Raw genomic sequence first — 72,089 nt, 5'->3', positions numbered from 1 at the left:
TGCTTTGAAAATAAACATTCTCAGAAGGTGTAAGCATAGAAACCATGTCGTCTCCAGTGTTCTTGAATGTGTAGCCATTGTGGGGATAAGATGAGACCACAAAGCAGTATGGCTGATTTTAAACAAACATCCCAACATTCATACAGGAAAACAAAATGTTTTGTCTACCAGGGTAATCTTTGGGAAAATGGGACATCTACTCTTTGCCTCTCCCATAGGGTGGTGACTGCATTTGGAGAAGAGATGAGCTCTTGGCTCAGGGTGAATGAAACTATTACTTTTAAGTGCATTTTCTGAAGGAAAAGTCTGTAAGTTTTCTAAATTATCAAGGATAATTTTTAAATATGAAGAACCACTAATTTAGAAGCTGACGATTGCCAATGGCGGAATTTTTTTTTTTCCTGTGGATTTGATGTTTGAAAAGATCTGGAAGCCACTTAGGATCTTGTCTGATGACCTGAGTGCCTGGCAGGTATCCCAAACTCCCACATCCCAATGGAATTCTGACCCTCCCAGCCTCACTTGTTCCTCATCTCCATAAAGGGGGAGCCCCATCTTTAGCCCAGTGGTTAAATCTCAAAGTTGAAAACAGGTAAATAGAGTTTTGGGGGGTCTGAGGCTTGTGTAATCTGAGGACACTCCATTTAAAAAAGTATACATATATTTTACTTTTGAGAATGTTAACAGCAAAATGATCACATGCATTTATTGCTAAGACCTCCCCGCCCCCGCCCCCCTCCCTGCCCCAAAGCCTTGGATGTGTCTCTCTGTAAGGAGGGAACTGAGGCTTCATCTCCATGGCTTCATGACAAGTCCACCCCTGCCTGGCCGTGACCCTGGATACTCTCTTTTCTATTCCTAACCCTCAACATCCAATTCTGCCATTCCTATTTCACAAATATTCCTCAAAGGCGTACCCTTCTCTCTGTAGCTACTAGTAAGGTTCTTCTCGTCCAAGCTAGGATCATCTCTTGCCTGGATATCCATCAAAGGCTCCTCGCTGGTTTCCTCACGCACATGGCTGTGCTTTGGTTATTTTTCTACAGAGCAGCCAGAGTGCCTGTTTGAAAATGTGAATCCAAGTTTGTCACTCCTCAGCATAAAACTAGTCATTTCTCTGTGCATTTAAGAGATCTTCTTTCACTGCAGTCTAAGTAGGAGCATCCCCAGCACTTACTCTCAGCATTGCTGTGTCAGGTTAATTTTCTTTGTAGCATTTGTCACAATGTATAATTCTATATTTATCTAGTTTTTTGCTTGATTACTTATTTACTGTTTGTCTCTCTACTATGTTGTAAGTGTCAAAATGTCAGGGACCGTATCTGTTTTCTTTGAACACATTCTCAATTGAGCATAGCTCTTCACACATAGTAAGTGTTCAATTAAATATGAGTTGACTAAAGGGACTTAACAAGCTGAGTGTGGCCATATTGGTCAAAACCAAGGGATGCCTACAAAAAGAGAGATTTTCCTGGGTGAATGGTTGAACTGAATTGAACTGGACAAACTTTCAAGAATGATTTGACAAATGGCCCCACCATTTGGAGGAAGTGTGCAGCCTTCTACATATGACTGAATGGAAGAAGAAATAACCCAACACACATGCTGATGGGTAGGCAGGTTTTGGTGTGGGTTAAAAGTCAGTTTCACATCTCCACAATCACACCATTCATCATTTGAAGGGTTTTGGAAAGGGATGTAAAACAAGAAACCTGAGACAGGGCCTGTGTGGTGGAATAGGGGAGGGTTTGTGGGGCATGCTGAATTGCAGTTGCGATAAGAATAATATGTAGTGTTTTTGAATGCTAACGATATGATGGGTCCTGGTAAGAGATGGAGCCAGAATTTGACCTGTAACTTCCCATAAATACTTCACTTCCTATAAAGAAATTTACATCAGCTAAGTTAAAAAAATCTCAAGAAATAAGAAGCATGGTTTATTTCGGCTCCTTTCAATATTTTGAGAAGTTCAGACAAATCTCTCTCCCCAGGGAGGATAGGAACATGTGGCCAATGAACCTAATTTCTAAAGCCTGCAATTTCCCAGTTATCTTCTTGGCACCTTATTACTAACATAAAAATATCATGCTCACCAAAATACTGCTGCTGTCTTATTTCCAATGCGGTTAACAAGAAAAATTGCTGCTATTTTAAGAATTTTCTTATAGTATTTTCAAGAATTGCTGCCTTCCTCTTCAACATACAATTTTCTCGTTATAAACATTCTTTGATTTTTCTTTCTTTCAGACTTTCTTTTTTCTGCTCTTGGAGTGACACATCATTGATGGTGATGGTAATGACATAAGCAGATTGTGTCATTGCTTCCAGAAAAAGCACAAAAGGCTAAAACTAAATCAGATATATCCAGGTATACATTAACTTCATAAACTTTGTCAGGGAATAGGGGTCATCTTAACTTAGGATTCGCCATGTGGCCACATCTGCATTCATGCCATTGATCCAAGAAGCCCATGGGCTCTGAAGCATTTTGAGTTTCTTCTAAGATTCTTTTTATATAAGTGATAGCCTTGTGATTTGGATACAGCTTGATTTTGCATTTGGCTCTCTGAATTGAAAAACTCAAATGGCAACAAGAAAAAAGACAACAAAACAAAAGATCCCTTTTTATTCTGGAACTCCCATTGTTAGAGTTCCCTTATCAAACGAGAATGAATTTTTTATTTTTGTTCAACTGTAGTAGGTGTCAAGGAAGCCTCAACCCGATAGTCTGGCTTATAGAAAAGTCATGTCAGTTCAATTAACACCTCAAGAGGTTCTCTCAAGAGTATTGTCTCTGTGTTTGTTTTACTGAGGGTCATGGCTAAAGATTGTGTTTAAGGCCATGGGCTGGTTGTGCTAAGTACATACCATAACTTCTGTAGTAAGACTGGCCATCCAACCTAACTTTGATTGGTACTTCTTAGTCATTTTAAGAATTGCCTTTGCTCCTTTATAATTGGCTGATTATATTAATGTGGGTCTGTTTCTGGGTACTCTATTCTGCTTCATTGATCTATGTGTCTGTTTTTTCACCAATAAGACACTCTCTTGATTACTGTAGCTTTGTAGTAAGTCTTGAAATCAGTTAGTATGATTCTTCCAAATTTGTTTTTCATCTTCAGCATTGAATTGGCTAAACTTTTGTCTTTCCATATAAACCTTAGAATCAGTTTTTTTATTATCTATAAAATAGCTGGCTGGGATTTTTATTGGAATTACATTAAGTCTGTAGATCAGGTTGTGGAGAAGTAACATCTTAACAATATTGAATCTTCTAATCTATGAGCATGGCATGTATCTCCATTTGTTTCATTTTTCTTTGAGTTTTCACCAGAATTTTGTAATGTTTTACATTTAGATCCTGTTTATATTTGGTTACATGTATCCCTAAGTATTTCATTTATTTTGGGTGCCACTGTAAATGGCATTGTTTTTGTAATTTTAAATTTCAGTTGTTAATTGTTGATATATAAAAAAGAAATTGACCTCTGTGTATTAACCTTGTGACAGGAAGCCTGCTATTTCTGTACTTGCTTATTAGTTCCAGTTTTATTTTTGTGTGTGTGTGTCAATCCTTTCAGATTTTCTACATAGATAAACGTGTAGTTTGTGAATAAAGACAATTTTATTTATTTATTTTCAATCTGTATACCTTGTATTTCTTTTCTTGCCTTATTGCACTAGCTAGGACTTGTAGTATGATATAGAATAAAAGTGGCAAGAGAGGCCAAATTTGCTTTGTTCTCAATTTTAGGGGACATGCCCACTTTTTCACCATTAAGTATGATTTTAGCATCAGGTGTTTTGTAGCTGTTCTTTAATTTGAATTGAGAAATTGAGACATATCTTCTCTATCCTTAGTTTGCTGAGAGTTTTTATCATGAGTGGTTTGTTGGATTTTGTCAAGTGCTTTCATGGTATCAATATATATGATTTTGTGAGTTTTCTTCTTTAGCCTATTGATGTGGTGGATTGTACTGATTGATTTTCAAATGTTAACCAGCCTTATATATCTTTAATAAACCTCAGTTGTGGGATTCCTTTTATATGTTGTTGAATGTGATTTGCTAATATTTGTTGAGGATTTTGCGTCTATGTACACGAGAGGTATTGGTCTATAGTTTTCCTTTCTTATAATTTATTCATCTAGTTTTTGTATTAGGTAATTCTGTTCTCATAGAATGAGGTAGGAAATGTTCCCTCTGCTTCTGTTTTCTTGGATAGATTGTGAAGACTTGGTGTCATTTCTCCCTTCAGTGTTTACTAGAATTCACCGGTGAAACCATCTGGGCCTGGTGCGTGCTTTCTTAGAATGTTATTAATTTTTTATTCAATTAATAGATGTAGGGTTATTCAGTTTATTGATTTCTCCTTGTGTTAGTATTGGTAGCTTGTACCTTTTAAGGATTTGGTCCATTTTATCTAAATTAACAAATTTGTGGGCAGTTTACAGTTGTTTACAATAGGAAATCATATTTTTACCACATTTAATTTTAGGTTAATGTTCAAATGTGTTTTCTAGTCTATATGCATACCTTTTGTTTTTGAATTTTTACTTCAACTAGTCATCTTGAAAAAGAATATGACTTGAATAAACCCTGATACAGTAGTAGAAGATGAAGAAACTATTCAGCAAAGATACTCAAAATCCAAAGTGGTATGAGTTTGATAAAGAAAATCTCTATTAATATAAAACCCTATATTTGGAAATTAGCTTTTGCCCATAATCTTCTCTGACTTTGTTGTTCTCAGTTAAGATAGAGTAATTCCCCTTCATTTAGAACATTTTTGAAAGAAAAGGCCGTAGAGAAAGTGTTCTGTTAATAACCTAGTTGTTCGACAAGCTGTAAATATAGATTAGATTAGCTACTGTTCTGTATTAATACAGAATACCAATGAAAAATGCAAATAAAGCCAAATGTAAAAGCAGTGCCTTTACTTTCAAATCATCTAGCTTTCGTTTTTGACATCTTTGTAGTTGCACTTTGAACTTTTGTCTTTTCCTTCTTGGGTAACCATTTGTGAAGTTCTCATTTTCGCATAAAATAACTTATCTACTCATCAAAAGATAGCTTAGGCCAGAGAGAATTGGACTTGGTGAAATGTAATATAAAGGCATCTGTTCCTCACTTCTGAGTGCACTGTCATCTCCTGTTCATCCATGCCCAACCCCACTCATGGATCTATAAAGAAAGTTTTAATATACACATGAGGAAGTTTACAAATAATATCAATAAGAAATAATAGTACTTGTTGAGTATGTTCAGATGTTGTGACATGCACTATATGTTGCCTTATTTAATACTTACAACAATGTTGAGGTAGGTTTTATATTATTATCTATTTTATAAATTGAGAGAATGAGGACCAGATAGGGTAATTAAATTAGTCATGGTCACACAGCTAGCCAGTTGTTGAATAGAATGATTATTAGTCTTCATAGTTGTGATAGATTACACAAATGACTGTAAACATTCTCCTTCTGTATCCATGACCCTTGCATTGTGACTTTGAAGCTCCTCCCATCATGGAAGCTCCTCCCTGATCTCTGAATCAGAGTTTGCTCTGGGACTTGCGTTGGCTAATAGAATGTGAGGGATTTGGCTACATGCCAGTTTAAGCTTAGGCCTCAAGAGGAATTAAATACTTCCAACTCAGGCTTTTGGACCCCAGCCTCTGCCATGAGAACAAGCCCAAGTTAGCCTGCTGGAAGATAAATATCCATATGGAGAAGAGTCCAGTGGTTCCAGTTAAGGTCATCCTAGACTAGATATGGGTGAGATAGCCCAGCAAAGCAGTGCCATCTACCTAAAGTCCAGCTGATCTCAGAAGTATGAGTGAGCATGGCAGACAGAGACCAGACAAACTTCTCAGCTGATCCTTTGACCAATAGTAAATGCTTGTTTTAAGGCACTGAGATTTGGGATGGTTTGTTATGCAGCAGTAGCTAACTGATACAACAGGTTTCTTAAGATAATGTTATTAATTAATGGGGAATAAAGGTAAAACAGATCTTATTTCTCAAGATACTTTGACAACTCATCAACAGATAGATGATTCTATAATGACAATATCCCTGATTGTGCTTTAAAATTTTTTTTACCATCCCCAAATCTTGCATTATATGGTCTTTAGGAAATAAATTATGTGAATGCTATTAGAGCCATGCTTTTGGTAAAATAAAGCCCTTAAGTTGCTTGACTTAATTTTAAGAGTTGTTTTCATTTTAATCAGACCCTTAGGTTTTATATACCTTTTTCAGTTTCTACTTGTTAAATTGAAATAAAACTAAAAGCACTCTTTAAATGAACAGTGAATGTACTTTCTAATCTTTGAATTGCATTCTCAAACCATGGAAGTTTTAATTTCCACTATTTCTTCTAAATTCCTTACAACCAATAGGTAGAAAATCCTACAGACACTCAGAGAATGTTTAGTTGCAAGGAACAGAAGCCCAATCAGATAAGTTTATGGAAAGATGAGTTATTTTAAAGACACAGAGGATGCTTACAGAAACCAATTTTAGGGAAGAGCTGGGAAAACAGGCAGTATGTCTGTCTCTCTGTCTTTGCTTTTCTCTCTCACTTGAGATACATGGGCTCCTACCTTTACCATGATCTGCTTAATTCTTCTGTGTCTGCAAACTCCCCTTAGGCCTTTTAAACAGATCCTGTTGTGGACAGGGTGGTGCATCACCCAGACCCCCGCTTCAGGACTGAGGCATTCTTTCTCCAGCAACTGGGAGTGTCTGTGGTTGATGGATCTCAGATGAGTTGCTCTCTGTGTTTCCTTTAGCTAGAGAGAACATCTTTGCCCTGTTTTTTTGTTTTTGTTTTTTGTTTGTCCTGTTGTCAAGGAGGTGTAAAGATTTGGCTCCCTTTTCTCAAGGTGGGACACTGAATGGGCATCATAACTTCACAGCTTCCAGCAGTGAGTAAGCCTAGAGCAGAAGAAGGCTCTGCAGAGGTCCAGGCTGCAGGACAATTTTCCTGCTGCTTGGGCTACTTGACCTGACAGCCCATATGGCTTTGGAAGCATCTGTGGTGGGGAAAGATGCAAAGTGGAGTTTATAGCAACCTCCAGTAGGAAAATAATAATGCAGAGCCCTAGGTTTCTGGAGCATAGCCATGCTATCTGCAGCAGAGAATTATACACAATTAAAAAAAAAATAGCTCTTGGAATGCTACTGCCCCCGGTAGAGATAGAGTCCCTGACCATGGGATATCAAGTGGTCATGTGGCCAAGGCTACTCATGGTGATCTAGGATCTGTCAGGCCCAGCAGCAACGCATCGTGCAGTGCACGTGGCATATCTGGACTTGGGAAGGAGCAAGGCCAAAGGGCACAAGTAAACTCCATGAGCAGGTGGCCCAGTCCCCCACATCATTCACCAGGGTTGTACCATTGGTTATCCATCAGTTCAGACCTGTGGCCACATGAAGGTTCTCCTGTGATTAGCTGATAAAGGACAAAAGGGACCAGATTTGTTGCATGGACGAGTTAGCTCAGCATGTCGGAGTAGGCTGCTGCACACTCAGGGACGACCCAGAAAACAGCAGTGAAATCTTCCCAATGGCAGAGCTTTGGACAGTGTGCCCAGATGTACACTGTGGGGAAAGAGATGGGCCCTAAGGATAGAATATGGACTCTTGGGTGGTGAATAATGGTTTAGATGGTTGGCTGGGAGCCCAGAAGCAGAAAGATTGGAAGAATGGGATCAATATGGTTTGGGGAAAGGGCATGTGGGTGAACCGTTGGAGTGGGTGCAAAGTGTGAAGACCCTTGCATTTCATGTTAATGTCCACCAGACAGCAACCACCAGAGGAGAAGCACCAAATAATCACGGAGACAGAATAACTCGTCTGGTTGATGTCAGCCAACATCTGTCATCAACCTCCCGGTGCTGCCACAGTGCATGATGGGATGGTTATGTTGGCAGGGTTGGAAAATATACATGGGCCCAACAGCAAGCTTGGATCATCAAGACTGATGTAGCAGCCACTGCTGCTGGGTGTCTAATCTGCCAGCAACAAAGTGTGTGCTGAGGGAGCACCTGATAAAATGCCTTTCCACGACGAGTCTATCCAGCCATTTGGTGGTCAGTTGATTACATCAGTCCCTTTCCTTCATGGAAGGCACAACATTTCATTTTCACTGGTGTCAACACCTAATCCAGGTATGGCCTTTCCTCTCCTGCTCACAGAGCCTCTGCCAGCAGCACGTCCCAAGGTTTTACAGTATCTGAATACTGTATTCAAGTACAGGATCTTGTATAACATGATGGTGGACCACGTTACAGTAAAGGAGGGCATGGCCAGGGTCACACTGGTCCCATTGCTTTCTGCAGCCCTCAGAGCTGCCTGATAGAGTAAGGAATGGCCTTTTGAAGAAGCAACTGAGCTTGGAGATAACCTGAGAGGATGGGGTGCCATCATCCGGTCTTGGCACATGCCCTGAGTCAAGTCTGTTACATGATGTTGTGTTCCCAATAGGTAGGAAACATGGGTTTTAGAACCAAAGGGTAGAAACATGAGTGGCCCCACTTACCACCGTTCCCAATGACCCACCCCATCCCAGCTACTTTGGGTTCTTCCTGAGAGTGAGTGCCTCCTTGAATTTGGCATTCGGGGCACTTCATTTGCCCCATCCTAGCCCCAGCTCTCCTCCACATATTCATCTCGCTCATATTTTTACTGTCAACTGATTCATGCTCTGTTTTCTAATTCTAAATTCCCAAGATGGTAGGATTGAGGGAGTATAATGTAGCAGCTGTTAGGAGTGAGACACCGGGGTTCCAATCTGAACTTTTCCAGGTACAGATTGTCTGATCTTGGACTTGTTACGTAGCTCTCTAGACCATAGTTAATTTTCTCTAAAATGAAAATAACTGTCTTGCTACTCTCACAGGTTTGCTAAGGGAGGTTCAACGTGGTAGTAAACGTAACGGACTTATCACATTGCCAGGCACAACAAGTACTCAGACATTGTTAGGAATTGTTTTTATTGTTATCGTTATACCACTACAACAATTACTTCTATTTCCAGGAGGATTTCATGAGATTATGTGTACTTGGTACTCAATGCGTGCTTGATAAGTGGTAGTTATTAATTAAACATAGATGCCACTAGAGAGGGTGGCACATTAAACTTATTGGCAATATTGTGTGTTTTACAAAGTTGCTGAGTCAAGGAGCTTCACACACAGATCTGTAGTGTGTCTGCCTCTGTTCCTCTGTCATCGTCATCAAGATAGCTGATATTGTTTGACACATATAAAGTGTGTCAAGCACTTCTCACGTAATTATCTCATTTAATCCTCATGCTGACTCTGGAGGTAGGTACAATGATTATCCCCATTTTACAGATGAGGAAACTGAGGTCACATCTAAAACCTAAGCAGTCTTCCTCCGGTGCCTGTGCGTGTAACCCCTGTGCTATGCTGTCTGTGTTGTCACCGTTGTGAACTCATCACCGTGGATCACTTATTAAGCATTTACCCCAGGCAAAGAGGAGGGGAGGGCCTTTGCATGGCTAGGGCAATATAGAAAGAAGGATAATTTTAAACTAGGTCCAGAGGATGACTATGATGTATCTATATTCTGAATCTTGACAGGAGGCAATTAACCTAGTATTGTGTACAAGACCTTTGCCAAGTTTACATTCATTATAAACTTTCAATCTCAATGTAAACCCTCCATCATTCCACTTTTTATGCAATTTATTTTACAATTTGGCCAAATGAACCTTTCTGTACTTCTGGTGTGGTTTACTTTGTTCTGAAAGAAGAGTGTGTGATGAGAAAGCCACAAAAGTTATTACCAAAAGTAATAAGAAGTAAAAGATAATTATAACTTTATATTAAATCTCTCTGATCCATATTTTATTAGTTGCTAGGTTGCATGAATCAGAGGTGCAGTGATTACCAAGAGTGTTTCTCGTGTTTTGAGGTCCCAGATTTTGACTTTCAATCTGAAAAGCTTTCCAAGCCCGGCGAAATATAAGTGGTCACCCCAGTGAATTGCTTCAGTCGTCACATGTGGATTGTATAGATTTTTTGTGCCTTAATGAAGTGGCAGAAATGTGCTCTGATAAAATTTCAGAGCGTATTTGGTCTTTGACGTATAAATTACTGTTATTTTCTGAAATGCTTTAGGAAAAGTCATTGTGGAGACAAAATGGTCTCAAGTCATAATCTAGAATTTTTCACCTAGTGCCACGTTTCCGTAATTTCCTATCTAGATGTGATCTACAAAGTGCTTAAGCTTGAAGGGACCCATAGACTTTGTAGATAAATTGAGGCTTAGAAATGTGCAGTCCATTTCTGTAATCGTGCAGTCACAGCATCGCATCGATTGATTGATTCACAAATGTTATCGTCTGCTCTATGCCAGGCGCTTGTACTAGGCTGTAGGGTTCAATGTGGAATAAAACAGACCCAACATATTTGACTTCATTGAAACTGCTGACAAGTGGGGGAAATTGAAGCTAAACAAATAATCATACTAATAACACATGGAATTTCTGTGGGAAATTCCATGATTAAAAAGTACAAGGTTAACATACATATCTACCTAAAGTTGGAGGGTAATGCAAGACATTTTCACTTGAATTTCCCCCAACTGAATTCTAGAGCTGCACTATCCAGTATGGTAGCCACTGGCCACATGTGGCTATTTACATTTAAATTAATTAAAGTGGAATGAAATTTAAAATTCAGTTCCTCAGTTGCGTTAGTCACATTTCAGGTACTCAGCAGCCACTGCTGCCTATAGGACAGTGCAGACCTAGAACATCCCCATCATGGGAGAAAGTTCTCTTGGACAGTGGTGCTTGGAAAATGAATGTGATTTAACCAAGTGATGAGGGAGGTGGTCGTTCTAGGATTAGAGACTATTTTCTGGGAAGTTCCTGTGGTGAGAACGAGTGGGGTCCACTCGGGGACCTGCGGGAAGGCTGTGTATTTCCGCGCAAGGATGGGGAGGGGGTGGGTGTCAGAACCTGCAAAGCCTTTCAGTGGTGGGGAGTCTTTCTTCTACAAACAATAGGAACCGTTGCATGGTTCTAAGCACGAGAGTATTTGGGTTTTAAAACAATCACTTTGTTATACCTGTAACTTATATAATTTTGTACATCAACTATATCTCAATAAAAAATCACTGTGTTTGTAGTGAGGAGAATGGATTGGAGGCTGCAAGAGTGCAGAGCACATGTGGTACCTGATAGTTGTTAATAAGTATGGGATGGATGTTGACTACATGTCATTTAATGAATAGATGCTCTGATACGAATTATATGGGCTCCAAACCATTCACATCACTGTTTTAATCAGCATTATCAATCAGATTCAATTATGATCAGTATTAATTATAAGTAATATAATCAGCATCATCAGTTGGATTTAATTATCAAATCCCTGAGCTCATCCTTTTCATTCACCACGTTGTCCAGCAACATAGGAGCAACCAACCAATGTTATTATTTTCCTTAGTTTTCCAAAAATTTTAGAAATTATCATATACAGAATCACTTAGCTCCTTACTTCCTATGAGTGGTTGACTAGGATTATCCAAAGCAGGTATTTTGCGTATCTCCATTAGTAGTTCACGCCATGGAAAATAGGTGCTCTTTTTACTAGTGGAAATAGAATCTTTGATCATATTAGAGAGCCAATTCCAGAAACACGAGAACCAAATCAGAAAACTCATCTTTATACATGCACCCCTATGTTCATAGCAGCACTATTCACAATAGCTAAGACATGGAAACAACCTAAATGGCCGTCAACAGATAAAGAAGATGTGGTACATGTATACAATGGAAAATTACTCAGCCATAAAAAAGAATGAAGTAATTTTTGCAACAACATGGATGCAACTAGAGGTTATTATACTAAGTGAGGTAAGTCAGAAAGAGAAAGACAAATACCATATGATATCACTTATATGTGGAATCTAAAATATGACACAAATGAACCTGTCTATGAAACAGAAACAGAATCACAGGCATAGAGAACAGACCGGTGGTTGCCAAGGTGGAGGGGAGTGGGCGAGGGATGGAGTGGGAAGTTGGTGTCAGCAGATGTAAGCTATTAAACGTGGAATGGATAAACAAGGTCCTACTGTATAGCACAGAGGACTATATTCAATATCCTATGATAAAACATAATGGAAAAGAATATATATAAAAAACCAATGTGTATATATATGTATAACTGAATCACTTTCCTGTACAGCAGTAATTAACACTGTAAATCAACTATACGTCAGTAAATAAATAGATAAATAAATAAGAAAACTCATCTTTAAAATTCTGTTCCTCTAGAACCACTCCTGGTATCAAAATCTCTACTAGTAGCCAGGGTTCTCCTGAGAATCAGAAAAAAAATATCTATCTATCTATCTGTCTGTCTGTCTATCTGTCTGTCTATCTATAGAGAGAGATTGATTTACTGTAAGAATTGGCTCGTGTGGTTATGGAGGCCGAGAAGTCCCATGATCTACCGTGTGCAGCTGGAGCCCCAGGAAAGCAGATGGTGTAATTCAGTCTGAGTCCAGAGGCCTGAGAACCAGTGGGGCAGATGGTGCAAGTCCTGGTCTGATTCCAAAGGCCCGACAGTCAGGAGCACCAATGTCCGAAGCAGTTGAAGATCCACGTTCCAGCTCAAGCAGAGAGAAAATTCATCTTTCCTCAGCCTTTTTGTTCCATTCAGGCTCCCAATAGATTGGCTGATGCCCACTGCATTGGTGAGGGAGATTCTCTTTGCTCAGTCCACCAATTCACATGCTAATCTCTTCCAGAAACGTCCTCACAGACACACCCAGAGTGTTTTATAAGCTATCTGGGCATCCCTTAGCCCAGTCAAGTTGGTACATAAAATTAACCATCACAGTGCTCTAAAGTGAATTATGTGGGCCCTACACCATTCACACACTTTAATCAGCATTATGATTTGATCACCAATCAAGCATTAATGTTTGTTATGTGCCCGCCATAATGAGAATACCTCCAGAGCATTAATATCACATCCAATCGAGTGCCTGGTGGAGGTGAGATTTTACTTCTTTATGAAGTTGGAGAACCAGTTATTAAAAAGGGAGGGGGACTCTTTTTCTAGCGGGGAGGCCTCACTTCACCTTGGGTCACCCTTTGTATTTTGAGAAACAGTAGAATTGATTCTTTCATTACACGAATGAAAAGCAAGCACTGGGCCATTGTTCTGAGGTGAGGGTTTTATGAAACACATGGATTTCGATTATGTTGGTATCACAGTGTGGAGGTTTACGGGGGAGGTGTTACAGCAATGGGCGTAAGACCACAGGGGCATCTTAAGAGGATGCTGGTGAAGAATTTGACCCCTTTCCTTGTGGTTCAACATTATTGAAACATTTCCCATAAAATCGTGTGGTCTTGAGCCTGGATGTCAGATGAGGAAGAAAAGCCTCATAAACTCATCATTAGGGAGGAGGGAGTTTGAAACAGTGACCTTGACCAAACCAAAGCCTGAGCTATTGGAGAGGAGGGCAGTGTTTGCAGACAGTATGTGGATGATGCTGAAATTCTTTTTCTCCCTGTGTCTTGGAGGAAATAGCTCTTTGTATCCAAACAGAAGGAACGGATGAATAAAAAGTTAAATTTGGGGGCTTAAACCATTTTCGGCAAGGATTATCCATGGCCACACAAAGAACTATAAGAAAGGAACCCCTTCCTTCACACCTGAAAAATCACCATGAGGATCGACCACAGTGACACCAGCAGCAAGGGATGGAGCAGCGTTTCATCACAGAAGTGGTTCTAGTTACAGAGGCCACAGCCTTGGGCTTTCAGCTATTCAGACTGTCCAGCCCTGGAAGATAGTGAGGGCTATTAAGATGGCCCCTTTTAACTGGACAAGTCCTCCTGGGATTCTTGAACATACCATCAATGAGCTTCCAAGGGAGAGAGAGAAAGACTAGACTTCTTTCTCATCTCAGAATGTGGGAGTTTGAATATTAAATAATATGCAGCCTTGGGACATACAGGTAATGCATATACAATTTACGAAATTATTTGTACACAATTTATCTTATACAGCCCTTACAACAGCTCAGTGAAGTAGGTGGGAGAGATCACGATTCTGTTTTCCATGTGTCAAACGCTGTGCTTCTCCTTGTGGCAGGGAGGGGATACAGACATGAATCAGACGGCCTCACGCATTCCTGGGCCAGCCAAGAAGCCCAAGGGCAAGTCTAACCCAAGTCAGAACGTGCTGAGTGCAGTGAAGGGTGCATGCAGGTTGCTCTCTGTCTTTGGAGGAGGAGAGACGAGCTCTGGCCGAAGGAATCAGGGAAACCACAGGGAATAAGTCTAGCCCAATATGGCTCCTCTGAGCCAGCACTCAGGTCCCTAAAGCATGTTCTGGGAAGTAAGTGAATGTTGTGCCCCAGTGTGAATTTTCCACTCCTGGGTTTAGTTCTGATCCTCTTGTCACAAAGCTCTTCTCCGCTTGCTGAGGGACTAAATGTGCTGCTCCTTTTCCCATATCGTGCCTGACCTTGTATTGGGGTTGTGCCCTGGGATGCTTCTGCTGTGACCTTGACTGCCTTTGTCAAGGTTGAGTCTGCTTCGAGCTGACTTGCCTCACATCTGTCCTGAGGTGGTCCCTGGAACCTTACACTCTCAGTTCTTTTTTTAAAAAAAATTGTATTGGAGTGTAGTTGATTTACAATGTTGTATTAGTTCCTGTTGTACAGCAGTGAATCAGTTATACATATACATACATCCCCTCTTTTTAAGATTCTGTTCCCATATAGGTCCTTACAGAGTATTGAGTGGAGTTCCCTGTGCTGTACAGTAGGTTCTTATTAGTTATCTATTTTATAGATAGTAGTGTGTATATGTTAATCCCAATCTCCCAATTTATCCCTGCCCCCGCCTTTCCCCCTTGGTAACCATAAGATTGTTTTCTACATCTGTGACTCTATTTCTGTTTTGTAAATAGGTTCATTTGTACCGTTTTTTTAGATTCCACATATAAGCAATATCATATGACATTTGTCTTTCTCTGTCTGACTTCACTCTCAGTTCTTAAGTCCATCTCCAAAGATAACTTTTCCTCCTTGTTCATTCCCTGCCCCTCCTCTCCCCTGCCCCCATCTTGAGGGCAGAGGTCTGGATAATATTAAGTTGGGACCTAATGGACACTTGCATTTTGGAGAAGCAGAGATCTGGCTCAGGCCACTTTTTGTCATGCAGATTTATACCTGGACACTGAACAGCAGCGGGCTGAAGCACCACGGAGTTATCCCTTAAGGGATTTGCAGCTAAAGCGTCAATTTCCAGACTCTATTAGTTAATTCACTCATTCATTCAACACAAAATTATTGAATTCCTCCTGAGCGCTAGGCAATGTGCAGGGTATAGGAATTATCATTCTGAACAAGACAGATCTGATCATAGGTCTTAGGGAGTTTATAAACTATCAGAAAGTAAAACGATTAGTGGTAATTGTGACAATCAACAAGAAAACCAAACCTAGCATGTCTGGGAGGTGAGGGCATTCCGGGACCAGACAAGGGGAGGGGCCCCATAGGAAGTGGCATTTAAGCAATCTTGAGGAAATGTAGCAGTGACCCCAGTGTAGGGGTCGAGGTGGGCAGAGGGATCTGTGTGCACATAGGCCCGAGATGGGAAGGGTCATGGTTGGATGTGAAGGGTTACACTCAGCTTCTGTGGCTGGACTTGGAAAGTAGAGAGTCTGGCGGGGCGGTGAGTGGACATCACAGCAAAGGTGAGGACATTGGGTTTTATCTTACAGGTAATGGGAAGCAAATGAAACATTTTCATCAGGGGAATGATATGGTCAAACTTCAGTTTTTAAAATCTCTCTGGTATCATTTGGGGGGAATGGAAGAGGAGGAACACCCTGGATTCAGGGTCACCAGTCAGAAAGCCTTTCAATACCGAGGTGGGAGATGCTGGTAGCTTAACCAGAGTGATGGCGGTGAAGATGGAGCAAAGGTGGAGGCCTGTTTTCTAGAAGAAATTCTAGGGGACCCTTAGAAGGGTCCCACTCCCACTTCTAGAAAAGGTGAATATTCCATTTCTGCCCACTTTTCATCATAGAATTAGATACTCTGTTGTGGAACTGTAATACGGATGCCTTGTCTAGTTCCGACAAAGGTACAATTTCAGAACTTTCTGACGAAAAGAGAAAAAAGAAAAGGGGACTTCAAGCGCTTGAGAGGGAGTGGTGTTCAAGGTAGGGAAGCGAGTATTGAAAACCCAGGAAGGGGACTGGGGGGGGGGTTCCTTCCTGAAAGAGCAAAGAAAGCTTTATGGCACCTTTCTCCTCCGTGTTTCATCTATCAAACAGGAACCCCTTCCCCTGGACCAAAGCAGCTGACTTCTGTACATCCTCTTTATGAAGATATTTTCAACCATTTCCCTTTGGAAAAGGCTATTTCATGTAAATCTGCAGTCCAGAGGATGAGCGTATGCAGGTTTCTTCCAGGACGTGTGGTGTGTGTGTGTGTGTGTGTGCGCACATGCGTGCACACAAATGCACACCTGCACACATGCTTGCACACGTTCTCACACAGTACAGATTCAACAGTTTGTGTAGAACTTGAGAATAACTCCTGTGGGTTTTTTTTTTCTGTTTGATGTGAGAGTGTTTCCATAGCAATGTGAATAATGAGAACTTGAGTTTTTGAGAGGCTATTTGATGGGGCTTCGGCAAGCCATGTAAAATCACTAATTGCACACGAGTCTGTTTTCTTTGGCATCTGCTTGTTGTAAAGGAAGCTCTTGGGAGGCTGGGTTGACATCTTTGTGTCTCATGTGCGTCTGGAAGCAGAGTTCTTCCTTCCCTTCACCATCTGTGGCTCACCTTCCTCTCTCTGCTGCCCGTGCTGGCCACAGAACAACTGGAGGTTTGGGAAGCAAGAATTTTCTCCTTTGGTCAAAGATTTGGGAAATAAGTGTTCTTTCAGGGCTTGTTATTGATTCCATCTCATCATTTTAATTGTCTTTGTTAAGGATGGTTTTTTCCCAGCTCATTTGGGCTAAAGTCCTCACTTGGTTGTCCTCAAAAGGTCTTGGACCCACACAGCTCTTTCTTGTCACTGCACCGAGTCAGATTGGTTTCTCTGTTAATACTTTTCTTGTAAACTTAAGTGAAGCATCTTCCTGCATAGAGCTGAGAATAGTAAAACGTTAGCAGGGAAATGTTCGTTTCATGTTGATTACCAAAAAGTGTAGAAAATTCATTTGCCCCCATATCCTTTTACTGTTTTCTATTGAAAGCAAAAGACAACTGTGCTACTTTGGAGGTTTTGGTTGGAAGAGGCAGAAGTTCACCCTCATCTACTTTAAATATAAGAAGGATGTATTGGCTCTGTCGAGTGAGTGGCATCTGTGGCCTGTCACCAGGAGCAGAAGTCTGAGCACTTCTGCCCGCTGCATCTTGGTACTGGCTGGAGCAACAGTTTCTTCATGAGAGAGGGACAGAGAAAGATCAGCTTCTGTAATAGCCATCGGGTCCCCCACAGCAGTGGATGCAGGGTCATTGGCTTATACGTACCCTTGTTGTCCTGCAGCAGAAGGACGCTGTCCCCTCCCTGCAGGGAACAGAGGTAGCAGTGGGGTTGGTCCTGTGCCATATGCCACACCCTTAAAGCAGAACAAAAGAGCACATGAGCCTGAAACAGGAAACGATATTCCCACCCAAGACGATAAGCCCAGCACAGGCTGGGAGGACTCCTTATTTCTTGGGAAGGAAGTGTTCCAGGCCCATCCTCATGTGGCCGAGAGAGGGTTCAAAGGCTGTGCACAAGAGATTGCCTTTCCCAGTGGACTCCACTTGGGCCAAGTCCTGATATGGGCGAGGGGGAGGCTTAAGTATGAGTGGGCAGACATTTCATCTGCAGAAAATTTTCATCTCCATCTCTGCTTCTTGCCTAAGCTTCCTTATTTTGGCATCATTCTCTAACACTGCTGTTAAAGAAAACAGCCATCGGCTGGCCTTGATTCCTGCCCACCCAGGTTCCTGACTCAGAAGGCAAGGGCAGGGTCCTTTCTCTTCCGCTTCCAGATATAAAATCCTCATGGAACAACTCTGATTGGTTCTGCTTGGGTGACATGCTCATCTCTGGCTCAACCAGCATGGCCAAGAGCATGGGGCATTATGATTCGCTGGGCCAGGGTCCCAGGCCCACTCCTGGAGAAGGAGAAGGGTATTATGATCAGCATTGGCCCTGTCGGTCGTGACACTGAAGTGGAGGAGTAGCAGCTTTCCAGTGGAGAGGCACGTGCCTGCATGTCAAAACAAGATGCCCACCATGCTAGGCAACCTCACTTTAATCCGAGTGAGGATTAATTCTGCCACCTTCAAAATCAAAAGATACCCATACCAGGCTGAACATTAAACCACCGAGGAAGCCTTAAAATACAGATTCCCAGGACCCCATCCTTACAGTATTTAATTCAATGGGTCTGGGCTTGCCCTCTGTATTGATAACATTTTTAATGCTTTCTTGGTTATCCTGATAAAGATCCTGCTTTGGCAAACACTGGTGAGTACAATTGTAGTAAGATGACAAAGTGTAGACGCTTCAGTGAAAGGTTAAATTGAACCAAGTGTACTTGCAGAAGGCCGTATTTGATTGCACTTAAATTCTCTAAATATCACAGTCTATATTGGTAGATATCATCTGATTCTTTCTACGCTGATGGGGAGGCAGGAGGGGAATCAGGCTTGAGGATGAAGACCAGAACCCTGGCTGAAGGAGGGTACTGTGAAGAAGAGCCCAGAAGTGCAAGGCGCTGGGAGTTAGTGAACATGGGCAGTACATTTTGGCCACCAGCACCTAAACCCCTTTCAGTGTCTGGGGAATTTTACATCCTTTTGAGTCTTGGTGAGAGGATTACCTTGCACTTTAGTAGCTGAAAATGCCAGGAGCATATTGTCCAGCCTCCCTTGCAGCTTAGATGTAGGTCCTACCAATGACCTATGCCATCCTGAGACTTTGTCTTGTGAGGTTGTGACAATAAACAGCAAGGCCTGTGGTCAAGGTGAGAGCAAGGCATCCTAGTTGGAGTAGGAACATCAGGAGATGATTGGATGCTTCTCCGAGACAGAGGCAATATCTGAGGCTGGAGATGTTGCATGATTCAAACATTTTGATTGGCTGGGTGGGTTTGATCAGGGCCGTATGGGCAGCTGTGGTAGTTTGGAATTAGTATGTGTTATTTCCCATTCAGACCACCCTAGTCCCCAACAATTTTCTGTCTAAATCTATGAGTTAGCTGATTTCCTGTAAAATGTAGAGTTCAAATGGGAAATAAAAACGTTATGGGACTTCCCTGGTGGTCCAGTGGTTAGGACTCCACACTTTCACTGCCAAGGGCGTGGGTTCAGTCCCTGGTCTGGGAACTAAGATCCTGCAAGCCATGTGGCGTGGCCAAAAATAATAATTAAGAAAAAAAAAGCACCACACTTCAAAAAAAAAAAAAACCACACACAAAACGTTACTATAAAGAAGCCTCTCTGTCACAGGTATCCTGAAATGCTTCTTAAAAGTAAAAACAGAACAAAACCAGACATAATACAAAAACAAAAAAACACCACACACACACACACACACAAACAACAAAAATTAAAAAGTAAAGAGGATGCAGGCTGGCAGTTCTGGAGCTATTTGTAGCTTACAGTCATGTTTGGGTAGCCCCCAAACATTTTTGAACTAGTTGCTAGTATCTAAAAGTGGGAGTTTCACCAGAAAATCTGAATTTATCTTTCTACTGAAAAATCAAATATCTGGCATCGTACCAGGTTTACTAGCAGCTGCCTGCTGGAGATGAGGTGTAGATGATCTACCTTTTCAGAGTTACCTCCTGCTGATGTCACCCATTTATGGTCCCTGATTAGCCCCGGTGTCCATCTGGACTCACAGTTGCAAGCAACCAAAGCTGACTGGCTGATTTCAGTAGAAAAGGAATTTATTAAAGTGCATTCAGTGGTTCACAGAATATCTTAGAGAACTGGAGAACTGGGTTGGATCTGATGCAGCCAGGAGTGACACCCTGGCTCATAACTTCTGCTACTGAACTGAGGCCACTGAGACAGGACAGCCATGGCCCCTGAGCACAGACCCTGAGGCACGCTGCACCCGTATCCCCTGCTCTAGGTACGTGATGCTGGCTCTGTTCCAGAACTGCGGCACCAGCAGCCACTTTCCCTAGAAGGGGTTCTGCCAGCTCCCTGCTCCCTCTCACAGACTTCAGATTCAGCGTCTGGGGTGGGTGTGTCTGATTTGCAGAGTTTGGGTCACATGCTTGCACCCTAGCTGCAAGGGAAGCTGAACATGAGTATTTGGTGCTTTCAGCTTCTGTGGTGGGAGACGGACTCTGCTTCATAAGGAGGAAGGGTCCTCAGACAGAGGAAGAGGTTTCTGATGTTGAGTAACCAAAGAGAACAGCAAGTGTCGCCCCCCAGCCCCCCAAAAGCACTTGAGTTTGCTACCATCACCTAGTCCACTCTAAGCCCTAATTATATATTGGTTGAAGGGAGTATAAGACTAAGAACTTGAGACAAAAAATGTAGGAAGAGGGTTAGAAAAGAAGAAAAGCAGAGGATGCATGGAAAGGCGAGAGGGAGAGAGAATGAGATACAGCCACAAGGGGAAAATTCAGAGTGACTCATGCCTTACAAAGCTGCACTCTAAAGTACAGCCCATCTATTTCCTCATTCACTTTGCTGTTCTTATCTCTTTTGCTTTATAAAGACTCTCCAAAGCTCATTCGAAGCCCTGTGAAATTCATTTTTTATGTGTGGTCAGGAAATATTGGACCCGGCCCAGAAGTTGTTCAGCTCAGTCAGTCGCCAAAACACCAGCTGCCTAATTGATGAGTTGGTCTATCCAAGAGGTAGTTATTTAGCCAACAGACAGATGGCCAAGAAAGTCAAGTTAGTCGGTGTATTGTTTGTCATTCGGGATGCTCACAGCCAGCCGAAATGGCCGGAAGCCAACGGATTCAGAAGCCATAGCCTCTCACTTTGGATTTGTTCCTAGAATCCTGCAGGTACCCAATTAGCAGGCAAAGGGCAGATTTTGCTTCACTGAGCCCACAACCTAGCAAAGAAGAGGCATCATCGTAACCCCAGTGGTGGATAAGAAAGTGGCCGAGCTGGTAGCATGGCCAAAAGTGAAGATACAACCCAGCATGAGGAACAGAAAACAAGGCACAGCTGTTGGGTGTCCGGGGAACAGAAGAGCTACGTAACAACACTTTCCCCAGAAACATATCAAATTCCCAGGTACAGAAGGATGGCTTATTACACAGCACGAAGAGTGCATGAGCATCTTAGAGAAAACGAGTTAATTTTTGAAACTGTCTAGTGTTGTAGTTGGAAGTACACTCAGAGAAGGTAGCCAGAGTTAGAATCTATGCCACACCGCTTTATTCATTAACTTCAGCAAACATCTAACACTCCTGGACTGTGTGCCGGGAACTGTTGTGGGGAATCAGTTATGATGCGCAAATAGCAGCCCACTTCTGCCCTCATGGAACTTACAGCACAGTAGGGAAGACAGTTTGAGTCACATGACAAGACAATGAATGTAAAATTGCAACTCTGGTGAGCGCTGTAAGTGAAAAGCACATAAAGCTATGAGAAGGTCATAAGATGATCTAACCACTTATCTGATTGCATATATATAAACCATATATATTATTTAGTTTATTATATATTTTAAAATATATATACATATGTATATATGTGTGTATATATATACCACATATATTACTCCACCTTGAGTTTGTGGTCAATAGCTTTTATAAAAAATTCTGTGATTTGAAATCTGTCTTCTTATGCCATAAGTTTCACTCCTGCTTGCTCTCTACTGATATTAATAATTCTAGGAATACTGTCAGTTTCTCTTCTGAATTTGGTTCAACTGACAAAAAATAGTTCTGAGCGTACCAGAAGCCGTTCACGTTTTTGTTTCAACCTTCTTGTGTGGTCTTAGGGGGGAAAGACCTTTGGACGAGAAGACAGGTGTCCTGCAATCAAATCCATCCCTTTGGCAGCAGCTTCTCAGGCCCTCTCTTTCCTCATCTGTGAAATGGGGGTAATAAGATCCATCTCTCAGAGGAGCGGTGGCAATTAAATGGGAGAAGTTACCAGCAATTGAGGTTTTTCCCTAAACAAAGGAAAAAACCAATGGAGTTGCATTGTATTCCAGGGTTAGATTCTAAAGTTAGTGCACAAGGGAAACATTGCTTAGGGTCAAACATACCCTTGAAAATCCTCTTGGAATTCTCACCGTGGTGGCTGACACAGCAGCTGTCAGGGAGCCACCATAGGTAGCTTTTCCTTTAGAGTCAAAACAGATTGCCTGTTCTTCAGCTGAGAGCCAGATGAAGTGGTTGGCTTGCTTTTAGTGGCCATGTTGTAGGAAAATACTTCTCTTTAAACACTAGGCTCGCACTCAGCCACGCAATATGCTCATCTGAGAGAGACAGTGGGAGCCGAGACTCTCAGCTGCCTCAGCTGATTCACGCCTCCTATCTCACACTCACTCCGGGCAGGTGCCATGGAGGGTGATGGAGAGAAGGGTTACCTTGTGGATTAAAGCTGTTTCTCTCTCTCTCCCGCAAATGCACGGTTAAACTCAGGGAAATTAAAAGTGTCTGGGACCCGCCAACTGCCACATAAATAGTTGGACTACCGGCTCCTCAAGAGACCTCTGTCTGGCTCAGGTGTCTTCCCCCCATCCCCACAGGGCTTTCTGGTTGCTCTGTTGCTGTAGTGACTGTTTCTGGCCACCCGTCCTTCACTTTCTGTTACTCTTCAGTTGGGAGAATTGATTTCTACTAAATGTGTCTTTCAGATCCTCAGTGATGAGATCCAGTGATTAAGGGAATGGGGAAGAAAGAAATAAAATGAAAACCAGCCTCTTTGTCCATTCTCGCAGGAAGCTCACAAACCTGCCTGGTGCCCTAGCTTCACGTAAGAGCCTTTAACCAGGCAGAATTATCGCAGATTAACTCACTTCAGCCTCATCACTCTAGAACTCAGGCACTCACCTGACGGCGATGGCTTGCCCGCAGACTTGGCCTTGCTTATTGTCTCTGCACTGGGTTTCTGGACCTTCGGTCTCTCCCACACTGGGGGAAGCTGCTTTCTCCCCCATTATGACGTCTGTGAGGTTAAGTGGCTGGTGCTCGCAAACAATTGATGGGCCTTGGTCCAGGGTGCTGTGGTGCCCTCTCGCCTTTAGTCGTGGATAGATTCCCAAAATTAATGATAATAGTCGCTACCTTTAATTAATCGCCTCCTGGGTGCCTGATACTGTGCTAAGCGCCCTGTTTACGTTTCCCTGTTCACGTTTCCCTGTTCAATCCCCACCAAGACTCTGGGCTGAGTATTATTTTTATGATTGCAATTTTCCCGCTGAAGGAAGGTCTGTAACTTCTCCCATGGTCGTAAAGCTAGTAGGAGGTGAAGCTGATTCTAAATGCCCTATTTTCAGCCAAAGGGATAATGAACCTGACCGCAGATGGACCCTTGGGGGATGCACCCCACCAGTGGCATCTACAAAGTCAAAGCACCGTCTGCTTCAGATTCACCCAGGTGCTAGTTAAGAAACAGATTCCCAGTTCGTGGGCAGAGCCGTCCTCTCAGATGAGGGCCAGAGAATCTGCATTGATAATAAGCCTCCCAGCAGATTTTTTTAAAAAATTATTTTATTTAATTATTTTATTTTTGGCTGTGTTGGGTCTTCGTTGCTGCGCGTGGGCTTTCTCTAGTTGGCGGCGAGCGGGGGCTACTCTTCATTGCGGTGCACGGGCCTCTCATTGCGGTGGCTTCTCGTGTTGCGGAGCACGGGCTCTAGGCGTACGGGCTTCAGTAGTTGTGGTGGCTCACAGGTTAGTTGCTCCGAGGCATGTGGGATCTTCCCGGACCAGGGCTCGAACCCATGTCCCCTGCATCGGCAGGTGGATTCTCAACCACTGTGCCACCAGGGAAGCCCTCCCAGCAGATTCTTAAGAGTAGAAGCTATTGGTTTGGACTCTACATTCAGATCCTCCTTATGTGTGCAACTGAAACTAACATGGCCAGGCACATACCATGCTGAGTTGAATCTAAAATGTAATCAGCTATTTTGATATGACTCATGAGCTTAACCAGTTGCAATGTAATTTTTTTTCTTAAATGTAGACTGGGAGGCTTTATATGTCTGGGCATCTTCCTAGACGTTGAGTGAGTGATTTTTTAGAGTTGTATCAATATAACAAAAGAAAGGAAATTGCTCTTCAACCAGTGCTGCTTATGAGAAGGAATGTTAGTTCCTTTTCTCTCCAAACTTTAAGTTTAAATTATGAAAAAAAGTCAATGTAGTAGATTTCTATTGGATGGTCTTCCCAGCACCCTCTTCCTTTAAAAAACTGTATTAAATGTGAATCACAAGGTAATACATGATTACTGTGGCCATCCAAATCATAAACAGCTGAAGTAAAATTAACAGTTTCTTTTCCTTTTATTCTGTTTCTCTGCTCTTAACAATTTGCTGTCTAGCTTTTCATAGTTTTCCTTTGCTTTTTCAAACATATCCATATCTCTATACAGTTACAGTCTGTTAACACGGAATCACACATTACAGATGAATCTGTATCTTGTTCCTTTTCACTTCGCCACACGTTACTTGTAGCATTTTTTAGGAATTGTACTCTCCTCTGGACCCTGCTCCAATTTTCCACATACCCAGTTGTGGGAATCACTGTGGGTGCACTGCAAGGGGCGGACATGTGATCCCAGATGGGGCAGTGAGTCTCTTCCCTGGGATTTGGGGGCATCCTCTGGGTGGATGGATCTGTTATGTGTAAAATTTGGGAGTGTCAGTTGCCACTGTCTATCACGTAGGCTTCAGAGAAGGCTAGATTGCAGTGAGCAAAAGAATAATGCAGATATGCCAAAGAGAGAGAAAGATAGAGAGATGGAGATAGATAGATAGAGGAAAGGCAACACTTTGAGTTATCCACAAGGCTTCATTACATTCCCAAAGGTTAGTTTTGCCCTTGGACTCTGTGAGATATGGTCCTTCCAGTAAATCCCCATTGCCTCATTGGCCTCCCTTTCTTGGACCTAAGCATGGATGAAACATTTCACTCCCCCTATCAAAAATAACAAACAACTTAATCAAAAGATGGGCAGAAGACCTAAATAGATATTTCTACAAAGAAGACAAGCAGATGGGCAATAGGCACATGAATAGATGCTCAACATCGCTAATTATTAGAGAAAAGCAAATCAAAACTCCAATGAGGTATCACTGCACACCAGTCAGAAAGGCCATCGTCAAAAAGTCTACAAATAATAAATGCTGGCGAGGATATGGAGAAAAGGGAACCCTCCTACACTGTTGGTGGGAATGTAAATTGGTGCATGCACTATGGAAAGCAGTATGGAGGTTCCTTAAGAAACTAAAAATAAAGTTACCATACGATCCAGCAATCTCACTTCTGGACATATATCTGGAAAAGATGAAAACTCTAATTCGAAAAGATACATGCACCCCAAAGTTCATAGGGCTACTGTTCACAATAGCCAAGACATGGAAGCAGCCTAAACGTCCGTGAGTGGATGGATGAATGGGTAAAGACGAGGTATGTAAATATAATGGAATGTTACTGACCACAGGAGTATTGCTTTCCTATGCAAGACCAGTTCAGATTTTAATTTACTTCTACTAACTTACTTTATGTTGAGCACAAGCACAGAGAAATGAAATTGCTAAAGGTCTAGCAACAAAACTCCTAGCATCAAATGCAATCTGGGAATCTCAGGAAAGTGAAACATTTGGGTCACAATCACAACTAGGTTTTTAAAATAGTACATCTTCAAAAAGAAAGAAAGAAAGAGAGAGAAAGGAAGAAGGAAAGAAAGAGAGACAGAGAGAGAGAGGGAGGGAGGAGGAAGGAAGGAAGGGAGGGAGGGAGAGAGATCTGTGTTGTGGCTGGTATGAAACTTGGACTTGATCCTGTTTCTTTCCTCCTGGGGATGCTGGGCTGGAGTAGGGCTGGGGAGCAGGTGATGCTTCCGTTCCCAAAATGTTAGGAAAACATTTCCCACAGGCAGGGCACTGGATTTGTTAATGTCTTTTGGCAGGAGATGCATGGGCTTATGTGGTATGATTTCTGGGACATTGTTCTAACGAGGATTCTGGATGGCAAGGAACAGTAGTCGGTTCCTAAAACTAGCTCAAGTGAAATCAGTTTTATTACAAGGATGCAGGAGGCTCTCAAGAAACTCAGGGTTGCTGGATGTCTTGTGAGTAGGAGTTAACAAGCTGGAGATATACTATTCACTCCCTCACCCCTTCCATTTCTCAGAAGTGCAGAGAATCGGCCCCAGCCTACAAGTGTGGTCAGTCCTCCTTGTTCTTCCGGCATGCTCCTCTGCTTAAACTTGCACATGGCCCTTAGACGGCCAGTTCAGGAGACTATAGACCTCTCCTCTGCAGGACCCAGTGCTTACTGGAAGCCATATCAGTGTCCCATTCAGATCCTAGAGAGAGAAAAATCTAGCAGCCCCATCTTATCTGGCTGAGTCAGGACATATAAGTCACGGATCTCTGGCATCAAATGGATTGACAGCCCTAGAATACAGGGGCTGTCCTTGTTCAATCACCCATGGTGGGAAAGGGAGACAGGACCCTGTGCTTTACCATATCAGATAAGTTCTCTGGGTAGGAGTCAAAAGAAAAAGTGGTGTTCCACATCTTTAGAACACCCTGAATAGGGGAACATCTTTTAGTAAGAAGCCAAGACTTTCATCTGCAGTTACCCAGGAGGCCTGAATGTAAACTTTACCGAGAGATTTATTTAAACCAGTTTATACTATAAGGTGAATGACTGATACTGACATTCTATCTGGAGAGCCAGCCATTTCAAAATCAATTATTGAGTCCCTGATATGGTCACTCTGCTGGATTAGGGGGCTAGGAAATGAGTACTTTTGGAGAGGAAAAGAGGAGGGTGGGAAGAAGTTTCTTTAAATCTGAGTTCTTGCAGGAAGAAAAATGCCTAGAGAAGAAAAGGACACAGAGAGAATATATTGGGGTTGGTAGGGAAGACAACTTATTGACAATTTAACAATTCTGTAGTCAACAGAGCTTTTTTCTCAAACTCCTTCCAGCCTGAAATTGAACAGCCCAGGTCTTAGTTACTAAACAGCTGTTTTGGACAAGGAAGGCAAATTACTTACGCAAACCGGGAACCAAACTAGACCCAGCCCCTGTCCTCCAAGGGCAGCATCAAACGAGAAGAAATCTCAGCTGCTGTCCAGGCAGACTGTGGTAGAAGCCGGGAGAGAGTTACAAAGTGCAGCAAGGGTTCAGATGAAAAGCTACCCTAGGCTTGGGGTGGGGGAAATGGTGGCCGTTTTCAGAAGGCACCAGTTCACTCTTTTTGGTTGTAGCTTAGATTAGTGACATTCAACATTGTTACAAATAGCACAGCAGGAGCACCTGGAAATCAGAACTGATACTGGCCCCATTGGAGGAGAATCTGGAGGCCCCTTTGGCTCCAGGCACCAACTCTTTAGTTGCAAGATTATAGGGAGCTAAGGGCTAGGGAAATACCAACCAGTAGGAGTATTTACTATTTTAACAATTGGAGCTGCAGTGCAATGCTTATGGCTCAACACCCAGCCCTTTGGAAGGGCCTTATGAGGGGACAAGCCTGGAGATGCTGGTCTGGCTTCTGTTGTGGAGGGACTTGAATCCATGCTAAGGAGGCTGTTCTTCTTTCAGGAAGGACTAGAAAGCCATCTATCGGGAGACAATGCTCAGTGAACACCCCTTCAGTGAATAATTAGTCAGTACATTTCTAGGAGCTCCGAATGGCTGATGGGGATGCTGTTTTGATTAAAGATGTGGGGCCTGTCCTCTGGCAGCTGGGACACTAAAAGGAATTTGGGAAGGGAGTGACATGACTCCAAAGCATCATAGAACCAGTGGGCTAATGGGACCTTAATTAGTGGAGTCCCTCCCTCTCAGAAAGGGTAAGTGACTTGGCCAAGTTCATGCAGCCCATCAGAGAGACAAGCCTTTCCCTCCCAGCGATGGCTGCGGAAGAGGAAGATAAACCTTGCCAATCAGAGGCCAAGGTGGCAATGGGGTGGCACGGGGGGGTGGAGGGCGGGGTACATCAAGAGGGAGAAAGGTGCGGTATTCTCAGGAGGGGGTTGGCATTTTTTAGGGGGAAGGTTCCGGAGGGCTGATTTTTGCTGCGTTAACTTCCTCTCTCTTTTTCTGGCTTTGCCTGGGTGGATTCGCGGTGTGGGTGGGAAGGCGCACCCTGAAGCTTTTGAGGCTCCTCTTCCCGGAGCGGAGCGGAAGGCCTGAGGCACCTTCTCCCAGCGGCCCCCAGCGGCTTTGGTCCGTCCCAAGGCTTCCCGGAGCTCGCCAGGCCCCAGGGCTTGGGGAGGCAGTCTCTGGGCAAGGCGCGGTCGGGACGGCGGCGTGGGTCCCCAGGTGCCAAGCAGCGCGCCGCGCGAGGCCGCTGCCGCCCATCCAGCTTCGCAGCCGGGGCTGGCAGCGCCGCGCTCCGCTCGGAGGGCGCTCGGCGGCGGAGTCCGGTGCTCGGGAGGGGCGAGGGGAGCCTCAGCCCCCTCCGCCTGCCCAGACCGAGGAGGGAGCGAGCAGGCGCGGAGCTGGCCCAGGCGCAGGGCGGTGGGCGCCTCTCCCTGCGTACAGTATCCCTGCTGCGCGCTCCCCGGGGCTGGGTGGCCGCAGACCTTGGCAGCCAGCAGTGCTGTGCGCCCCGCTTGCCCCGGGGTGCGTTAAGCGCCAGGCAGGAGCTGCTCAGCGGGGGTCACCGGACTCTTTCTTCCCCTTTCCCTGGAGCCGGCGGGTTGAGCTAGAAGCCAACCCCAGCCGGACGTGCGCTCCTATAAATAGCGCGCGTGTGCCCGCCTCGCGCTCTCCCGGCTGCGCGAGGACAGAGAAAGTTGTGCGCAGGGACTCCGGGCGTGCGGCCGAGGCAGGAGAGGACCCCACCGGCCGAGCCGCCCCGCATCTGAGAACTGATCCCGCGAATTCGTGCTTTCCGTGCTGGGGATCCGGCTAGCCAATGCGTAGCTGCCGACTTCCGAGAGACACCAAGCTTTGGGGAATTTCTGGCTAAGCGAAATTGAGAGTCGCTAGAGACCTGGCCATGAACACAGCCTCGCGTTCTTCCCAGTCCGGGAAACACCTTCTGCTTCTGTAATTCGTCCCTGCCGCGAGCCAGACACGTACTGGACCGACGCGGGCACCACTCGGCATCCACCGTCCCCGTGGCTTCTCTGAGTCTCCTTCGTTTTTCCTGCTTCGTGGTTCACCCGGGGGTGACTGGGTTTGGGGAATTTATCATTTTCCTCTTTGAGGTGTGAATATGAGCGTTTGGTGACTTTTAGATGTCTAGGAACAAGGGTGGGTGCAGGGGCCCCAGGCAGGGCTGATTCTTGGGCGGAGGAGGGTGGGGTATAGGGGGTTCTGCATGAGCTCCTTAAAGGACAAAGGTAGCAGAACCAGCGAGAGAGCGCGAGGGGAGACTTTGACTTCAAACCACAGGATTGGAAGTGTGCGCGCCGCCGCCGCCGTTCCCGCAGCGCTGTCGATCTAGCCACGGGCATCTTCCCGAGCTCCGGGGTCCCGGGGTAGGAGGCGACGCGGGTGAGCAGAAGCGCCAGCCGGCTGCCCACGAGGCTCACCATGGGCGCTGGGGGCCGGGCGCTGTCCGTGGTGCCGGCTGTGCTGCTGGCCCTCACTCTGCCCGGGCTGCCCGTCTGGGCGCAGAACGACACGGAGCCCATCGTGCTGGAAGGCAAGTGCCTCGTGGTGTGCGACTCGAACCCGGCCACGGACTCCAAGGGCTCTTCTTCCTCCCCTCTGGGGATCTCGGTCCGGGCGGCTAACTCCAAGGTCGCCTTCTCGGCGGTGCGGAGCACCAACCACGAGCCGTCAGAGATGAGCAACAAGACGCGCATCATTTACTTCGATCAGGTCAGACCCCGAGGGATGCGGGGTGTCAGGAGTCGGGTGGCGGGAGGAGCGATGTCCAGGCAGCTCAGACCCGGGTTGAGCTGCTCTGATTGCGATTTGGGCGATCGTTTCGGCACTCGCCTCCGCAAAGGTTTTGGTCTGAAACTTCTGATATCTCTCCCGCCACCACCCCGCCCCCCATTCCCTCTTGGCCTCCGGAAGAGCTGCTGGGGTGGTGGGAAAGAGGCCGGGGGTGTAGAGCCAGGCGTCGAGAGCTCAGCACAAGTTTAACAGCAACAGGTCCATAGGACCTGGCAGGATCCTGGTCCCTGGACCTCGAAATCTCTTGGCCAGGGCTTGGCCCCCTGGCTCAGACTCCTCTGCGGGTGCTGCCGAGGCCATTCTCGGGCACAGTACTCTCTCTGATGCTGTATAAATGATTTGTTTCTCCCAGGTGGAGAAGCGTCTCCCCAAAGGGAGCTCTGGGGGCTCCCCAAAGAGATCTCTGCAGAGATCTCGTGGGTGGCTGGGGAGTGTAGGAAGCTGTGGCCCCGGTCTCATCTCGCCCACCTTTCCGCCGCTGGGATCCCCATATACATTGCATCCCCATATACATTGCAGCTACCGCTGCAGCGGAAAGCCCTTCTCGGCTACTTGGAGAAAAGTTGAGAGAAGGAGAGGAAAAGGAATCGGGCAGCTGCACTGAGCTCCCATAGGGAAGCGCTGGGGAGCCGTTCTCCCTTCCCCTGCTCCGGTCCTTCCAGAGACATGCAAATTAGTGGGGAAAGACAGCCTTGGGGGCTGAGGATGAGGGGGTGGGGGGGGGACTGATGAAAGCTGTGGCTTGTTTTTTTTAGCAACCTGGAGCTCTGGGGTTTGGCTGATGAGAAACCCCAGGGTATCAGCTTAGCAAGGAGTCTTAAAACTGAAATCAGACTCCAGGGGTATCATCTCAACGTCAACAGCACCCAGAGTCTTTTAAATTCCAAAGTCGTATGTGTAGTTCACAGTTGTGTGCCGCATGGGCAAGAGCACAGGTTAAGTGGTGCTGCAGGACGTGCCAGGGAAGGGATGCGGTGACATTTCTATTCCTTACTTAATTGTTCCTAAGTAATATACTTTCCAGCTGGCCAAAGACAGAGAATGCCTCTCTGGGGCTTCCTATTGAATAGCCATCATCTTAAAAGAATTAAGCAGCCCCTTTGGGGTTTTGGTGCAGTATTTTCCGTCTTGATGTAAATGAAGTCAGCACGACCCCTGGTTTGTGTGTCAATGCATTAATTAAATACTGTGGACATTGCACTATCCTCTGTACAGTGCATTCTTTTCAGTGACCTTTCTGTCACTTAGAAGAGGAGAAGGGTTTGTTCTTCTGTTCCGGGTGCCCATGCATCTTAGAGACAACAAGACACATTTAGTTATAGATCTCGATGTGCTTGGATGCTCTAATTACAATGTAGAGTCAACATCCAGACTTATGTGTAGTCAACACTAATCAGCCGGTGCCATTATTGCTAATGAATTATGCTACTTGTATCTGATGCAGGAAGTCCCTGCTAAGTGCCTCAAATTATGTTAAATGTGCTTGAACAAATCTTTGTAAAATCTCTGTTAGGAATTATTGCATAGCTTGTGATTTGTTGTTGAAAGACCAGTGATCATTGGGTCAGAGAAAGAAATCTGATGCTTACTTGGAAAAAGGTGTAATCTCAGAATAAAATGCTACACCAACATACATTTTAATTTGGGGGTTGAGCCTGGTACATCTACCTGACCATCACTATAATTCTGGTGCATTACTCACAGGCAATAGTATGTCTTTAGGGAATTATGCAAAGGGCTTAATATTAGCATGAATGTAGCGTTTAAAAGAGATAGTAGCAGATTGCCATTGATATAGGGGAAATGCATCTTTAGAAGGACATCTGATTTTTTTGAATGCCACTTATAGATTTATTTCTTGGAGAGAGATGGAAGAAACCCTAGTTATCTCCTGCCCTCCGCTCCTGCAATACACACACACACATACATTCTCCTGCTCTTTTTCATAGGAAGGGTCATACCTATGTGACATTTAGCTTATGAGGTCACTTATTGAAATTCAGAGCTAATTTCATAACCAGTAGAATCAGGCCGAACATTTCGGAATACAGAGTGCACTGTTGTTTTCTTGGGAACCAGTGCTTTATTTCACTCTTCGTTTTTGCCCCTTGAACTTTAAATAAAGAGCAGGTGATTGATAAGGGAATGGATGACGGATAACACTGGGAGCAGCACAAGAAGGCCACCTGTTTCACCGTCTCTACCCTTTGGCAGCCTGCAAAGGCTGAGTCACTGCCAAAATATTATAATTAAGGCCTGGATGGCATAGGAATGGAACAAATGGCCGTGGGGCTTAGCAGAGGTTTGGCGGAGCCTCAGAGGAGGGCTGGGCATTCAGCTCACTCTGTGTACCAACTGTTCAGTGTCATGGATTATGTCACACGGTGGAGGGAGTGTCCAGACCTCTGTGTGGTGTGTCCGGGAATGACTGCAGAGAGCCCATGGGTGCCAGTTGGCTGGCTTGGACACGTCACCTCTGGACACTGTGAAGGCTCGTAGAGGGTGGGCGCGTAAATATGTGGCAGAAGCCTTTTATTTGACTCTCAAGGTAAAGCTAATATTTATAAGCCTTCACGTGTTTCTAGATGTTTCCAGAGCCATTGGGCCTTGCTGGAATTGAGGCATGACTACAAAGCTGTTACTTTATTTTTTCTTATACCATTTAAAAGACAGAAGAACCTTCCAATATACAAATCCGTTTTCCAAGTCACTAAAGAAAAAGGGATAGAACTCAATGTTTTATTTTCTATGGTTTTAAAAGTTAGTTTTCTTTCTTAAGAAAGAAAGAAAAAAGAAAGGAAAAGAAAAAGGAAGGAGGAAAACTTATTTTACTTACAGAAGAGAATATTGTAATAATTGACTGCTGTTTATTCTTTTTATTTGTAGATCCTAGTAAATGTGGGTAATTTTTTCACCCTGGAGTCTGTCTTTGTAGCACCAAGGAAAGGAATTTACAGTTTCAGTTTTCACGTAATTAAAGTCTACCAGAGCCAAACAATCCAGGTATGTCTTTCGACCTGTTCCCTCCGTACTCTCAGGCGACAGTGTTTATCAGCAGTGGGTTATGTATTTAAGTATTTATCCAAAGATGTGTTTCATTGTAAAAATAAACAACCATCTTTATAGTAGTTTATTTTTAAAACACTTAATTTCCAATAACATCTATTAAGGCATGTGACAAGAAGCATATAGAAGAATAAGCAATTGAACTTACTACCTTAATAACAACGTCACTTAAAAAATATTGCTTAGTGGGCTTCCCTGGTGGTGCAGTGGTTGAGAATCCACCTGCCGATGCAGGGGACATGGATTTGTGCCCCAGTCCGGGAAGATCCCACATGCCGCGGAGCAGCTGGGCCCGTGAGCCATGGCCGCTGAGCCTGCGTGTTGGGAGCCTGTGCTCCGCAACGGGAGAGGCCACGACAGTGAGAGGCCCGCGTACCGTGAAAAAAAAAAAGAAATATATATATATATATTGCTTAGTAAAAATTCAGTGACACAAATCTCTTTATAAGATCTTGATTGCTTTTAATGCATGTGCAAAAATTACCTGAATTTGTAAGAAAAAAACTAGTAAGATTATCAGAGCTTTACAGGTAACTACTAAATAGATAAAACAAATTTGTTGTCATCGTTAAAATTATGAGCTACAGTTAACGACTGAGAATAAATCTATGAAGGAACAATTATTCAATATACTTTTAAAGAAACGATGTGCTGTGCTTATCCTCTAAGTAGTTTATCCTCAGTTACTCTGATGTTGATGAATTCTTACCAATTGCAGTTTCACAGTTAATATATTTTGTGTTGTGCTTTCTAAGGAACGGGCTTGAATGTACACTCACGGACAATGATGAAGCTAGTTCCTATAGTATCTAACATGCCAGCACCCAGTAACACCAATACATGTCTATGGAATTCTAGGATAACTTTTTATCATATGTTCAATGTTTGTATTGTATACTATGTCCATGTGAATGATAGATTACACACTCATCTACTACTTTTACATGTCCTAGTGCATGGATAAATTGATAGGTCTCAGATTTAATTTATTCAATATTATTTTTAACATAAAAGGAATGAATATCTAGTAAACAAATTTCCTTCCATGGAAAAGCTTTTCCCAAGCCCCAACATTTAAAAATTTTTGTAATGTTTAACACAGTATAATCAAAATTGTAGTAAGGAGAGAAGGGAATAAATTTGATTTTATTCTTTGCTAATTATCCATCATTAAAATCTTCAGTGGTAGTGGTGATTATTATTTTTAATACACATTTCTTATCAGGGAAAATGAAGAAATCACAACACACATATTCCATAATTTCAACTGATTTTTAGCACTCTGCATGTCTCAGCGGTACAGTAAACCTGCAAGGATGTTAGTAGAACCTTGCGGTACCTGGGTTTCTCAGAGCAAAGGGCACTGGGGCTCTTTTTGCTAATGTACTGGGAAGCCACAGGCTCGCGTCATTGCCAAAAACTTGCTACTGAATACGAGAGGTAAATAAAGTATTCAATAGTAGGCTTAAGTTATGTGCTGAAGAGAAGCCAGTTTTCACATGGCTAGGTTGCTCTCCATGGATGGTATTCTTTTGTGAGCATTTAAGGAAATTTCTATGGGAGAAATTAAAAAAATTTTTTTTTAATTAAGAAAGATCAGCTTGGTAAGACCATACTAAGCCTAGCCACCACTATCTGCTAATTTGAAAGGTAAGGGGTATATTTACTGAACATCAGTTATTTTACCAGGTTGGTCATTTTAGACATTATTTTTTACCCCCTGCCCCTCATAGATGCTTTGACTTCCTTTCTTTTTTTTCTTTCTCTCTTTCCTTCTTTCTTTTCTCCTTCCTTTCTTTTCTTTTCTTTTCTTTCTTTCTTTCTTTCTTTCTTTTTTTTTTTTTTTTTCTTTCTTTCTTTCTTTCTTTCTTTCTTTCTTTCTTTCTCTTTTCTTCTCTTTCATCTACAATATTAGTTTCAGGTGTACAACATAGTGAGTCAAGATTTTTATAGATTATATTCCATTTAAAGCTATTATAAAATAATGTCTGTACTTCCCTGTGCTGTGCAATATATCCTTGTAGCCTATTTATTTGATACATAGTGGTTTTTACTTCTTAATTCCCTACCCCTATCTTCCTCTCCCACTGCCCTCCCCTCACTGGTAACCCTAGTTTGTTCTCTGTAACTGTGAGTCTGTTTCTGTTTTGTTTTATTCATTCGTTTTGACTTTAGAGAGAGATTTTCAGTGGTTTTTTTTTTTTTTTTTCCCTTGTAGGTTAACCTGATGTTAAATGGAAAACCAGTAATATCTGCCTTCGCCGGGGATAAAGACGTTACACGTGAGGCTGCCACGAATGGGGTCCTGCTCTACCTGGATAAAGAGGATAAGGTTTACCTAAAACTGGAGAAAGGTAACTTGGTTGGAGGCTGGCAGTATTCCACGTTCTCTGGCTTTCTGGTGTTCCCCCTATAGAATTTGATTTCTTCGCGATGTTCATCCGGGTGAGGGGCGGCCCACCCCTGACTTCCTGGAAGATCATTTCCTCATCATTGGATTGATGTCTTTCCTTGGTTTCTCATGGGTAAATATGGATTCCCTGTAAGGATGCTAGGCCTGTCTGAAGCAGTACTGAGCTCCACAGGTTATTTTTGTGCGTGTGCGTTTCAGTGTACTTGGATCGGGACTCACAGCAGTTGATACCCATCTATGCTTAAGCGTAACAGTTCAAAGCTGTCTGCAAGGTTTGTTCTGAATTTAATTTCCTGGAATTACTGAATTCGTTGCAGATGTGGCATTTTATTTAGTTAGTTTTCAAAGACCGGCAACTGGGTCTGAGAATTAGAGAACTGTATAAAAGTTCTGACTTCAATCAACGATTTGTGTGATACTGCCAAAGAATTGTGTGCTGTGTTGATATACTGGTTTCACTTGTTTTTATTGCTTTGGAATTAGTTTTTTTGGTTTTCTTAGGGTAACTGCTGGCTTTGTGTCTTCTCTACAAATAGGGTAATGGCTTGTCTGCAAATTTACTCTATGAGGCCAGCATCAGGACTTCCCTTTAAAAAAAAAATGCTTCATAGTTGTATTTTAATTCTATATGTGAAAGAGTCATATTTTCCAAATTATATTTTCTAATAGGAAGAGTAGATCATAAATCTAACAAGGAATAAGTTGCTTACCCGAATTCTAAGTGCTCAATCCTCAAACCTCCGCAAAACAGCTCTCCTCCATGGGAAATATTACACTTTATTTCTCACTTTAATTAACGTGATTGATAATAACCACTTTTTAAGAACCTAAGGGATTTTTTTTCCCTTAGACATGACCACTTTATTAACTGGAGATGGGATGCCCTTGTTTTTAATTATACCTATTTTTCAAACCTCCTGTTGTGTTTGAAGTATCATCTGGTTTTGCCTTAACTCCTTAAATTGTATAGATTTATCTGTTTAGTTAATACGAAATCCAAATAGCCCAAGCTAAACTTAGTGCAATATCTTATTTTGTCTTTTGTATAGGTCATATGAATTCATAAAATTATTTATGTCTCTGTTATAGAATAAAGGTTAATATATGTTAGTTGAATTGTTTTGTCCTTTCGGATTTGGAAATATATGTTTTACATGATTTATTCTCTCTCTCTCACCAACCCTTCCTCTCTCCCTTCCTCGCTCCTGTCCTTCCTACCTTTCTCTCATTTCTTTGTCTTGGAGTTTAAGAAAAGCTTTCTGAATTTTTAGAGAATGTACTCTGAATTGGCATAGGAAATCTTTACTATGTTTAATTTGTCCAGATCCAGTGAGCTTGGCAAAAGAGCATCAATGAATTTAGGAAACTCTCCTTTCAGAAGGACTTACTGTTAGGAAGTTAAGTTTTAAAAGCTCCCCTAAAGCATCATGAAGGACTCAGGGAAAGAATGAGTGGTGATGTGTATAAAGACCAATATTTTCAAACTAAAGACTTTGGGGAAAAGTTCTGCCCTTTTCTCAACATTAAAGGACAAACAGAAGATGGCCCATTTCTTTTTAGAAGGAACTATAATTATAGATGTGTCATGTGGAGATTTCCATGCTCAACTTCCTGGTTGGTTGTCAAATAAAACAATTTTGGGAGCCCCCCTTTTGCAGTTTGTGGCATCGAGGAAGCTGTTGCAGGATTCTGTGGGAAGAAACATGCAGGCAGGTCTTCCAGTATAGCTGTGATTAGTCACCAAGTCAAAATACTCATTCATCACAGGAAAACTCTCTGCTCCAAGAAAACGAAACTGAAGGAAATAAGGAGCTTAAACATAGGACCTCCCCGATTCCAAGTGCTTTTGGGGGTTCCTGGTGATCCCGGATTCTAACAGCCTGATTATCTAGTTAAAATTTTGTTTTAATTCTTTCTTTTCTTTGTTTTTTTTTGGACTTAAGGCTGTTTTCCCCATTCTTTTTGGTTTCTAGAAACCTGGATAGCTGAATGTCTTCTTTTGGTTTTCACTTTTTTAGCAAGTTACTGTTTTGATTCTTAGAATAAACAGCTTCAACCAACATTGCTTAAATTATCTTACAATGTGTTACATGCTTTGCTACGTACTGAGTTCATAGAAGTGGTTACATCTGCCCTTTATAGACCCCCCTAGACAGCAAACACAGCCAGAATCTTCATAAGGAGCAACAGAGGTCGAAAAGTGTGGTTCTACTTAGCCTCTGACTGAGGGTACTGGGCTTTACCAGTCTACCTTTACCATCTAAACCATCTGTCTCCAGAACGATGGTAATCCATTGGTCCCCCAATTGATTGACCTAATGACCAGAGAGAAGTAATGAAAACAAGGAGAGGTGACAGCATGTGATAGCTGTTCACATTCAGAGCTGTGGAGCTCAAGTTGAATTCTTGTGGTTTTCTTTGGTAGGGAGGGAGGTGGGGTTTCAGAAGTTGGTTTCTAAATAGGTTATTCCGTCCCCTCTAATACAGGCCTACCTTTAATCTGGGTTTCAAATGGCATAGAATCAAAAAGAAATTTTTTTTTTTTTGTGGCTTTTGGTCTTCTCTGACCTTTCTCGGAAAACAAATTCTCTGTGAATTTGATACTGAAGTTCTGTGTCATCTTCTCAAACTAAGAAGATGTGTAAGAATCACCAGAGGAATCTTGATAAAATGTAGATTCTAGTGCAGTAGGTCTGGAATGGGACCCGAGTGTGTGCATTTTTTTTTTTTTTTTTTTTTGGCGGTACGCGGGCCTCTCACTGTTGTGGCCTCTCCCGTTGTGGAGCACAGGCTCCAGACGCGCAGGCTCAGCGGCCATGGCTCACGGGCCCAGCCGCTCCACGGCATGTGGGATCTTCCCGGATCGGGGCACGAACCCGTGTCCCCTGCATCGGCAGGCGGACTTTCAACCACTGCGCCACCAGGGAAGCCCTGTGTGCATTTTTAACAAGTCCCCAGATGGTCTCAGTGTTGCTGGCCTGGGTATCACACTTTGAATAGAGAGACCTACCATCACACAGTGTGGCCTGTGGACCAGTAGCGTCCATATCATGGGGGCCCGTTAGAAACCCAGGTGGGGTTTAGACTCACCCCAGACCTACCGAGTCAGAATCTATATCTGTGACAAGATCTCCTGCCCCTCCCATCCCCATGGTTCTCAGGCACAGTACAGTTTACGAAGCTCTGTCTTCAAGTAAAACCCACAGACCACCTGCATCAGAATCACCCGCTAGGCTTCCGACAGGTGTAACAAATCCCCCAGGTGGTTCTTACTACCTCAGTATATCCCGGGGCAGGGCGTTTTCTTTGCCGTGACCCCGGAGTCCAAGTACTCTCATTATCCTCCCTATTTTAAACTCGGGGAGCCCAAGGCAGTGAGCACGAGACCTTCATGCAGGTAAGCACGAGACTCTCGCTCTGTGATGAGAAAAGGCTGGAAGGAGTGTTGCCGTTTTGTGCAGAGGAAGGGCTACAGGAAGACTTCACCTCCAGGAAAGACGTGAGAGACCTGGTGTGAAGACGAAGGTAGGTCACCCGCAGAAAGTGGCGCCTTGTGAAGAAAGAAAACCCTTAGTGACAGTCCTTATTTTGTCAGCATTTGTTCTGAAATAAAGATGTAGTTGCATCTTGCTTTTCTTTGTGACTGAAGTGATCCTTCTCCAGGGATTATAGGGTCTCTGTCTAAGTATACTTGGCATTTGGCTTCAGAAGACATTGCTCAACTTAATAAAGTGTGTGTGTGTGTGTGTGTGTGTGTGTGTGAGAGAGAGAGAGAGAGAGAGAGAGGGAATGAGAATGGGAGAATATATTCAGAAGGATCCATGATGCCAGCAATTTCCAGTGGACTAGAAAGTACGTTTAAAATTCATTCAAGGGCAGAAGCCTTTCTCAAAAATTTTTAGGTCCAATTGGTGATATTTATAATGAGAAAATATATTGTCATAGGTACTGAACTAAGGAAGTCTTTATTTCCCATGGAGTTACCTTGAGAACATAAATTTTGACCCTCTGGCTTTGCAGGAACTGGAAATTCTGACGGAACCTCAGAGGGCATCAGTCTGCTAGTTCCCTGGGAGGATGAGGAACTCTGACAAATAACTGTTGTGGCTGAGAGTGAAGGGTAGAGAAATGGACCTTGTGTCTCTCCTCTTGGCTTTTTTCTGTTGTTGTGGGTTTTTTTGTTGTTGTTTGCTTGTTTTGGTTTGTTGTGTTGTCGTGTTTCAGCTTGGGTGTCAAGGTACAATCAATAAAGGGAAGAAAGTGCAGGGAAATTAATACAGGCTGAGTCGCTATTTTCACATTTTTACTTTTTTTTCTTCAGGACAGGAGGAAAACATGGTTTAAAATGACCTGTCCATTCAGTGGTTTTCTTTCCTAGCCTTCCGGAGAGAAGGGAGTTAAACAAGCAAGAGCAGGCCTGGGGCCCATTTCCGGGGGCGGGGGAGTGCACTGACCAAGCATTCAGGGAGGCTGAAGATCGTTAAGTTGGAAACAGGTTCTGGTGGATGTGGAGATGGCTGTCCCACCAGTGAGGACAGGGCTTTATCATCCTGGTTAGGGCGTCGCCACCCAGGAAAGAGGGCTGTTACCACTGGCCAAGGAATTTAAGGAATGCGTCTCCACTGAATACTCAGGTCAGAAAATACCTCTAGCCCCCCGAGTGCTACAACAAGAGTTTTTCTGTATTTTATACTCTGTAGCCCACTGTTTGGACTGGACAGTTATCCTGTTTAGCCAACAGCAATGGCCAATCCGCGTGATTCCACTCTCAGGATGGGGTTAGGGGGATTTGATCATGTTCCGTGTTTGACACAAATGGACCCAGCTTCCTTTGTCAGTTGTGTACGGCTGTTTTCTTCTCAGTTCCTTTGCTATTTGGAAACACATATGCATTCATGAGTGCTTCATTTAAAATAGCTTGGCATTCACTTCGAGTGTGAACATTTTTTTAACACTCAGTGAAAAGGTGTCATGCTTTTTGCTCCCCACATAAAAAAAAACGGAGCAACTCCAGGCATAAGAAGCATTTGGTCAAAGAGGTAATGTACAAGGATAAAAACAAACTCAACCAAAACCTGAGAAAAAGCGAATGATAAAATTTCACTGCTCTCTGACATGACAGTCAAATGGAAAGGAGTAAAATCGATCCTGGTTTCTGTTCAAGTGTTGTGCTTTTCCTTCTCTCTCTCTCTCTCTCTCTCAGTGTTGAGCCCAGTTCTCTACAGGTAAAATGATGCTGTTTCATACGCAAAGATTTCAACTCCCCTTCATTAGTGTGACTTTTTGAACCACGAGCAGTGTCGGAAAGTGTGCTAGGTTCTGCCCTTCCGTTTCTTGGCTAGCCTGATTGGAGGAGTAATGCTGCTGGAATAGTCTGGTAACTTCTCTCGGGGGAGAGGAACAGCCCACGTTTCAGTAATTCAAGGAAGCTGTTTCTGGGCCTGGAAGGAAGCCATTTCCAGGCTTGGAAGGAAGCCACGTCCAGCTCTCTCTCCTCGGGACAGGAGGCCTCTGGAGGCTTCAGGATTTAGGAACAACTTCAGAAGCACCTGGGGCTGGTCTCTGGGGAGCTGGGACTTTGCAATATTTTATAAGTATCCATAAAGGGGACTATGGAATCTATAAGAGCCATTAAAAAGTCCTAGTTTGCAAAATTGCCTTTTCTCTGATTGAATTGGTTGTTTAAAAACTAAAGAAAAAATACCAAGTCCTCCTTTACTACCAGAAGTTGGCACAGTGCCATGGTTGAGGTTGGCAAGAGTCACAAAGTCATCCATGATTTTCTGAGAGTTAGAGGCCAGGTTTGTTAGGAAGGAAATAAGTCAGGAGCCTTCTCTTGGGGTTTGGGCACATCCATTTTTTACTGAATAAACCATCACACACTTACTGTGCCCCTACTGCGTGCCCCATGTTCTGTAAACTTTACCATTCCTACAAGTTGCAAACCTCTTTGTGAATGCTGCTTCACTTTCTGGGTGGAAATCCTGCAATCTGGAAAGCAGAGTGTGGTGTTAGTGTTTACTGAGCCCAGCAGTCTGGGAGTTTTGAAACAGTAGCCTGCTGTAAGTGACCTCCTCGTTGCTTTCACCATAATGTTCTTTCAAGGTCAAGCCTTGTTAAAATGATGAATGATACAGGGCTGCCGTGTCCAGTTGTGAAGGTTGTACACTGCACTATTCCAGGGGTGTGCCATGTCTGTCATAGACATCATAGAATTATGTGTTTATTTCTGCAATTTTCTAGCAGAAAGCAGTAAACAGTATTCTGACAAGCATATTATGACAACCTTCTGATGGAAGTATCTTTAGTAAACATTCCTTTTCCTACTTTGCACAAAAGTGCCTCAAAGGTTAGTGGTAGCCTGAAGAGAAGAGAGAGGCTTGCGTTCCTAAGTCCTGCCTATCATGTCTTGTTTCTAAAGAATATCTTTGGTTATGAGAAGATGGGGCATGAGGCCTGCGAACTACTGGGTCTGTGTTAGATGGTTCAGCGCCCTTCAACACTCACCTGTTTAGAGCTCAGGTGTCTGGTCCGATTCAGTCTGTGAAACGTCCCCATTGACCCTGGAGCTGAAAGGTGGAGGAAACTTTCTCCTTGAGAGTCAGCCTGCTTCTTGTGAACCAGTAAACACGGCTCCTGAAAAGCTTCACAGGTTGAACATAAATCTATACATTTATGTTTTCAAGGAAGACAGTTCTTTAAAAATCTTCTGTAACTCAACTGTATTTCTGCCTCTGAGACCCCCCGCCCCCCCGACACACACACACACTCATTTGGACTGGCTGGTAGGGAATTTCTCCTCGGTTTTTCTTTTCGCCAGGCCCCCGCCACGCATCCGGATGGTAGTTCTGAGGTCTGATGAATTGTGGGTGGGGATAGCCTCCTCGGTCACGGGTTCACGTCGATTATGGCTGAGGTGCTGAAAGTCTTACAGGCGATCTGCTTTCTGCCGCACATTTCTCTGAGGAAATGAGTAAAAAGCAAGCTACCTCCTTGAAAGGCGGGGGAGGGGAAGGGCTGAGCAGGAACATTTCACTTTGTCCAAATAGTCTCCCCCTTCACGGGCTCATGGCCACCCAAGCAGCTGCGTGCAGGTGCAGGCGGTCCCAGCCGTGTTTCAGGTGACTGTGCACCTGTGTCCCTGACTTCCTGACCCATTTCTAAGCTTTGAGACTCACGGCCATGCTTCCTGCCATGTGCACGCCCATCTAGTCTTCCTGCTGAGTCTGGGCTCCCAGAACTGACCTGATGAGGGGTTAAGTCACCTTGGAGAAGCTGCCTTTCCAAAACCAGTTCTTACAGTGCATCCGAAAGGACTTCCTCATAGTCCAAAGGGAAGCTAATTTCTGGAAGAATCTGGCTCATGCTAGGCTGGGGAGAATTAGCTTTGTCTTCCCCAGCGGATGTTCGGTCTCTGTCACTTGGATGAAGCTGCCGGGAGGGCTAGAGAGACTTTCCAGGACCTGCTTCCAGCATATTCATGAGCAGTTGTGCTGCCCTGTGGCTTTGAAGGTTCTTGGAAAGTGGGGTGAAGGATCCCCCGCTTCACCCCCATGTGACCTTGGGCAAGTGGGTGGTCCTATCTGCCTTGCCTACGAAGGGGGGTTCAGCACGCTCTTCAGTTGTTCTTGAACTTCTCTGTGCACAAGAACCCCCTGGGATGCGTGTTTAAGATGTTATAATATCGTCCCCCATCCCCAGGATTTCTGGTTCCGTAAGCCTTGCGGAGAACCCAGGAAATCTGCATTGTTGACCAGCATCACAGGGGATTCTGATGCTGGTTGTTTCTGTACTGCCTGTTATTTATTATTTAAATAAAAACGCACACTGAGGCTTTACAAACAATAAAGTGCTGCGCTAATGTGAAGAAGATTGTTCCTGATACTATGATTAGGAATGACCATCCTTGCATTGTCTGTTGTCTTTTCCATGCAGCCACTAAGTTTGAGCCAAATAGATGAGTCTCAGAGTGTGAGGTTGCTCTTTAAATTCCCCACCTGAAAAGTCAAATCTGTTGGAATAATTTTCCTGATGGTTTATTTTTTCCTCCTTCTGTTTTCTGAATTATCAAATCAACGCATGTTTGCTTAAAAAAATTACAAACGATGCTGCCGTGTGTAGGGTGAAAAAAAAAGGATCATTCTCATTCTCCCTGCCAACTCCACAAGCATCTCTGACTTACAGGGACCCATATGATGGGCACTGGAGCCCACACATCTGTTCTGTTTTTCAGTTTCTCCCGGTGACTCGAATAATCAGCTAGATATTAGAGATGCTCTGGAGTGACTTTTCAAATATTGCCATTATTCAGTCCCAAACAAGAAGTTGACTTTAACCCATCTTTCTATTTAAAATTCATGAAAATATCTGCCCCCAATTCCAGATAGGATTCATTAAAAACTCGTCACAGTGCTGTCAACAGAAGCCTCTTGGTGCTGATGCAGTTCCTGATGTGCGGGGACCCGGGAGGGCTGCTTACTTCTGCAGCTTCGGGAGAGCAGCCAGACGCCTTTCTCCCCAGCACCTCTCCGGGTGTGAGTGACAGGAAAGAGGGGCGTCTTGTTAACAGTTCCCAGCCTTCAGCCCCGGAGAACAGACTGAATGGAGATCCTGAGAGAGAGCGCCCAACCTCTCGGCTTCCTACACAGTGGAAACTCGTGTTGAATACGTACAGGCCTTAAACTGCTCTGAGGGTAGCCAGGAAGGCTGCTCCGGGGTGCCAGTGGGTAATGCTGGCAATATGCAGCACTGCTGACTGTGAGGGTGAGTGTCACGGGGCTTCTCCTGGCATGATTCTCGAGATACCTTCTGTGCAACAGACAAAATGAGGCAAACCTCTTGACAGGCAGAGTCCTGCTGTCTCCTGCAGGTTACACTGTCCTACTTTGCTGCCTGTGTGAAGCCTTGAGCTCTGCAAAGCTGTGGCTGAAGAATCGAGATGCTCGGAGAACCCAAAAAAGCATTGAGAACAGCTAAGCCGATCACTCTTTCTGCAGCACTTTCTCATCACAAAAGGAATGCCCGCTCCTAGTAGTGAAGTTTAGAGGATTCAGAGAAGCAACAGCAACAAAAATTCTAGACCCAATCTTGCCACCCAGAGATAGTCCCCATTAATATTGTAGACGTGTGTGTGTGTGTGTGTGTGTGTGTGTGTGTGCGCGCGCGCGCGCACTCCTGCGCACGCATGCGCGTGTCTGTGTGTGCATTTTTTTTTTTTTTTTTTTGTGGTACGCGGGCCTCTCACTGTTGTGGCCTCTCCCGTTGCGGAGCACAGGCTCCGGACACACAGGCTCAGCGGCCATGGCTCACGGGCTCAGACGCTCCGCGGCATGTGGGATCCTCCCGGACCAGGGCACGAACCCATGTCCCCTGCATCGGCAGGCGGACTCTCAACCACTGCGCCACCAGGGAAGCCCTGTGTGTGCATTTTTTAAATTTTACTTTTTAAATTTTATTTTTTTTTATTGAAGTATAGTTGATTTACAATGCATTCCTGTTTTTACAAACAAAATTGGTCATTGTCTTCTTTGGGAAAATCTATTCATCTCCTCTGCCCATTTTTTAATTGGGGTGTTTGTTTTTTTGTTGTTGAGTTGTACGAGTTCTTTATGTATTTTGGACATTAACCCTTATCAGATATGTGATTTGCAAATATCTTCTAAATGCTATATGATTTCACTCATGTATGAAATAGAAAAAACAAAACAAACAAACAAATACAGGAACATACCAAACCAAACAGAAACAAATGGGTAGGTAAAGAGAACAGAGTAGTGGTTACCAAAGGGGAAGGGAGGGATTGTGTAAAATGGGTAAAGGAGATCAACTGTATGGTGATGGACACTAAATTTTTGGTGGTGAGCCTGCTATAGGGCATACAGAAGTAGAAATATAATGTACATGTGAAGCTTATGTAATGTTACAAACCATGTTGGAAACTCAATAAGAATAAATTAAAAAAAATTTAAAAACTGTATCTTTTTGGTCTGTAACTTTCTCTTTCTTAGTGTATTAACATATTTCCATTCTTTTTAGTGTAACTTCGCATTTTTTTGTTTTTTTGAGGCAATAAAAACTTACAAAATTTGCGCATACAGGACTGAATTCTTTTTTCCTGAACTATTTGAGGGTAAGTGTGTCCCCTTACCCACAGATACTTTAGTACATATTTCTTACAAAAGAGGAAATTCTTCTACATAGCTATGGTACAACCATAAAAATCAGGAAATCAGCTAATAATTCTCAGATTCTGTTGACGTTTCACCAGTTGCCCCAACAGTGTCCCTTATAGTGAACGGATCTAGGTCAAAGTTACATGTTGCATTCTGTTGTCATGTTCCTTCAGACTCCTTTAGTTTAGGACATTGCCTCAGTTTGTGGCTGACTCTTGTGACCTGCACACTTTTGAGAACGACAGTCCAGTGTTTTATTTTGTAGCATGTCCCTCACTTTGGCTTTGTCTGATGTCTCCTCATGATTGGATCAGGTTAAGCATCTTCACTAGAGATATCCCAGAAGTGAAGTTGCCTTGCATCCTAGCAGTTAACACATGATTTAACTTTGTCCCATCACTGATAATGTTCCCTCTGATTGTTAGATTATGGTGGGGTCTACCAGGTTTGTCCACTGTAGTTACTCTTTTCCCCATTGGAATTGAGAGGTATTTTATAGGGAGGAATTTTGAGACTGTGTAAATATCCCATTTATCACTGGACTGTTCGTCTGCCTGTCTGTCTGTTTGTACCTGTATGGACTCCTGGTTTCCTACTTTAGTCATTGGGTTATAATCCACCACTATCATTATTAACTTAAATGCTCAAACTGTCCTTAGTGTGGTCAGAGGGAGCCCTTTCTGTTTGGCTTCATTTTTTTAAAAAACATATTTCTGTCATTCTTTGAGCACATGCTTACATAAAAAGATGTTTCAGCGTCTTGTACTTTTTCTTCCCCAGCACAGGAAACAGCCCTTTCTCCAAAGCTCTGGTTTCTTTTAGTGGATATTGGTACTTAGAAGCCAAAATCTGGGAGCTAGGTTTGCTCATTGCTGGTGTTTCTGTTCCTAAACATTCTCAGTGGACAAACTGGGGAATGTATGTAGGTACAACACACACACGAGTCTATCCATCTGTCCATTCATGTATCTATCAAAATCTATGAGTTTCTTCCAATAACCTCTAATTCCAGTCCAACGACACAAGTTCACTTTGATTTTCTCCATTTCCATATTTGTACCTTACTTCTCGGAAAGTGAAAAACCGGGCTCACATCATTCTTAATTTACTTACTGATCAGTCCCCCTGTACAGAACTGATTTTGGTTTCTACCATTTTGCCTCTCCCCCTGCATGGATGCCCTCCTTACCTCACTGGGGATCCAACATCTCATGCTGCGCTTCCCTCCCCACCTCCCCACACCACTGTGGAAGCCTTCCTCACCCCACCTGGACGCCACACCTGGCATGGGGTCACTTCCCCATTTGAACTCTCTCCTCACCCACTTGGGCTTCAACAACTCAAGGCAGGTTACCCACCCATATGGATGCTTTCCTCACCCTGCTTGGGCATCAATAGTGCACTGGCCCATTACACACACACATACACACACACACACACACACATCTATCTTATATATATGCTTCACAACATTTTTCATTGCATGGTTTATTTATCTACTGACTTACATTTTCTCTTGCCTTTCTCTTTTGAAGGTAACTACCATCACTGAGTGACTTTCTCTTGTCACTGCAACTAGGGACTCAAGAAATATCCATTGATTGACATACGTGAAAGCCATTTGCCCGCCTCCACAGTCATGCTCCTGTCATCAGGTGGCCATTGAGAATGAGGTTGACCATTTAGCATTTGCCGTAGATTTCTTTCTTGTGGCAGTCATTCTTGCTGCCCACAACATATTTCAGGTTCTTCCCCCTTCCAGGCACATGGGCGGGCCATATGAGAAGTCTGTGGCTAAATGACACGCCAGTAAATTGAGAGCAGAAGTGATGTGTGTCACTTCCATGAAGACACTTTCAAAACCTATGTGCAAACTGCTTTCTTCCCATCTCTTTCCTTTGGTGAACGTGGAAGAACAGACTGAAATACCTTCATTATTCTGAGATCTCAGTCATGATAAACAGAGGCTCCATGCTGACCTGGGCATGTAGTGAGAGAACAAAATAAACACCTTGTAAATTAAGTTTTGTTGTCACTGTTCCATGCCCCAGACTATCCCGACGAAACATTGCTTAGATGGAACAAAATAGATTATGACATCTTACTTCGTGTTAACACTTCACTTCGGCTTTTGCAAGAAATAGTTTGCAGACGAGAAGAGCAGAATTTTGGATTGTGACTTTTGTAGGAGAGAGAAGCAAAAGAGCAAGTGTGAACTGACCCCCAATTTTCTTCAGGCACGAAAGTCATTTTAACTAGGCGATGTCATAAAACCCTACAAAATATACACTAGAGACCTGCTCAGTGAAGACAGGTAATGGACTGAATGACCTGCCAAGCCTCTCGTTTCCTCCTCTAATTTCTGTGATTATCAACATGATGAAGTACAGCCAGTTCATTAAAATCTCTCTTTGAAGGCTGACACAAGGCTCCTCACATGTCTGTGTCTCTCTCTGTGTCTGAGTGATAAATGCCTAAATCATCCTTCACAAGGCCTAGCTCAGAGGCCAAACCGTCACACCTCACACTGGGGGCTTGTTTGGCCAGCCCTCTGGCTTTGAATCTCGTCTTCTCAGAGTTCTTTAATGTATTTACTCTTTATGTGCCAGACATTTAAAGGACCTGTAGGGGACAGGTGGACACGACCAGGCCTGTCTGATGGTAGGGATGCCTGCTTTAGTAGGGGTGGGGCAGGAAACTTGTGGCTGGATGAGAAACTGCCCCAGGACTGCTCCCTGGGCAGCTGGACAGTGCCATAATGTTCTGTCTTTGAGTATCATACCTTTTCTCCAAAATGAAAGATTCCCATTTTCTAATCAATGATTTTCCTCAAGCTTTTTCATCCAACATCTCAGGCAAACTCAGTCAGCAGGGCTGGGTCTTCACCCTTCCCATAGGCTCAGGCATGTATGAGGGGCAGGAATAGCAGAAGCCTGCGTATCAACTTCGATGTGGTCTTGTTAACATTCAGACTCCTACCCATTCGGTCTAGGGTTGGGCCTGAGATTCCACATCACTAATACGGTCCACTAACTGATACAGATGTTGCTGATTCTTGGACCATACTTTGAGTATAAAAGAAATCAGAGGAGATAGTCCCTGCTCTGATGGAGGCCACCATCTTGCAAAGGAGACAAAGAAGAGCCGGAAGATTGGAAATAGACCTGCATACGTGGAAACAGAAATGGAAGTAAACGCTGTTCTAGGCATTTTTACACACTCTCCTAGGAATCACATTTTAAGTAGGGCTTCTCTAACAGTGACATCCCAGCTTGGGTTCTCAGGAAGCGGATGCTGGGACAGTTTGGGGTATAAAGTATTTATGAGAGATCAACATACAGAAAGGAAGGGAGGGGAAGCAGGAGTGGGCAGAAGGAAAAGAAACTGAGATGCAGGCCATTGAAGCTTGGGTTACCCCAGTGGGGAGCTCTGGAGCTATTACCCTCAGAGTGCCCAGCACTGGGCCAAGTGACTAGGCCCTCTACACACTCATGCTACCTGCCCAGATGCGAGGAAGGGTGTGGCCTCCAGCAAGGCCAGGCAGGCCCCGAAGGCATCGGCAGCTGGACTCCGACGCTGACGCATCCCTGCAGCTGGATGGCAAACACTTCCTGAAGGAAGGGTCTGCATGGTGCATTTCTGTATCCACCACGTGAGAACTGGAAGAGTTCAGGCAGAAGTCTTCCCCCGTGATTAGAAACCGAAATATCTGGTGGGTAGCCTTGTGTGGCTGCTTACAGCTGATGAAGATAGTGATTGATAAATCAGTTTCCAAAGTGGGATTTTCCCACAAGACATGGCTCCTCAATCGTGTAGACTTTGGGGGGGATGAAGGCTTCCATTTATTGGTAGTGAGTAGAGGAGGGACCCAGGCAGGCAGACCACTTGGAGAATGAGGCCTCCACCTCTGGGGGATTAATCTGGCTGAAGAGGCAGCGGCCATCATTATGGCTGTAGCATCTTAGCTAGGGAAGACTAGTGGCCTAAATAAAATCCAGAAAAATAAGTGTGTATGTAACGTCTTCACAGAAAGATAATCCAGAGATTATTGATCGTGGTTTTCTGGAGTTTCTTAGAACTTTAGCCAGATAGCATAGACCTAGTTAGTGGTAACCAGTGATTCATTTTGTGCGATTCAACTTCTGTGGGTCCGTTGTTCAGAATTGCTCAGTGAGATGAGAAGGGAAAGGGTTTCCTTTGGAATTTTTTGTTTTGGCCATTCTGTGTGACATGTGGGATCTCAGTTCCCCAACCAGGGATGGAACCCACGCCCCCGGCATTGGAAGCACGGAATCTTAACCACTGGACCGCCAGGGAAGTCCCTCCTTTGGACTTTTTTTTTTTTTTTTTTGCGGTATGCGTGCCTCTCACTGTTGTGGCCTCTCCCGTTGCGGAGCACAGGCTCCGGACGCACAGGCCCAGCAGCCGTGGCTCACGGGCCCAGGCGCTCCGCGGCATGTGGGATCTTCCCGGACCGGGGCACGAACCCACGTCCCCTGCATCGGCAGGCGGACTGTCAACCACTGCGCCACCAGGGAAGCCCCCCTCCTTTGGACTTTTAATGCTGGTTGATAGAGCTGTCCACAGAGTGGAGGTCAAGCACCTCATGTTAGGCTACTTATCAACTGACATGGGGGTGATGAACACTTCAGAAGGATCTTAATTTCCAGGTGTATTAGTCACCTATTGCCACATAACAAATTACCCCAAAATTTAGTGGCTTAAAACAACACATGTTTTCTTATCTGACGGTTTCTGCAGGTCAGGAATCTGAGCGCAGCCCACCTGGCTCAGAGTCTCTCAAAGGGGCAATCATATGTCAGCTAAGTCCGAGGTCTCATATGAAGGCTCCACCGGAGAAGAACCCGCTTCTAAGCTCACTCATGTGGTTGTTGGAAGGATTCATTTCCTTGCGGGCTGGTGGACTAAAAGCCTCAGTTCATTACTGGCAGTTGGCTTTAGTTCTCTGCCATGTGGGCCTTGCCAACAAGGAAGCTTGCTTCATCAAAGTGCAGGTTGAGATGGCAGTAGAGAGACAGGCCAGCAAGATGAGAGTCACAGTGTTTTACAGTCTGAAATGACACCCCATCTTTTTTGCCACATTCTGCTCATTAAAAGCAAGATCTGTAGATCCAGTCTGCCCTTAACAGATGAGATTACACAAGAGAATACCGGTAGGTGGGGATTATTGGAGGATATTAATAAAGAAAAAGATAATTGATTCATGCAGAAAAAAAGCTAATAAAAGGAGAGATTTTAGGAAACTGTCTACATTCAAGGTGAACCATCAAAAGAGAATTCTGATGAATTCAAGGATGTTGGTAACTGACATAATAAAAGTGGTCCTGAGGGTTAACCAGTTCTGAGACTCCAGGTCAACAACAAAGGCATCCTTACCCTTTGGGGATGCTGAGTTTGAACATTAAAACTTAAAGGTTTCCAATTGATAACATGTCATTTAATTTACCAGAACCTCACTCAAGGATGGAACTCGGGATGTTTGGAAGAAATATTTTGATAAGCCATTGGCACCAGGAGTTAAACTCAGGGTAGTCAGTGGCTTGTAACCTGCCGTTGGGTCCTTGCTTCTGCAGGTTATTTTGTTTTGATGAAGGCTAGAATGCAGGTTTGGGTGCAGAGAGGAATTGCTCAGTGTCACACCGTGGAGGGAAGTGAGTGCAGTTGCTTGCTGGCAGGGAGAACCACCTGAAGAGGGGCTTTGCTGTGGAGAAGGGGGATTGGGGAGAAGAGTCATTCCAAATGTCTCTGCTTTATAAAATCGTCAGGAAAATTCTCAATTATTCACCAGTGCTTTGTGGAAAAGGAATCCTATGGGGGATGTAAAGAAGAGGATGAGAGGGAAGCTTCTGAGCAATGTTGGATGTTCATAAGATGGAAAGTAGGGGAAATTGAGTGTTTTGCCTCCTATGTTTTCATCTGCCCTTTCATTCAACAAATATATAATGTTATTCACCAACCCGCTGAGTGCTGGGGGTGCAGAGATGGACAAGACCAATATCGTTGAGTTAACAAAAGTATGAATAGACTAAAGGACATGAAGAAAACGTCTCCGGATTCTCTGATAAGTCATGAGCAGAGGAAGACGCGTATCGCTGGGGAAAATATCATTAAGGATCCGTGTGTGTGTGTGTGTGTGTGTGTATGTGTATGTGTATTTGTGTGTATACCTGTGTGCATATAAGTAACTGCAAGAGTTATTTGTGCTGGAAAATGCTTGACCAAGCACCTGAAGTGGCCTATTCTGAAGCCGTAGTTTGGGGGCCCAAGATGAACCCATACAAATGGGTGAGGGCTGTGGAAGGTGCCTTCGGATGTACCCCGTCCTCTGCCCAGAATTCGTGGGTGTTGTTTCCTCGACCTCAGCTGGCAAGTGAGGTAATGAGATGCCTCAGTTCACTGCTGCTGCCTCAAGTGTTTGTACAACCCAGCATTGACTTTTCGCCCCCCTTCTCCAGAAGACCGAAGTCATACATTTTTAATTGGAGTTTTTCAGCCAGAGAACAAACTGGCTTGCTGCCCAACTTATGGGTGAAGATGTCGAGAGAGAAACCTTCACCTTCTGTCCTGCTGGCAGCAAATGCAAACAAACGTCTTTTCTCCCTCTCTCAGCTGCTTTCTCTCCTCCACGGGCCGACTCTATTTAAAGCACTGACTCCTTCCCGGATTTGAAGACAAGGGGTAGAAATAGTCAGGCATAGCCTTTGTCTTTCTCTGTCAATTTAGGCTGGGACTGCGGGTAGAACTTCCTGTTTTCCTCTCCTCTACTTCCCAGCTCCTTTCCCCGGCAAATTGAGCTTAAAAGTCTGTTGTTCTTATTCAGTGTATGTGTATGTGTGTGTGTGTGTATGTGTCTGTGTGTATGTGTGTGTGTGTGTTGGGGGGTGTTAAGGCTCCCCCAAAGCAATAAGCATCATTTAAAACCATAGTTGGCAACCTCTACAATACTCCCATAGGGACAATCTTTATTTGCTTCAGTTTGGTAATTCAATTGTGATAGGTAACGTTGTGCAGTCATAGCAAAAGAGAGAGAAGAAAAAAAAAAAACAAAAAGGAGGGAGGAAAAAAGCCTGCCAGCAGCTGTCATCTATCTTGTGAAAAGTAAAAAGTGCTTACCCGCGTCCAGATAGTAAATCCTACCTGCTTTATTAAATAAGTGTAGTATTTCACTCAGGGAAGGAGCCTTTGGAATATCTGGAAAATCTTGCAGGCTTTGAAATGGAATAAAGATTGATTTATGTGGAGGTTCTCTTGTATGTTTTTCTTTCCCCTGACACAAAGAATGGTAACCGAGACACAAGATTCATTTTAAAAGACCAAGAGAAAGAGTTGGGTATTGGGCATTTGGACGTTTTATTTTTCTTTCTTTAAAAAAGAAGGATCATAGGGTTTATTGGAGAACCAGAAGTGTGTATGGTTTGGGCATTGCGACGTATATCAAGTGTCTGGCTGGAGGCTGTCACATAGTAGGTGTTCAGAATGGTAGCTTTTGTGTAATTAAGGATTTGCATCCATGTTTTTTTTTTTTTTTGCATCCATGGTTTTGACTTTGTTTTGTTTTGTGCCTTGCCTTGAACCAAAGGTAATTTAAGTCTGCCCTATTGGTCAGGATCATTTCAACTGCAAATGATAGAAACCCCAAATCAAACTGGTCTAATTAAAAAAAAAAAGTTGGCTCAAGAACTGAAAAGTTCATAGTGTAACGGCATCAGGTATGGCTGGATCCAGGTTCTTAAATAGTAGTAATGGGATTCTTTCTCCATCTCTTGGCTCTAATTGAGTATTATCAGCTTGATCCTAGTAGGCCTCTCTCTTGTGGTGGCCCCAAACAATTTCAGGCATCCATCTTTGCACCTTCACTGGTTCATCCCCTGCAGGGAAAGAGAGCTTCTCCTTTAAGGAGCACCCACAAAGTTTAGGGATTCACTTTAGTTGGATTAGCTGTGCTCATGAACACAGCTTGAACAAATCGTTATGGCTAGTGGGATAGGATGATGTTGACTGGCACAGTTTCCCTCCTCCCAGCTAGAGGGGGGAGTCAGCCCTGCCTAACTTCATGGACTGAGAGTGAGGGAGGGGGGCTGCCCAAGGAAAATGGGGTGTGATTACCCCAAAAGGGAGATGAAAGCAATAGAGATCAACTTCGGTGGCTGAAATAAGTTCTGGAAACTTAACTTCATCTGTCCCCTTCTTTTGCCACTTTCCACCTTTTCTTTGCTGTTTCTCTTTCTTCGTTTATTTAATAACTATTTGAAGGCTTTCCATATATCAGTTCCCATATTTGTACCAGAAATACAACAGACTATTTCAGAAACTGACATTCCCTCAGTGATTTTATAACTGCATACATGTTAAGTGAATGCTTGTTATACCCACACTTTCACCCCTTTGGGCTGAGCCCAATATTAGGCACAGGTGGAAGAGAGGAAGGGAGAAAAGAATGACTTAAACTTTGCCTCTTGGAAAGGAAATAATGAACATGTAATTTTTTTTCTGGCCGCACTGCGTGGCATGCGGGATCTCAGTTCCTGACCAAGGACCGGACCTGCGTCCCCTGCGCTGGAAGTGTGGAGTCTTAACCACTGGACCTCCAGGGAAGTCCCAATAATCTTGCAGTTAAGAACACTGATGTGCCTGCTGCATATCAGACCTTGTGCTAAGCACATGGTGTGTATTAGTTTTAATTACCACATAGTCCTATGGAGTGGGCACTATTACTGTGCCCATTTCTCAGATGAGGAAGCTGAGGCACACAGAGTGTGAGTTACTTGTACAAATTTACCCAGCTGGTAAGTAATAGTCCGGGATTCCAACTACCCCAACCACCACCCTGTACTATTTTTATGTTGGGGTCACATTATGTGGCCTCAATGTTACAGCACTGAGTGATATGTCATCCCTTCCAAAGTGTGGGACACTGATCCCCACAGAGAAGACCAAGGCCAACATAGGCCAGGCAGGTGACATGTAGATGGGAGGAAGAGGCTGGACACCAGAAAAGCAGGGATCTCTTAGCCTCTATCATTTTCTCCCCCCACCCCCGCCCCGCCGCTAGAGGCATGGCCACAGAGAAATATTTCTCACTGTAATAAAAACAGCAGAACAAGCACCACGATAAATGGAAGTGGACCTTTAACTTTGGCTAGTGATGGAGAGATATTAAGGAGTGCTGTAGACTGGGGCAAACTTGGGCTTCATGCCGTCTCAGTGGAGCAGCTGCCATGTAGGAAGGTGAGATTTCTATTGTCAGAGCATCTGACTTTTTTTGGAGAAATATTAAAAATATGGATTTATTTTTTGATGAAACCCCTTGATTTGTAAATGTTGGTATCTAATTCAAAAAATTCCAAAACTCTTGTGGGACAAATGAAACCTGCCTGTGAGGCTGCCATCTTGAGATTTCTGGACCAGAAACTTCTTAAAGATAGAGTTCTATAACCACATAAATTAGGGACACCATAGGTGCTGCACCTACCCTTGCAGGTTTATAAAATGCACTAGCAACTGCAATGATTTGAGGTGTCCTGAATAAACACACCTTCGATTTGATGTAACTTTGCATTGCTTAAACATTCTAAACCACAGATGCCTCCCTGGCCTCACTGCACCTCTTCAGCATCCTAGGGACTTGTGTTGTCTGGACCAGTGTCTATTGGTGGCCCCATGTCAGGCTCCAGAGAGGGCACCATTCAGACATGGCCTCCTCTTCCCCAAGTATGATTCCCCCATCCTGCTAGATATCAAGGGATTTCTTTGGTCTTGCAGTTGTCCTGAGGGCATTTGGGGGACATGGCCCCGTGGAGTCCTGACACTCATTTGACACGTGCTCTGGCTACAGTGTTTTCAGCAGCCAGGGCACAGTGTCTCCTGATTGGACAGTCAGCTGGTCCCCGCTGGCGGTGTGATGAGAGCCGCCTCTCGTGGGCTGGTGGCTGCCCAGATCCCATAGCTTCTCTCCATCAGCTTCTTCAGCATTTCCTGGGTGGTGGCTCCACCCTTTGACCTGGCATTCTGGCTTCCTCAGCATCTTCTTTTGGCGTCTCTCTGCTTGCATCACCCCCTTTATCCCTCCACATGAAAGAGCCCCGCCTCTCAGGACTAGAGGCAAGCAGCCAGGTGCTTAGGGCACATGCGTAAGGAGGCTCTCATTCCCAGAGCTGACATGGGGCTTGCACGGCACGAGAGGGAGCTCCTCTTTCAGTTCTCACCCTGCGCACCTCTCTCGCCTCAGCTCCCAGACCCTGTGTCTTTCTTTCCTCTCATAATGGCACTGCAGAGCCCATCAGGAAGGGCTTTGACTACCCATTAAACCTGGACTTCTAATCATTAACAATAAATAGAAAATACCCTAGTCTGATATGTCTCTTCCCTTCAGTTTTCATTCTGTCCCGGAGAAGGAAAGCACTGTGGGCTAAAATTCTTTACTGCGGTTAAAAAACAGATAAAAATTTTCTTTAAATCAAAACATGTGCATTTATATCCTCCTATACTTGCGTTGTAAGTCACTGTTGAAATGGTCGAAAACATAGGATTTGGAGTCACATGCTTGATTGGAATCCCAGCCCAGCCAGTTACTGGCAACATGACTTTGACAAATTAATTGAACCCCCTGACTGTCGGTTTCTCGGTCCGACTGGCTATATTTACTTCATAGAGTTGTCGAGGGGGTCAAATTGAATTCGGTGACGTTCACAGAGCATGGCCGGTAATACAGTCCCTTGAACACAAAGTACCAATAAACAGTCTTTCGACGCAACATGTGTTTGCTGTGAATCCACACATGGCAGGCTTTGCTCTACGCTCTAGAATCACAATTGATGCAAGTGTACATCCAGTCCCCGCCCTGGAGCTGCCCACCGTCTGGTGGGGGGAGAAGGGGGATTAAACGAGCAAGAATAGAGGTGATTAAGTGTCCTGTAAGGGGAAATACTAATGTCCAGGTGGTATAAGGTGGGATCTCCCATCAAGCCTGGAGAGTTGGGGACAGTTTCATGTTTAATCGGATTCTTAAGGTCTCAGCCAGGAGAAGGGGGATGGGAGGAGAAAGATGGGAGGAGGGAATGGTCCAGGCAGAGGGGAGAGGCTGTGATGAGAATCCATGAAACAGTCCTTGTTGGTTTTTGCCACTTGAACCTGTAGCGATGTTTCTTTTTAGTTTCACTTTAAATAAAACTGCTAATCACAGGTGATTTCCAAGTATATCTTCTATTAGGGCCTTTTCAGTGGCACTATTTGACGTGAGGTTTTAGAGAAATGGAGTGACATTAGCATATCTGAGAGAAATTCCTTTGGGAGAGAGTTTGGAAAAGTCATTAATATAACAGAGAGGAAGTAAAAGGCATCACTGAGCAAGTTCCAATTTCAGATCCCCATTTCTCCTAGCATTATTTTGACCTTTCTCTTCTATTTATTTAAAAAAAATTAAATTTTCGACTGAATTCAGTCCTTCACAATGGGGAACTCTATTATTGCTGACCTGAGTCAAAGCATAATTCAGTCTTCGGTCCCTTGTTCTCTGCAAGTTGATGTGATAGAAATGCAGAGCCTGCTTCTGCAGCTTCTGTAGATACTCCAAAGATATGCCCCCATGAGCTCCCAAACACCCCAACTCCAAACTGGAATAGTCAGTTAGTAATTGGTGATTCTCCCCACTTTGAAATAACAATAATGGTATTAACAAGAACTAGCATTTATTGAGTCGATAACCTGCTCTTTGCTTCCAGTCTCTTCTAATCCATTCTCCACTTAGTATGGGGTAAGCTTGACAACAACCCATCTTTACTTCCATGATCTCCCCGCTTAAAACTCTTCAATGGCACCCTATTGCTCTTGGGGCCAAGAATAAATTCTTTAATATGGCACGACAGCCTCCTGAAGACAGCTTTCCTGCGTCATCTTACACTAATCGCTGTGTCCTAGCCACACTTGCCCTCTTTTTGGTCCTAAAATGGGACATGCTCCCGTCTGCCTCAGGGCCTTTGCACATACAATTCCCCTCACTTAGGGTGACCAACTGTCTCAGTTTGCCAGGACTGAAGGGCTTCCCGTGCTGTGAGATTTCCAGTGCTAAAACCAGGGAAGTCTGGACAAAGCAGGATACATTGACCTCCCTACCCGCAAGGAGAACTCTTTCTTCTGTGTTCCCATCTCTCTTCACTCCAGTTAACTCCTGCTCTTCTTTGAGCTCCCAGCTCAAGTGTCACTTCCTCCAGGAAGCCTTTCCTGACTACTTGGGCTAGATTGGAATATGCAGCCTATCAGAACACTATTATTTTCCTCCAAAGCATTTATTTGAGTTTTTCATCTCATGGTCACACAAATAACTTGTAAAATTAAGCTGTGTCTTCTCTGACAAGGGAGAGCTCCAGGAGGATTGGGACAGTCTGAACGGTCCATAACAGTGAGCAAATACAACAGCACAGTGCTTAGTACATGCTTGGTGCTCAATTAGTACAAGTACAGTGAATGGGCCCCTGTTGTGAGCTGGATGCAATGCTGTATACGTTACATAAATTATTTTAATCCCATTTCATCCCTATGGGATAGATTCATCATTCCCATATTGTAGATGTGGGAGGTGAGGCTTAGTGAAGTTAATGATGTTTTTATGGTCACCCAGTGGGAAAGTGGTAGACCCTGGATTTGAACCATGCACTCTGACTCCAGAGCCTGAAGGACACTTAACAAAAAGCCGCGTGGTTAATGTTGTAATAAAGGCATTGCTTACGTATTTTATGGTGCTGCTGTCTACATTTATGAATGTGTGTGCGTGTGCGTGTGAGTGCAGCACTCCAGCCGCAGCCGCTTCTGGCTTCCTTGCAGGCCCATCGGTGACCTGCCTGGGACCCTGCCCGGGAGGAGCGTTTTGGAAATTACCTCTACTGACTGTGGCTGATGCTGCGTAGGCCAGTGTAGACAAGCCAGCGCACTGTCAAAGGTCCCAAGTTGGGCTTCCCTGGTGGCACAGTGGTTGAGAGTCTGCCTGCCGATGCAGGGGACACGGGTTCGTGCCCCGGTCCGGGAAGATCCCACATGCCGCGGAGCGGCTGGGCCTGTGAGCCGTGGCCGCTGAACCTGCGCGTCTGGAGCCTGTGCTCTGCAACGGGAGAGGCCACAACAGTGAGAGGCCAGCGTACCGCAAAAAAAAAAAAAGGTCCCAAGTGGGGGAAGCTCATCTTTTGGGCTCCCTGCTGGTGGACAGCCTTGCCTGGCATTCACCAGCAAACCGTCCATAAGTCTGATGCCAGGTCAGTTAGATGAGCAACAGTGGGACATGACTGTCAGAAGGATCTTAGTTCACTTGTTCCTTCATTCACACAACAGATACTTACTGAGGACCTACTACATGCAGGACGAGGGCTACGGAAATGATAGAAACAAATGAAAATCCCTGCCCTCGTGAAGCTTCTATTCAAGTGGGCTGATGTGGACAGTAAAGAATAAAATGTTTATCTGAGGCCAAGTGCTATGGAAGTGGGAGGGCGGGGGAAGGGGTAGGTTGTGCTGAGTGTCTGGATGGGTGTCTGTGTGTACAGCTTTAATCCATGTGATCAAGGAAGGCCTCTCTGAGAAGATAAGGCATGAGCAAAGGCTTGAAGGAGGTCAGGGAGGGAACCACCTGGGTATTTGGCGGATGAGCTCCCCAGGCAGAGGGAACGGCGAGTGAAAAGACCCTGAGGTGGGGTTAGAAAGACTGAAGACCAGTAAAGAGACAGTGTGGGCGGAGTGGAGAAAGTAGGGCTGGGGTGGGGATAGCAGGAGGTGCAGAGGAGAAGCACCATCGTGGGTGTGGAGGACCGGACCACCTGACACCTTGCCGGACATTGTCACAATTTTGACCCCTCCTCTGAGGCAAGTGGGAGCTAGGGGTGAATTGGGGGGCAGAGGAGAGATTTGATCAGGTACACTTTGAAAGAAATTGATGGTGAGTCTGCGCAGCGGGGCTCGTTACGCAGCTTTAGAATGAATGTGGTAGATTTGTGTGGTGTCGTGTGCCGGTTTGCTTACTTGACTGGCTCATTCATTTTTGAACAGATATTTGTGTGCCCACTATGAGTAAGCCTTGTGCTAGTGGCTGCGGATGAAATGGTAATTGAAGCACATACAGCCCTGATTTCATGGGGCTTAAAGTCTAGAAGAAGAGCCAGATTAAAGATAAGTAAGCATGGGGACTTCCCTGCAGGTCCAGTGGTTAAGACTGCCTTCCAATGCAGGGGGTGCGGGTTCGATCCCTGGTCAGGGAGCTAAGATCCCACATGCCTCGGGGCCAAAAAACCAAAACGTAAAAGAGAAGCAATATTGTAACAAATACAATAGAGACTTTAAAAATGGTCCACATCAAAAAAAAAAAAAAGATAAGTAGGCACGAAAAACCAACAAACAAAATAATTCCACTTCTAGGTGTGTACCCCAAATAATTGAAAACAAGTATTCATATAAAAACTTAGACAACACTATTTACAATAGCCAAAAGGGTGGAAACAACCCAGTTGTCCATCAAGTGATGAATAGCTAAACAAAATGGGGTATATACATACAATGGAATACTATGCAACAATGTGGATGAACCTTGAAAACATTATGCTAAGTGAAAGAAGCCAGACACAGAAAGCCACATATTGTATGATTCCGTGGATATGAAGTATTTAAAATAAGTAAATCCATAGAGACAGAAAGCAGATTAGTGGTTGCCAGGGGCTGGGGGAAGTGGGGAAAAGGGTGAGATGTCTAATGGCTTTCCTTTTGGGGTGATGAAAATGTTTTGGAACTAGATAGAGGTGGTGGTTGCACAATATTGCGAATGTACTAAATGCCACTGAATTGAACACTTTAAAACGGTTAATTTTATGTTATGTGAATTTTTCCTTTTTAAAAAAAATCTAAGTAAATCACTGTGCCAACATGTATAGATTTTAAGCGCTATGAAGGAAATAAATAAGATGATGTGATAGTAAGACAGATAGGGAGAGTGGCCGGCTCGGCATACAGGGTATGCTGTCGTGAGAAAAGCAAAGGGAAGAAATAGGTGTTAGTATGTTTCCATTTGTAAACATTCATTTGTATACAAGTGACAAATTTCTGGACAAATAGACCAGAAACAACAGTGGTTGTTTTGGGGGAAGGGAGGTAGGGATCTGAGCTGGGATCAGAGGAGGAAAATTTACTTTTTATTTCTGTGGGTCTCTTTATTTTATTTTCAGAGAATTGTTTATTATGGACAAATATAAACACACACACACAAATAACAGAGTACCATGAATTGTGATGTAGCAATTGCTCAGCTCAGGCAATATTCGTTCGTTGCCAATCTTGGTTCATCTGTGTCCCCACTAAATCATTTTGAAGCAAATCCCATTTTATTTATATTCAGTACATATTCTAGTATGTCTAAGAGGTAAGGATTTGTTTTTAAAACGTTATATATTAAGTGTGATAATAGTGTGTTAACAATAGTTTTACTATTTACTAACAATAGTTAACAAATAGTTTTACTTTTTATTATATATATTTAGTTTTACTATTTGATTAAAATTATCTTTTTATATTTAATTGTTTTAAAAGAGAGGCAGGATCCTTTTTGGTTCTTTGGTTCTTTTTTCTGAATGTGATCTGCTAAGAGGTTGAGTGCAGCGCAGCGATTCATGCATCCCACTGACACGTCAGCCCTGTGATTTAAGAACAGAGGTTTTAGCATCAGCCAGGTTCAAATCTTACCTTTCCTACTTGTTCTCTATCTGACCTTAACTTCTTTGAGTTGTCCTTTACTCATGTAAAGTAAGTAAAATGAGTATCTGGCTCATTGTGAGAATTAAGTGAAATTTTGCAACAAAGGATGATAGCCTTTAGCATGGTCGTGAGACGTAATACACACTCTGAAAGACTTACTTTGTTTTATAACTGGCTGTCCTGTAATAGTTTAGTCGCAAGTCTGGATTCTGGAGCTCACATCCCTATCTCTTAGCTGGGTAACGTTTTAAAAGGGATCAAATGTGCATATAATGTGTTCAACTCAAAATATGGTAGCTAGAATTATTACTTTATACTTAACGCATAGCAATTTTGTATCACAAAAGGAGCTGCACTCTAGTTCGGGATGGAAGAGCGTCAAGTTCCCCAAAGATGCTGAGGTTCAGTTCCCACAGATAGCACTGTCAGACTGAAAAATAAGGACGCGCATTCACTCTTGAGTGGAATCTATGCTTGAGTTTGTAGTGACAGGAGAGAAGAGAGGGTCAGCCCAACTCCCATAGCATTCTAATCAGCTCCCCTTTCCCTTGGGAAGGGTCAGCTCACGCAGTAAAGTGCAAGGATCTTTGTTTTTTTTGTGGCTTTGGTGTACAAAGGATGAGAAAAGCTATAAGGGCTAAAACTTCTGGAATTCTGTTCATCTGTAAACTTCAGGGAAAAGTTTATCGTTTCCCTTTCTTCAAGTATCATCCCTTTTGTGTCCAGGGATGAGATTTTCTTGTCAATTGGGGGATAATAACATTACTCCCCTTTAGAAGCACGTCTTTACGTGAAAAGGTATGTGAAAGCACTTAGCACTGATGCAGAGTACTCATGCAGAAAAATGAGTTGTTGTTATAACCGTCATTGTGATCATGATATGTGCACAGGTGATTGTGACACAAAGCAGAGAGCAATGAGCATCTTATGAAAATACAAATGAGAATCGGGTGGGAGTTTCGAGAAGAAAGGGTTTGCTTCCAACTTGAAAGTGGACGGCAGGGGTCTTGAGAAAAGGAAATTAACAATGACTCTAAGGGGTGGAGGGGATTTCAAATGACCCTTGAATGACAGGAAGTGTTCGGACATGTGAAAATGAGGGGAATGTAGAAGAAACCAGTGCAGTGTGAGCGGAGATATTATGGGGTGTGTGTAAGAAGTTTGGCTTCACTAGAGTGTGGATTCCACGAATAGGGAATGGTAAGAATTAAAGTGGGAATTACAGATCATGACTGAGTCATGGAGGGCCTTGAATGTAAGGCTGAGAGAGAATTTAATCCCTGGGCCAGTGGTTCATAAACTTCTGCCTTGACACACCTGATGGATGGTACTCATATATGTGACTCTCCCCTCTGGGAAGAGCCAGGGCTTTGCACAATCCAGTGTAATTCCATTCCTTCCTCTTCTATTTAAGGGAACCTATCAGAAGGCAAGTGAGTTAGAATGACATTTTCAGAGGGATGGATCCCATCTGATTCATTTTGAACAAATTAATCCTTCCCAGCCTTTGGGTTCTAATTATAATTTAGAGGTAGTAGATTATATGATGGTTGAGAAGGTGATCTCAGGGGCCAGATTGCTTGGGTTTGATTCCTGACTCTTCATCTTACTACCGGGATGACCTTGGGCATAATACTTAATCCCTCTGTGCCTTTATGTCCTCATCTGTTGAATGTGGAAAACATATTACCTACGTCACAGGGTTGTTGGGAGGATTAAATGAAGTATCGTCTGTGACATGCTTTACATAGAGTAAGTGCTTTGAAAGTGTTAGGTATTACAGTTTGTAAGTCACTGACGCCTCACGGGTGGTGCATGCCATTGGCTCTCAGCTGTAGGGTGTTGAGCGGAATGATGGCAAGATCAAAGGTGGAGAATGGGCAAGCAGCACAGAACAGAGTAAGAGTGTGGGCTCTGGAGTCAGCCGTGTTTGAACCCTGAATTTATCTCTCACTGGCTATGTGGCCTTGAATGGGCAGAGTAAATTCTCTAAGCCTCAGGCTCTTTCCTTTTCTATAAAATGAATACGGTAATAACAGCACCTGCTTCACAGACTGGTTGTGAGGATTTAGTGAGATGAGGCATGTGAAGCACCTGTCATAGTCCCTGCTGAGTCTGTTAGCTGTCTGCTGCTGTGTAACAAGTGACCACAAACTTTGCCACTTAAAATTAACAACTCACAGTGTCATCTCACAGTTTCTGTAGATACTGCCTACTGGGTTCTCCACAAGGTTGCCATCAAGGTGTCAGCAAGGGCTGGGTTTTCATCCAAAGGCTTGACTGCGGAAAGATACAGTTCCACATTTACATGGTTGTTGGCAGAATCAGTTTCTCACTGGCTGTCGGTTGGAGACCACCTTCAGCTGCTAGCTAATTGCTGGCCCGACGCCAGCCTCAGTGCCTGGACACATGGACCTCCCTTGAAATGACAACATGCTTCACCAAAGTTATCAAGGGAGATAGCTTCTTCCAAAGTGGGCATTGAATTCTTATTTAATGTAATTGCATAGGTGTCATCACATCATTCTGTCACTGTTGCCATTTCTATTGATTAAAATCAATTCACAGATCTTGCCTGCACACTGTGATAAGGATTACACAGGATTGTGACCCTCAGAAGGTTGGGGTTATGGCAGCCACCTACATAATACATACCTGATACATTCTTGCCGTAAGAAATGAATTTGGCAAGCAGAAAGCGTCAGGAGGACAGGAGTTCACTCCTTCTATTTTTGTATCCCAAAGCATAGCGCCTTTCGTATGGTGGATTTTCATTAAATACCATTTGGATAAATGATAAAAATGTGAATTTCCCAGAATGCTTTCCCTGCCCCAAAAGTAGGCTAGTGCAGTCCAGATGGGGCCATATCAGTCAGTATAGGCTTGGTATTCTGTAGTAACAAAACAACTTCAAAAATCAGTGGCTTAATAGTGGTTTATTTCTTGTTTATTCTGCATATCGACTGAGGGGTGACCAGGGGGATTTACCTATAGTCTTCATTCAGGGACCCCCTTCTGGTGGCGTAGCCACTATCCGGAATACTGCTAGTAACTATGGCAGAGGAAAAAGGGGAATTTTGAAGGGTCTTAACCTAGTAAATAAGTAATTGGTTCCAAAGTGCCTCACATTACTTCCATCCAAGTTCATTGGCCAGAAGTAATATCCCATGGGCCCACTCACCCCAGGGAACAAGGTGGTGTAATCATATCTTGCACTCAAGAGGCAGAGAGTCAGGGGTATTTGGTGACCGGCACTATTGACCACCCCAGATGAATAATGAACTGAGAAATCAGAGAACAGTGCTTCTGACTACTTAGAGCTTTGCATAAGTGGCCTGGACTTTGTCTGACGTTCCACATCAATTCTCCACCCTTCTTCTTTGGTCCTGTGCCCCTGGATGATGACCTTCCCAGAATGCATCACCTGGACTCCCTCTAACCTCAGGTTTCTGGTTAGATTCAGCCGAAGAGTGACCTGTAGGAGTTTGGAGGATGAAAAAGAGGTATTTGGGTTATTTATCTTCCTGGTTTCCTTTCCCCTTCATCTCTGTCCACAGCTCACGTCAGGCAGCACCCCACACACAGCTAGAGCTTTTGGTGGGTTCTGCTAGCAGCTGCGTTTATATGCCATTTCCCTTCTAAGGTGGCCCAGTCCTACCGTAGTGCCTGGGTGCCTCCCTATCCTCTGTTGCCCCTGAAAACTATGCCCAGAGCTTTGTAAATAATCTCTTCCCTGAACTCTTTTCCGTTACCGCTTTGAATGGGCTGTTCTCACTAGGATCCTGACTAATAACTCTAACTCGTTGCCTTTTGACAACAACAGAATGATGTAAACGCTTCGTGTTTCCTGTGGTTGGTTTTTAGGCATGTGAATTCCTATAGAGTTATATGGAAACTACTCAAAATGATTAGGCTAAAGATATTCCAGAAAACACATTGGCTGGAAGCTATGTCAGTCTCAGACCTCGTTTTTTGGGGAAGATCCTGTTGGACATTCTCCCACCTACGAACTTCTCTGATTGTTCTTATGAGACACCTATTTTCTTGACACTAAACTCTAAATTCTTAGTGTCTGGATTATGTGTCTAACTTTTCTGAGCTTGAAGTCAGTTGGAAAGAACACAGATGCTTAAAGTGATGTAGTCAATTGCATGAATGGCCCCAGTGCTTCGTTTCTCCCTGGATTCATGCCCTTTGCAGCCACTTTGCAAGTTATTTTCTCTAAAGAAGCAGAATATGTTTCCCTGCCCCAGACCTTCGGTCTGTCTGCATGATTTGCTTTGGCAAACTAAGTGTTAGTGGCCATGGTGCAAAGTCCTGAAAATGCTTCTGTCCTTTCACTGGCCCTCTTGCACCTCAGCTGTTGCCACGAAGACAACGTATCTGGCTGCCTTGCTGGTCCAGGAGGAGGGTGAACTAAAGACACGTGGAACACACTGCTCCCCTCCATTCCAGTCTTGTTCTGCCGACTCACTGAGCTCAGCTGAGGTCAGTAAAGTCATAGCAGGGCCACGACCCAGACGACTGTGGGAATAAACAGTCAGTGGCTTGTAGTGCAGAATTACTGTGGCCGTAACTAATCCAAGTGGTGATGAGAAACAAACGAGTTCACTGCTTATTCTTCAGTTCGTTCCACTCACAGGATTAAGTACCTACTCCGGGGAAGGCACTGGGGTGACAGTCGTGAATAAGCCAGACGTGGTTCCTAACCTCGGGTCTGCCCCTCCTCAGCTCACTCGCTGCCACTCGAATGTCAGAGTTTCCCACAACTGTGGACAAGTCTTGTGTTATATCGTTTCATGTCATCCTGCACTCTCTCCTCGAGGCTGTGTTTCTTCCGGGTGTTTTTGATTGCAGGTGATAGCAACTCAGACTGACTTGAACCAAGAGAGGAAAAAGGACTTATTGACTTATGTAACTGAGAAGGTCAGGGAGGATAGCTCAAGGCACAGGTGGATTCAGGGTCGTGAGGACTCAATCCATGTCTCTGTGTCAGCCGTTCCTCCTCAGCCTGGCTCAAATCTCAGACAGGCTTCCGGCTGAGGGTCGCTGCACCAGCAGCTTCCACACTGGTCTCATCCCTGGAGAGACCCTTATCGTCTTGGAACAAATCACAGAGGCGGATGGCCATGCCTAGAGCATGCGTGTATCCCTAGAGCCCGGGATACCTAAGAGTGGGCGAGGTGGGTTTCCAAAATTGTAGGAAGAGAAGAGGAAGGTTCTTCTATTAGTAAAGGAGAGAATGGGGCTTCGAGATGCAGAACCAATAGGGTGGAGATTATTGCAATTTCATGATGTCATGTTTTATGTATTCCCCTTTATTATCTTAGCCTCTCCCACTGGACTGCAGGCTGCATGAAAGGCAGAATGTGCATCTCTTCTGCTCACCTCTAGATTTCCAGTCTCCTATATAGTCTGGTACATATTAGGAGATCAGTGAATATTTCTCTTTAAAATCTTTATTATTTTTATTTTCTCAAAGAGACATTTTTCTTTAGATATGCTCTACCTTCCCTTTATTTTCTCCCCAGGTTTATTGCAATATGATTGACATACAGCACTGTGTAAGTTTAAGGTGGACAGCATGATTTGACTCACATACATCAAGAAATGATGACCACGAGTTTAGTGAACACCCATTGTCTCATATAGATACAAAATAAGAGAAAAAGAAAAAAATGTTTTTCACTTGTGATGAGAACTCTTAGGATTTGCTCTTTTAACTTTCGTATATACCATACAGCAGTGTTAATTTTGTTAATCATGTTGTACATTCTTGAATGAGCAAATGAAGTCTGTAGTCTGTTGGGAAAAGATGAAGGTAAAACATGGTCAAATTCAATGAGTTACCTCAGATTTGGAGGGCAAGAAATGCAGAAAAATTTTGTTTATAGTAATTCAAGCACTGTGTTAGGATGAGATTTATATATGACCATTTAAGAATCTAAAACTTTGGCAAGAAGTATAGTAGTAAACAAAAGGCACCCCTCCCCCATGTCTCCCTCTTCATCTTGGTAGTACAGCTGGTAGGATGCACAGTATTAATGTTCTGTAGACCACTGGGATTTGTGTGTATATGCATTTACACACACCTATGCACAGAGACACACAAATGGTGTGGAGAGTATTGTAGAACCACTTGGGGGAAAATAACTAAATTTATTTTTCATCTATTCCTTTCAGCCTAGTCTTGTTTATTGTGTCCACTTAATGTGCTGATATTATACATTTTAAGAAGTGTGGCAGCTGTTTTAAGCAGCATAAAAGCTGGGCTGTCAGTGGAATTCTAGGGAGCTGATATCTTCAAGGGCGTGGAGAAGAAAAGGTGCTGGGAAGAGCTGAGGCTTGGAGGAAAGTCTGCATTGATTTGGGTGTGTGATTCTGGTGAAAGGTTTTGGTCTGTGAAAATCCAAGCTGTCTTGTCCAGGGGATGGTGGGGGAGGGGTGTTTTCACAATTAGAGTACCCGGACAGATCATCCCCAAAGGGAAAAAAAATGAGCATCAGATGTTATCTCCCCACTTTTGCTTCCTATAACTTTCCTGATAGAATTAAACCAATCTTAGGGCAGAACACATGTTCCATATTTTGAATGGATTTACTAGAAATAATTCCCTAAAGAGAAATTATGTAGATGACTTATACTCTTCCAAAAGAATATTCTCTCTTAAAAATAGCTTTTGTTCCCCTTGAAGACATGCAATAACATATCCTGCATATTACCCAACAATATCGTGCATGTCACTTACAATTAACTGCCCAGACTGCGTTCTTTGATTACATCAAGAGGTAGTAAGGGGTGCATTAAGAGGGCAGGTTCTGGAGCTGAAGTCGAATCCAGCCCTCCCTCTTACTCAGTGTATGATCTTGGCCAGCTACTTAATCTCTCGTGCCTCAATTTTCTCATCTGAACAGTGGGAATAATAATGGTGCATATATTATGGACTCATCATGAAGATTAAATACATTAATAAAAGTAAAGCACTCATAATAGCACTCAGCACATAGATTACATTATGCATGGTGGCCATTATTATCACATCAGTGCCCAGGAGAAGAGGGAAAATGTTTCAACTTCTCCACCTTCCATTTTTGATCAGACTTGGTCCTCTCTTCTTCAAATGCAAGAATAGATGGAAAGCGGGTCAAAGTGAGGATGGACAGGTGGGGAGCCACAGTGAACATTATCTGCATAGGGAAATGAGTGAATTCATCTCTTTGTTTCTATTTCTCTTCCTTCATGGTTTGGCCAGTTGTCTTGTCTCCCAGTTTATGGCAGTGGCCACCTAACCTGACTCCCTGCCTCCAAACGTATCCCCTTATTTCCATCTTTTAGGTTTCTATCATAAATAAATTTATTTATCAGATATTTTAATTATGTTGCTGCATTGCATTAAAAACCTTGAATGTTTCCCCAGTTTGAAATTCAAACTCCATAGCCTGGCGTTCAATTATCTTTGCAAAATGGCCCCAGTCCCTCCTTCTGGTACAGCCGTCCTTCCCCATGATTCATAGATTCTCACCATGCTAGAAATACTAGTCACCTCCTGAAATGCACAAGCTTTCATTCTTCCATATCCTTGCCTGGCTGTTTCTCTTGCCTGAATGCCATTTTCAAGCAAAAAAAAAAAAAAAAAGAATCCAACGAACAGCAAGAATAAAACCTATCCTTGTCAATTATTATTATTATTAAAATCTGAGATTAGCCTCAACCATGCCATCCTTACTTTGTCTTTCCCCAAAAGAATCCTGTTGAAAAAAATTACATATACAAATATCTAAATAGAGAGAGGTACCGAAGCCAAGAATATAGTTAAAATATATAATGATGATCCCCCTGAATGCTTACCATATGCCATAAACTACAAAGTGTTTCTGATGTAGAGTCTCACAACCTCATGAGACAGGTGCAGTGTGTTACACTGTATTGTGTTCACAGTTCACCTACCAGAATTCAACTGTAAACACTCCGTGGGGCAGAAACAATGTAAATTGTACAGCCAGCGATTCTAAGGAATGCATCTCTGCCTGGAATAAGCATGTAGGAATGCAAGAAGTTCACCTCCTTTAGTCTTCGGCCATTTTGTCATCTTCAAGGATCTCATACAATCATTCCAGAACATGACGATTTACATATTTCATACGGCGTGCCCACTAAGTGTAAACTGTGACTTTATCTGGAGCGCTGCTGTAGAAGGAGTAACTTATTCCAGCTCTGGAGGGAAGATCTACATTGAACTTGGATGAGACATGTGGGTGACCATGTGATCTTTTCCATCCAAACCAAGACACTTTTGGCCTTAGAAGAGGATACTTTTAATAGTTATGTAGGGACAAAAAGCATGAAGTCGGACTGCCCCAATCAGACTGGGACTGCTCCTCTCTGCTCTCCTCCACGTGAGGATTTGATGGGAAGGTGGCTGCCTGCAAACCAGGAAGAGGACCTTCACCAAATCCATTGGCACCTTGATCTTGGACTTCTCAGCCTCCAGAACTGTGGGAAGTAAGTGATTGTTGTTTAAGGTACCCAGTCGGTGCTATATTTTTGTTATAGCAGCCTGGACGGACTAAGACACCTAGGGGCCTCTGTCCTGTGTGGGTCAAATGCAGTAGTATGAGAAGATCAGACTGCCTCACTCCCTTGCTTAATACAACCCACCCCCCCATGGTTCCTTGTGTCCCCCGGCACGGAGCAAAGTAATGCACGCTTCCCGCCAGAGGCAAAATCCACCGAGATCTGTCTCTGGCAGACTGTTCCAGTGTCTCTCCTTCTCGTGCATTGCTCTGACCGCGCTGGACTTCTTGTTCTTTCAGCAGATCAACTTTTTCCTAGTTAGGCCCCCTTGCACTTTCCTGTGCCCAGGACAACCGCCTTCACCTCATCATCTCCAGGTGGATGCCTGCTAATCCTTCAGAAATCTGTATGGCCTTTCTGTCTAAAGTGGGTGACCCCCCTTCATGCCCCAACAGCTTTCTGTAACCCACATATGCTGCTTGTCTTCTAGCCCTTCACAATGTTTGTAATTTAATTTTTTCACTTGTTTGTTTTTTCCCCACACTGTGGGCTATAAACTTCATGAGGGCAGCGTTCGTGTCAGTCTGTTTTTCACTCTTTGCCTAGCACTGGGCTTTGTTTATAGTAAATATTCCACATGTTTTTGCTGAATGAATGTTTAGTCACATCAGGATTGCCAGTGTGCCATGCAGAAAAAAGACCACACAATTTCAAAAAGTTTTTATTCCATACTTGATTATTAAAGAACAATATCTCTCCCCAGAGCAGGTCTATAGCATCCAGCTAGGTCTTATACCTACTAAAAGTAAAGTGTCTGTATTTTATTTAGAATTAAAATCAGAAATGAAGGAAAGATGACCCTTTCACTCCAGCCCCTCTGCCTCTTTGCCCTACCATGAACACATGGGGCATGCTGCCTCAGGACCTTTGCACCTGCTGTTCCTTCTGCCTACAACACTCTTCCCTCAATATCAGGATGACCTGATTCTTCATCCATGTCAGATCTTATCCCTGAAGCTTTTCCTGACCACCTATAACTTCTGTCCTGCCAGGTACCAACTGTGCTCTCTACAAAAGAGGGAGGAAACTTAGGGAGGTTGAAATTCAGCCCACACTCTACCTTTCGTGAACTCCTGATAGAGGAGGAAGAGACCTCTTTTTCTAATTGATTCACCTAGAAGGGGGTGCCTTTACATGATGCAAAGATGCTCTTTGTGCTGAACACCCTAATAGTGGGATGAAAATACTGCCAGGTTATATTATGAAGGCATAAGCAACAAAAGAGCCTCACACTTCCATGAAACTAAGATAAACCTGAAATTCCCTCCTGATGGCTCCTCTGGAAAACCATTTCTTCTCTGAGGCTTCCTGGGGTCTCTCTCTTAAATGTAAGTTTGCCAGGAACATCATGACTTGAGAATAAATATTTCCCAAGCAGCTTTGGTAGACTTTTCCAAATCTGCACTACTCTTTTTTTTTTTTTTTTAAACTAGATCCTTACTCTATCTACAATTTCCCCTTTCTTCTTTGCCTTTAATATTTATTTATTTATTTTTGGCTGTGTTGGGTCTTCGTTTCTGTGCGAGGGCTTTCTCTAGTTGTGGCAAGCGGGGGCCACTCTTCATTGTGGTGCGCGGGCCTCTCACTGTCGCAGCCTCTCTTGTTGCGGAGCACAGGCTCCAGACGCGCAGGCTCAGTAGTTGTGGCTCACGGGCCTAGCTGCTCCGCGGCATGTGGGATCCTCCCAGACCAGGGCTCAAACCCGTGTCCCCTGCATTGGCAGGCAGATTCTCAACCACTGCGCCACCAGGGAAGCCCCTGCACTACTGTTAAAAAAACAAATTATTTGAACAAGTCTTTATGCAACATTTTAAGCTTGGCATTAACATTTTTGTTTAGGCATAATTTATAGCAACTCAAGTGTTTAAATATCCCAGTGTACACCAGTGTTGGAGAGTGGGATGCCCCTTTAATTATTGAGATTCAACCTGAGACTGATAGAACTATTAAGACTGAAATTCAGTGCCGGCCTGGAATGATGCTACTAAAATTGAAAGATAATTCCCTAGTC

The 72,089-nt window shown here is 43.8% G+C and overlaps 1 protein-coding gene across 1 annotated transcript; it reads left to right on the top strand.

Moving 5' to 3' along the window:
* The first annotated feature begins 28,601 nt into the window (after window positions 1-28,601).
* On the top strand, window positions 28,602-36,678 carry CBLN4 (cerebellin 4 precursor). The gene is made up of 3 exons (XM_067705205.1): window positions 28,602-30,028; window positions 32,996-33,112; window positions 35,394-36,678. Exons 1-3 carry the CDS (start codon window positions 29,738-29,740, stop codon window positions 35,589-35,591), a joined length of 606 nt encoding a protein of 201 aa, XP_067561306.1. The 5' UTR covers window positions 28,602-29,737; the 3' UTR covers window positions 35,592-36,678.
* Window positions 36,679-72,089: the final 35,411 nt, after the last annotated feature.

This window comes from Pseudorca crassidens, chromosome 15 (assembly GCF_039906515.1).
Source record: "Pseudorca crassidens isolate mPseCra1 chromosome 15, mPseCra1.hap1, whole genome shotgun sequence".
Taxonomy (NCBI): Eukaryota; Metazoa; Chordata; class Mammalia; order Artiodactyla; family Delphinidae; genus Pseudorca; species Pseudorca crassidens.
Note: the sequence above shows the minus strand (reverse complement) of the source record. Positions and strands in the feature narration are given on the sequence as shown.

What these genes read in the sequence shown, in the direction of transcription:
- CBLN4 (XM_067705205.1), top strand. Translation starts at nt 29,738, where the DNA reads ATGGGCGCTGGGGGCCGGGCGCTGTCCGTGGTGCCGGCTGTGCTGCTG. An exon ending in GCATCATTTACTTCGATCAG is followed by an intron (nt 30,029 to 32,995) that starts GTCAGACCCCGA and finishes TTTTATTTGTAG; the next exon opens with ATCCTAGTAAATGTGGGTAA. An exon ending in ACCAGAGCCAAACAATCCAG is followed by an intron (nt 33,113 to 35,393) that starts GTATGTCTTTCG and finishes TTTCCCTTGTAG; the next exon opens with GTTAACCTGATGTTAAATGG.